This window comes from Podarcis erhardii, assembly GCF_964252035.2.
Source record: "Podarcis erhardii genome assembly, chromosome: 7".
NCBI lineage: Eukaryota > Metazoa > Chordata > Lepidosauria > Squamata > Lacertidae > Podarcis > Podarcis erhardii.
Genome location: NC_138511.1, coordinates 3,748,114 through 3,819,050, shown reverse-complemented (window position 1 = coordinate 3,819,050; position 70,937 = coordinate 3,748,114). Strand labels below are relative to the sequence as shown.

At 48.1% G+C, this 70,937-nt stretch overlaps 2 protein-coding genes across 6 annotated transcripts in view; one reads left to right on the top strand and one right to left on the bottom strand.

The window, feature by feature from the left end:
- LMAN2L (lectin, mannose binding 2 like) overlaps positions 1-12,865 on the bottom strand; it is a 22,871-nt gene extending 10,006 nt beyond the window's left edge. The window contains exons 1-5 of one of the 3 annotated variants that reach the window (XM_081870057.1): positions 12,678-12,865; positions 11,338-11,456; positions 6,275-6,392; positions 4,077-4,159; positions 642-674 (exon numbers count right to left, since the gene is read on the bottom strand). In XM_081870057.1, the coding sequence (XP_081726183.1) occupies positions 642-674; positions 4,077-4,159; positions 6,275-6,392; positions 11,338-11,456; positions 12,678-12,846 (522 nt within the window). In that variant the 5' untranslated portion in view covers positions 12,847-12,865. Of the gene's footprint in view, positions 1-641; positions 675-4,076; positions 4,160-6,274; positions 6,393-11,337; positions 11,457-12,677 lie in introns of those variants that run through there. The other 2 variants (XM_081870058.1, XM_081870059.1) reach the window with 2 other exon arrangements.
- Positions 12,866-22,023: 9,158 nt separating this feature from the next.
- Positions 22,024-69,266, top strand: CNNM4 (cyclin and CBS domain divalent metal cation transport mediator 4; the record flags this gene model as incomplete). Of its 3 annotated transcripts, XR_014158954.1 has the most annotated exons (9): positions 22,039-23,470; positions 53,080-53,223; positions 54,191-54,328; positions 56,497-56,666; positions 58,003-58,102; positions 61,951-62,016; positions 62,559-62,746; positions 63,917-67,012; positions 67,229-69,266. XR_014158954.1 is itself a non-coding variant. In XM_081872116.1 (8 exons), the coding sequence occupies 8 exons, from the start codon at positions 22,039-22,041 to the stop codon at positions 64,121-64,123; spliced, it is 2,445 nt and encodes an 814-aa protein (XP_081728242.1). In that variant the 3' UTR covers positions 64,124-69,266. The 3 variants fall into 3 exon arrangements, 2 of the variants coding, with proteins under 2 accessions (XP_081728243.1, XP_081728242.1); XM_081872116.1 differs by having other exon boundaries at positions 63,917-69,266; XM_081872117.1 differs by lacking the exon at positions 61,951-62,016 and having other exon boundaries at positions 22,024-23,470; positions 63,917-69,266.
- Positions 69,267-70,937: the final 1,671 nt, after the last annotated feature.

Genomic DNA, 70,937 nt, shown 5'->3' with positions numbered 1-70,937 from the left:
GAACTAGATGGGCCACTGATCTGATCCAACAGGCTCTTATGGTCTTAAGCGGGCAAAAGACCTCTCCCTCTTCCCAGGCCCTTTAGGTGACCACCATAAAGCCCTGTCTGCATCTTAGCACAGAAGGACCCTACTGCGTATCTGCAAAGGCAACTGTGCCCTGCCTAACAGTGGAAATGGCTCTCGGAAGGTCACAGTGTGTCACTTTTCATTTTTAAAGTCCAAGTTCATCTTGGACAATTGCCCCCATCTACAGATTATGAACTGAAGCCTGAAATTTGTGGTTAGAGCTTGTGGTTTGCCCAAGGCCAGCTGAGGAGTCCGAGATTTGAACCCAGAGGTCCCTATGCTCCAAATGCATTAAACTGATGAGACTCACAAGAGAAGGCAGGGGAAAATATCCCAGTAACTACACATATAGCAAAGCCAGATCTGCAGGGAAAGGATGGTGAAGAATGGAAAGATAGAGGGTAGGCCAGTAAAACAGGCTGTCATTCAATAATTGTCGCTCTGGTTCCAAGCACTGGAGTTTTCCGACCTGGGATATTGGCAGACATAAAACCCAAAAGCAGTAAGAGAGGCAGACTGGCAAAGAAAACACTATAAGCTTGATGCAAGGCTAGGAGAGCATCTTCAAGTACCTGGTTTCCTGAGGAATACCTCTTCTTCTGGGCCTGAGAATCCAGAACAGTTATTGCAAAGCAAGGGAGAGAGGGAGGGAATGAAGCAAGAGACAGTCATCCAACAGACAGTTAAACATTGGCCTGTAAAACTACACACCACCACTCAACCATGACCAAGATCCATTTTGGGGAAAGCCTTGGCAGCTATTCATATTCCTGGAATTGATGGTCAGGGATATTTTGATACAAATCTAAAGAAACTCTGTAAAAGCGCAGGTGATGAAATGTAACCACAAATGGGCTCAATGATATGAACTGAAGTACCCAACACTACCAAGCAGGAATCCAGCCAAACCATGTGCTTGCATATATGCAATGGAACGGGTTGTGTTCTTCAAACTGCAAATCCTGACATTAAAAAAAGACAGCTTTTAAATCCTGCCCAGCATACTTTATTTTTAAAATTGTTTTATTAAATATCTTCTTGGGTTACAAAAGTACATATTGTTTGTTTTCAGATCTTGAAGTCCTTTCTACAGACTTTAATGTTGCAGACAGTATCAAGATACTTCTTGACCCACAGAGCTTACCAGCCAAATGCTTCGTAAGCAGTGCCGCCATCCCCCAGCAAGTCATGTGCACACTTTTTGCACACTTTTTGCACACTCTTTGCACACTTGCCAGATGCACCAGACAACGTCCAGGAGAAATCAACTGAATCAGATGGCCAAGGACACCTGTGGCCCTATAGATCCACCTACAGTGATGGCTCCCTGTTGGACTAGCATTTCACCCAGAGGGGCGTCTTCACCTCCATCCACTGTTGGCCTCACCTGGCAACAGGCAATGCTGCTACTCCTGAATCTGGTGCAACTGGATCACTCTCCTCATTCCTGACTACAGGGAGGAACCAAAGTGACTCACCCTTCAAGGAGGCTGCCTGCTCCCTGCCTGAGGTATGCCTAGATCAGTAGCTCATGCAGAGGCAGAGCAGGTGAGGCTGTTCTGAGGCAGGCAAATGACTTTACAATAAAACTCTCTTGCGCGTACAAGTAAAATGAGCCTTCTTTTTCAAGGGGGGGGGGAGGAGGTGCTTCACTTTCCCCACCCAAGTTCACACTGGCCCAGACCACGGGGAGCGGGAAGAGAAACTGAACTTCTTTTCATGGGAGGGCCCAGCAGGGTTACTACCAGAGGTTCAAGAATGGCTTTCACTGCCATTTGAGGCAAATTCAGAGCTCCACTGAAGGGAGACATTTCAAAAGGGAATACAAAGAGCCCCCTCAGGTAGGCAAACAAAAGCAAAGCTCAAATAGTATTAGCAAACCTGAGCAAATATCGGCTTATTTTGGGGGGGGGGACAACTGCTCAGTATTTCCACAGCAAGGCCAACCAGATTTTTTTTAAAAAGGTCTGAAACTGCAGAGCCTCATTGTGCAGCAAGCCTGCTTGCCATTTGAAGAGGAGAGATCCAAAGTAAAGATGGGAAGGGGTAGTTTTGTTGTCGCAGAGCTGCTCTGCTCCACAATAAGGTGAGCCACGACAGGGCATGCCACGTGTCTGCCAAGGATGGTCCATGGTACAAACCATTTGATTCTGGAAGCCATTCTTGAACCAGAGGTCTTGATTTAAAGTGACCTGTGGTGGACAGGGAATGGGAGAGACAGAGGGGAGGGAGAGAAAGAGATGGAGACCTGCTCCATGGCCTTGGAATGGGGTCATTAGTTCAACTGTATTACTGAACTTGGCCACCCTTGTTCTGAACAACCTTCCCCAACCCGGTGCCCTCCTGATGCCTTGGATTACAACTCACATCAGTCCTAGAAGACACCAGGCTGGAGATGGCAATTTCAGAACACTGGACACATCACAGCTGTACAGAACATCTGGCAATTCCAACCAGTTTAACTTTCAGAATAGAATCAGATGGTAAAATTTCCCTAGATTGTACAGCTTTAGGTTGCAGGAAGGGATTAAAACATTTGATTCCAATGAAGAAAAACTCCCTGCACATACAAAAATAGAACTGAAAACGTAGAATGAAAAGCAAGCAGCATTGGCTTGGAATAACTAGTCAGATGGGTTTGGGATTTACAGGTTAGACATTATCGTATCTCAACCAAGACAGGGCAGTAATAGGATGAGAATTGGGGATTAAACTCAGAAAAGATTTCGCATTGACAGAGAAGCTGCAATATGGCAGCAAACCTGCTAGCAGGATGTCCTTTAGGGCACCAGACAGAAGCTCCTCGATTCTGACTTGGTAAAAAGAAAAAGAGGCAGATATAATAGTCACTGATTCAAGACAAGGTTCCTTCATAGTTCCTCAGATATACGATGCATGCACACTTCCATGTACAAAAACATTTGCATCAATCTCAGAAAAGAAGGCAGAAACCAATAAAGATCTTGCAAGTTAAGGAACGTATTTTAAATAGCTGGCTAGACCATCTTTTTTTTAAATGAGGAGTTACCACAATTCTAGTCATGCCCTTGTCAGCAGCCTGGTACCCAGGAGGTATCTGGTACTGCATCTACCACCAGCCACAACGTGGTCCTATGCTCATCATCTGAGGCCCTTTGTGTGCTTCCTCCATGAGAGGTCCAGAAGGAGGCAACGCAAGAACGGGCCTTTTCTACGGTGGTGGCCCATTTCTGAAATGCTCTCCCCAAGGAGAATCACCTGGCGCTTTCATTATACATCTTAAGGCACCAGGTGAAAATGTTCCTCTTCAACCAGGTCTTTGGCCTTTAACTATCTATGGCCTTTTAGAGGTGGGCCAGATGTTTTTAAATGTATTTCTTTCTCCTCTTGGTTTTAATGGGGGTTTAGTTGGTTGTAAGTCACTTTAAGTTGCCCTGGGCAAGACAGAGCAACTAACGTATTTAATAATAAATAATACTTTGCTGGGGATCATGAGGAACCATGGCCATGTTGGTGGAGCCTGTGGGGAGCTGTCATCCAAAACACTGAGTGGGCATGAAGCTCAAGAAAGCTGAGCTATGCTCAGTGGATATAAAGTTATACAGGAAAAAGCCTGGGAAGCACATGGGCAAAGTTGGTTGAAGCAAAGCTAAATATATATTTCCTGTCATTGGGGTGTGTGGCTTCAGTGCACAGTTTCTCAGCCCTTCAGATGAGTAGCAAAAAGCAATGCTTATGAAAAACTGAATTGATGGAGACCACGACAAATTTACATTGTGCTGGAAGTATTAAAATCCTGCACTCTAAACGCACAGATCATGCTATTTGTGGTTCATTTTATGTCATTCATGGCCAATTACAGACCCTGAACCAGCTAGTAAGCAGAAAACAGACTTAGCACTTTAAAAAACCAAAACCTTCATCCCATTGCAATGGACACCCCGGGACACTGAACAACAAGGATTGCCCCCCCCCCCCCCCCCCGCTGCTTTCCCACTGCTATAACCGCTGTTCCAAAGCCACCTTACCTCCTGCTGTTTTTCCTCATTTGGATAGGTGTCTACAAACACTCCCAGCCCTAGAAAGTTATCCTTGCTCCCGAAGACAGGCCCTAGAACAGATGTCAGTGTGTTCACCATCAGCTTCCACCAGCTGCTGCTTTCTAGCATTTTACTCCACCACTTGGTGGAGCAAGCAGAAGTTTGAGCTAAGCAGGCTTATTCCCCACAACCAAACTACAGAAGACCTGGCTTCCCATTTACACAACTTTTGGAAAGACTTATTAATGGATGCCCATTACAACACATTTCAACTTTATAGCTTATTTTGAACAATGCAAATCTACAGCAGAGAAGTGCAACGTTCTCGTGCCTGTATTCAATAGTCATCCATCTCCCAAATCAGCACATTTTGAAGTCAGTGATGGCTAACCCTGAAATGGACCCTGGAGCAATCCAATATGATTCTTGGTGGGTTTACCAGACTTTAGTCAAGTTTTGAGCAAGAGATACAAATTTAACTCCAAGGGGAAGTGCTTTCAGAGTATAAAAGCACCCACATTCAAATGTTGCATCTCTTGCTTATGAATACAAGTACATATGAATACAAGTACATTAATCAAGGGGAGGGGGTGCAGTAACCTAGTCATTCATGGACGTTGTTCTTGTAGAATAGCCATCTCCAGCTTGATGCCCTCCAGATGTTTTGGGCTACAGGCAGACCAAAAGATTTGGAAGGCAGCAGGTTGGAGATGGCTATTGTGCAGCAACTCACACTTTAGGACTCTGGCTCACTGCCCAGAAAAGTATGGTTCTTGAGAATACAGGTCTGCCTCTCCCATTTAAAGCTACAGCTCAGTCAAACTGGTTTTAGTTGAAAAAAATACCACCTTATCCCCTGAGTCAGGGGTCAGGAATAGGATCCAGCAGGCAGGCCAGACCCTCCTCTCTCTTTTACCTGCCACCTGCCCACAGGCCAAGTTTGACAGATGGGCAGGGTCACTCCTCTGACATCACAACAATGTCAGGTGACCTATTTTTGCCTTTGTAGTTTGAAACCAAACCATGTGGTCAAAGGCACAGCCCTGTACTTTGCAAAGCCAACAATCAGCTGACCATTGTGTGCACAGTGCTTTGCAAGCCCTAACAATCAGATGATAGCAAAGTGCTGTTTAGGGGTTTTGCAGGTGCTACTGTTCAGGTGCCTACAAACTCACTTTCAACTCAGCCGTGCCTTTACCTGCCCTACACTCAACTTCATAGAAGCCATCAGATGCAAGGGAGGTTGGGCATGGCTTAGTCAAAGCAGCCTCAAAGGCCTAACGTGGAGGCTGGGAGGGCCTAAGAAGAGGTTCCCCACTGCCGTCCTAAGTACCAACTTCCTGGCTTCTTCAGGGCTCTTCTACATTAACCTGTTTGAGAGAGACACAGTGTGAATGCATCCAGTTACTGGGGGCAGGAGAAGTGATCGGCATCCATTTAGGGCCAAAACAAATTTATCATGTGGCATTAGGCAAAGCACAGGATCTCAGGGGTTGTCCTTCCTCACACTCTAGAGCCACTAGCCTAGAACCAGATGAGCAGACGTTGGTGTGGGAACCATTAATTATCTCCCAGTGCACTTTCAGTTGAATCCCCTGACATCACAATGAAAAAATCTGAAGAGATTCTTTGGGGTTCCCACTACATACTGAAGAGGCAACCTGCTTCCCGGATATGTTCACAACTTAAACTAGTACTAGCTTGCCAACTTTAGCAGTGCAAAACAATTGCAGCAAGAAAACAGTAAGAAGGAATTTATTATTATTATTATTATTATTATTATTATTATTATTATTATTATTATTACTCAAGATGGGGGGGAATGCAGGAGCTGGGGTTTTAACTCAGCAGCTTTAAGTATATTGCCTTACAGCCACTATAAAAGAAGAAAACCTAAACTGGAAAAATGGTACTCCATTCCATAAAGTTCCCAAGCCTTTGTTTGAGGTAGCTTTCAGTTCACTTCCCATCCATTACACAAGACAAGTCGTCTCCCCTTGCAAATGCAAGAGAAGATGTGAATATACACACACAAACCCCAATCCACAGCAAGCTGATCTGTGCTATCAGAATCTAGAGACGGGTGCAAAGCAGCCAGGTGGCTCACTGCTATGGATCTGCATGCATTCGGTCCCTTGAGCAGAGGCTTGTGGTTTGGCAATGCACTCGAGAGAAAAGTCTTTTACCTGGCTGCATACGGTCCTTTGTGTACCAGATTGCAAAGCCATCTCCATTCAGATTCTTCTTTCCTTGTCCGTGGATTTTGAAGTGTACCTGCATCTCCCAGTCTCTCAAGTAACAAGGCTGCAAAAAGTGGAAAGGGGACAGGGAGAAGACAATGTATTTGTGATATCAGGGACAACTATTCCAACATCTGCCACACAAGCACATAAGAAAAAAAGGAGACTTTTGGGCACATTTACACTACAAATTTAATTTGGTTTTAAAACCAGATTTGTTAAATGGCTTTCTGCCAGGAAGAAAAGTATTCCAAAAGCACTGCGAATTCTGTTATCAACCCTTAGTTTTAATATACTTTGAATGCATCTACTTTGCATGCAGAAGGTGCCAGGTTCAATCTCTGCCATCCCCAGGTAAGGCAGGAAGAGGACCTCATCTTAAACCCTGGGCAGTAGGCAGTACTGAGCTAGACACTCTGAGCAAGGAAGCTCCCCATGTCCCATAGCACAAAAGGACTGGCCCCTGCCCTGAGAGGCTTACCATCTAATTTGGCATAGGACAGTGATGTGGATTTTCCAGAGCATTGTGAATTAAAATTTCAACTGGAAAATTTCACTATGCAAGCTGGGGTAATTTGCTTTGGAATTTTTTCTGATGCCCTACAGACTGATCTAATTAAGTGTGTTTGTTGACTAAATGCAAGTAAAACAAAGCTTTAAAAAAGAAAAAATATTTTTTGTCAAAAAGAAAAAAGCACTGGGAAATTTTGCATGGAGAAATTTGTACTAGGGCTAGGCAATATTTGGTTTTCAACCTCATGACATATCAACAGCTAAACATCGTGATATACTGATGCATCACAATGTCTGAAATAAGGATGGAGCTATGAAGAGACATTGGCTGGCTTCACAGTTTTTCTCACATTGTGACTTTTGCATAGCGTGGACACACCATGATTTACGATATATTGCTGGGTCAAAAATTCTGAAACCGATTTATTATTAACATTAATTAAATTTATCTATCACCCTATACCCACGTCTCAGAATGATTCACAGAATAAAATCAGAATATAAAACCATAAAATACTTTAAACAAAAACAACTCAAACCGCCTCCCCCCCCCCCCAATATCATGATATGGACTTCAAATCAGTTTTGGCCGATGTATCTATATATCATCCAGCCCTAATTTCCACCCCACACCATTGCCCAGGGTTAAAAAAAGGAAGAGAGAAGTGGTGAGATTTCTGGAAGCAGTAAAATGGCACGACATCCCACAGTTGTTCCAATAGACCTTGGAAGGGGAAAGGGCACATCCTTAGTCCCCTTGCACAAATCCAGCCCAGTGCCCCATGCTGTTTGTGGTGAGCCATGACAGCTCAAAGGAGTTTTAAGGCTATAACCCAACACACACAGGCAGCTTAAGACGAAGTTTTAGCAGGGCTTATTTCTGAGTAAACGTGAATGAGGTTGGCTTGGGAATCTGTAGCACAGATGTTTCTGTTACTCCAACAATGAAGAACAGTGCAGCTGAAAAGTGTGTACTGTGCAGGTGGGGTGAAGAATTCAGTATTCAGAATGGCGTCCCCTTTGTTGTATGCTACCCTCTTTAGTTTTAGAAGGGAAACAGAAATGCCCCTCAACCCTGATGCTGTTCTCCCCTAAATATTTCTCTGTTGTATTTCTGAAAAGAAACAAACACCAAAAAATTGAGGGAGTAAGAAAGTTCCCATCAGCTTGTAGAAACTGCCAATTTTGTGAAGATGCAAGAACAGATAAGGCATTCATTGTTTAGGCTACTCATTTGGAGAAAATAAGGATCCAGTAAGAGGGAGGGAAAGGCATTTGTAAACCAGAAGAAACAAGGTCCTTTTATTTATTTCTCAAGCTACCGATGCGTAAGAGCCCAAGCAAGCAGCCGCTAACTGCAAGCTGGCAACTTTGGCTCCAATTTGGACAGCAGTATTCCCTTAACACGCCACCCCCAGCTCCACCTTGTCAACACTGATTGGAAGCCATCAAGCAGGGACCTGGACCTGGTTCGATTTCTCACAGCTCTGAAGTCTGTTGAAGCACTTGAATACGCACAAGTGGAATTATAAAGGAGTTCAACTGTCTCCATTACGTCTACTGAAAGGAAAGGTAGAACTCAGAAGCAGGCTGAAGAAATGCACATTAGCAGAAACAAGCATCAACCTTTACAAAACGCAAACAGCAAAGAAGAGTGCTTTCGGGATTCCTCTTGCCAATAATCTATACATTCCCTTGCCAACTGAGTGCCAAGGAAATTAATCCCAGCTGGTGTTATTAAGATATGGGGAACTGCACACAGGCATAACAACAGAGCAAAATGGCATCAGTTTAAGGAAAAGACAAGAAAGTTTCCCAAGTGGAAAGACTTCAGGATCTTACTAGCCCAGTGCCTTGACAGTCAACTCCACAACAGCTGACAACCTACTGCTGTCAAGTTATGAACCTTCTGCCACTAAAATACAGTATTAAGGCAGCCAGCTGATAAAATGCCTGAAAATTTCTACACTGAATCTGGCTAGTGCCAATGTTTTGCTGAACCTCTGGGACAGCAGGCAGAAAAAGGGAGCTGGCCAAACATAACATACAAATGATGAAACCCAGTCTGCTTTTGGATAGTATGAATAAACACTGAGCTTCTAACAGTTTCTGATGTTTGCAAAGTCCAGGTCATTTAATACCTTATATTCACTATCACATTTACTGAAGTAAGAACAAAAGGAGGGTCTTGCTGGATCAGAACCAATGCCCCTCCAATCCTGCATTATTTCCAGAAGCTTTCAGATAGATTTCCCTAGGAAGCTGAAAAGCAGAGGCTCTGGATATTAGGAAATCATTCATACAACCTACACCCTGCCCAAATCTCCTCCTCAGCATAACTATTACAGGTAGCCATGCAGTGGAGAGGGAGCACACCTCCAGGAATTTTCAGTACAGGAGCAATAACATCTGCTGGACGAATGAAGTAATAGCAAGGCTTTCAAGTTTTGAAATTGTTTGTGAAGATTAGCATAAAGGAAGTTGGAGAAAAAAGAAAATAATCAAATAGAGGGTGGATGCTGCTTGACTTTTCTTTGCTGATATTCCTATTTCATTCTAGCACTTTTTGTTTGCAACATTTTTACAAAATGGTTTGAATTCCTATGGTTTGTTTCCTCCAGAGATGCCATGTTCAGTCAGCATGCTAAGCTAAACTACAACTTAGCTCATGCTTGATCTTTATCTTAAATTATATTCTTTGGGCAGAAACAAGCAATTAATAGAGATTCAGAAACACATCTTTGTCTTAAGCAGTGTTAGAAACTGGGATAGAAAAGCTAGGAGCCAAAACAGAATGTCTAGGTGCCATTTGGGGTTGGCAACACTTTTTATTTATTATTTTGATAAGCATGAACTAATGCACAATTCACATAAGTGACATATTGTGTGAACAAACACCGGCTCCCTCGGCCTGAAAGTGAGATGAGCGCCACAACCCCATAGTCGCCCTTGACTGGACTTAACCGTCCCTGGGTCCGATACGTTTTACCTTTTAACATAAATTGTTAATACGTATTTAATTTGGTATTTACAATAAAAAATATTGGTACCATACTTCAGATTTCAAAACACTCTACTCTTTATTGTTAACCTCCTTAACATATTGTCTGTCTTTAACATATACTTTTAGGCTTCAAAGCACATAAATTTCCGTAATCCTTGAGTGTCAGCCAGGCACAAAAAATGGCACCCAGACTTTTTGAGGCGCTCGCAAATGGAGAATCTTTAGGCACAAAATGCGCCTGCCCTTCCAGTTTCAAACCCTGGTCTTAAGGTACAAAAAGTCTTACACTTGCAAAATACATGATCAAAAGCCATGCAGAGTACAGAGCCGAGCATAGGTTGAGAAACACAGAGTTAATGAGAATGATACAATATAATTGGCAGCGAAAGCTTTAAAATTAGAAGCAAAACAGGGAATCCCTCAAGACAGCAAATGCGTAGCAAAAAGGTTGCATTAAAAATATATTCAAGGTGTTGCACAGCAATTAAAAACTATACAATAACCTAACTTTGTGCAAAGCATTAAAAAAACCCCAAGCAAAACAAACCTAAGCAGAAGGAGCTACCTAAAAGCACGGGAAATTACACTAACATTTTAAGCAGCAAAGAAAAATGTTTTAGCAAGATGAGGGACCAACCAAAATAATCTCAAAGATACTCCACAGAGTTGGTGCCACTACTGAAGGTCTTCACTGAGCCTTCCCTAGAATCGCTTGTTCCTTGAGAGCATTTCTTTCTGCCAGCAACTTGCAGCTCCCCCCCCCCTTGGTATTCTTCCATTTCAGTGACTAATATTGCACTGGCAAAACCAATTTAGTAAACAAGGAGACAAAGGTCACAACTCTATGTTTTAAGACTGTGGGGAGAATAGCCTGGCTTGTGACCAGGTGAAGACTTTAGAGCTGCCTTACCCAAAAATTGCAACTAGACATTCCGTTCTGGTGACTGCAACCCTGGTTTCAGGAGCTATTTGGCAATGTTCCTAACACTGCTCTTGCGTTGTCATGGGCATCTGATGCTAGCTTTTTTGGTTTTAAAATACCAGTTTACTAAAGCAGCAACAGAGACTGGCACATCAGTCAGCAAGCCCAGCACCAGAAAAGCATTATGATCGCTGAAGGTGGCTTTACTGCTTGGAAGCTCACTTTTAAAGTGATCTCTGATCTTGAAAATAAACATGAGCCACACAGTAACTTCTTCAATCTACAGCTCTGGTATGAACAGAACTTTGTAACCAACACAACTTGGCTTTGAAACATAGTTCGTTTCACATCTAATTTTGCCTGCACTCCATAATATTTTTCGGCACATCAGACACTCTAAATATTAATCCTCACAGGATTTCATTATCATACTATGAATTGCCTCACCTTTCACTGCTTTATTTTCAGAAAGCATAACATCAACAGGAGAAGAATTTACAAGGCAATTATTTCTGGTGTAATGAAGCCCTAGAGCCCACCTGCAGGCAATTAGAGGAAAATAAGCCTTACCACCCTGTTCCAGAGAGCGCCCTGCTTGCTCTGAATATCTGGAGTGAGACGAACAAACTGGGTCATCACCATCGCATTGCCCATAAGTTCCCACAGAGAGGAGCTGGCTGATCCTACACCTGAAAAAGTGAGGAGCAGAGCCGTAATCCTAAAAACAGCTATTTCATCACAGCTTAGTACAACCAAGAAACAAAAGCAACAATGAATCTGCAACTGAAAGGATACAGAGACAGCACCCAACTTGTTTTCTCAGTGACTGGGGACAGCACATCATTATGTTTTCCCATACAGGTGAATGGTTGACAGTCACTTCTACTGGGAGAAGTGCATTAATTCACTTGAGGGCAATTAACCCAGCAAGAGTAAGAATGTTGCTTGCCCCGATCTGGGGTCCCAGGCCTTGCTGGTAGAGATGCTACAGAACGTGCCATGAGGCTCTGTGCACAGAAATACACTGCAACCACCACCAATGTGCCCCAATCATACCAACATAAAAGCCCACCCAGTCACAGGGAGAGGCACTCTGCTGGTCAGTTTATTTTTTGTATTATTTATTAAATCTGTATACCACCCTTCATCTGTAGATCTCAGGGCAGTTCAGAGCACAAAAATACAAGCCAAAAACACATAATACATTAACAAAAGCAAGAACAAGAGTTCACTGCATACAGGCAGAACTTCAATCACACCCAAAATTTCTGAAGGGTTTTGCACAAGGAAGAAGGCTTCACTTGTTGTATTCATAACTTAAATATAGCTACAACACCCTCCTTTCCATCTAGTCTCATAGGCACACAAACGTTGGGGCGCACAGCCTACTCCACAAGGGGCTGCTACTCACCCTCCCCCCCCCCCCCCGCATTGGATAGTTGCAGAGAGCAGAAGCGGAGCAGCTTTGCATTCCCACTAGGTGCCTTTCAGAGGAAAGGTTTCCCCCTCTTGGATTTCTTATGTGCAAGAGGCTGCTCGTGGCAAAGGGGCAGCCCAGGCAGCCCCACCTTTTCCTTCCATGAGCCCCCTTTGGGCCTAGAGACAATCTCTCCCTCCCCAAAGCGGGGCATCACCTCCTCCCCCAAGCAGCACCACTGAACATCTGCACAGCTGGCCAACGCCCAACAGGTGAAGCACTTTCTGCACAGAAATGCACCATTCAGCCTTCAGTGCCCACATCGCTTTTGAGCAGCTGCCTTGCAGGCAGACAACCAACGGGGGAAGCGCCCCCCTGTGATATGGGGGGGGCAGCGAGGGAGCCTGTCCCGGTGACAGCGCCGCGGGGCTTGCGGAAGCTGCACCGGGAGGATTCCTGCCTGCCTGCCTGCCGTGAGGAGGGCGCAGCTCACCCTGGTAAGGCTTGGTGAGGGAGTGCTCCCGCTTCAGGTGCTCCTCCATCTGCTCGGCCCGGGACCCCGGAAGCAGCAGCAGCAGCAGCAGCAGGAGGAGGAGGAGGAGGAGCAGCCCTGCGGGGCCCCGGCCGCCTCTCCGCGGTCGCCCCGCTGCCGCCGCCGCCATCTTGGCCCGTCCTCCGGCCCCGGCGGGCTCTTTAAGCGCAGCCCCGCCCCCGTCTCCTCCCACGGCCAGTAACGGACGCCGCTTTCATTGGTTCTCCCTTTAGGTGCCGCCCACTTCCGCATCGTGCGCGCCAGTCTGTTGGCTGCAGTGCACGCCCGTTTCCTTCACCGGCAGAGGCGACGAGGTTCTCGGCCTCTTCGCCGGAGGCTTTATCCGCGGAGGAGTCTGGGAAATGTAGTCTGTGGCTCCTGCCGAGGCTTCCGGGAAGGATGCTCCGCGCGGTCTGGTCGGGCTTCTGCTCCGCTGGGTGTCCCCAGAGGTCTTTCATGGGCAGGTCCCCGCCATGCGGTTCAAGCGACTTCGATGCACATTTAAAGCACAAGGCTCCCCCCCCACCCCACCCCCGCCAGAATCCTGGGAGCTGCAGTTTGGGCTGGGAATTGTAGCTCCGCGAGGAAGAGATTGCAGTGCCCAGGCTCCTGGCGGGGGAGGCACGTGCTCTCAATGTGCTTTCAGGGTATGAAGTGCACTGCTCCTTAGAAATTGCTCTCTAACGACCAGGTAGAGGACTTTTATCTCTTGAGCAGACGTGGATATAAAGTTGCAGGGTGCAGTAGATCACTTCCCGTGGCTTGCCGGACCAGATCTTGCCCACAGGCATTAAGTTACCCCCAGGCCAGCCCTGCTGGACCCAGTTCTTTGGTGCCAGCCTTCCTTCTCCTAGCCTGTGTTGCTATTTCTCTTCGTCTTTTGAAATGAGCCATCTTTCTCTGAAAATCGATAGTGACTCTCTTGGTGTTCAGTAAGGGCCCACTGCGGTTAAGTGCTTGCACTGACAAAAACCATGAAATTATTTTTCAATATCCAATTAATGCTGGCAGGAAGTCAAGGCCAAAAGCACTGCACCGACTGCCAATATGCTACCAAGCCCATTTCAGTACCGATAATCAAAAGTACTGGTTTTAGTACTGCTATACAGCACCCCAAACAACTTGGGAATCTGGTTGCCTCAGAGACAGATCAGCTTGAATGTTAACATGGGCTAGGAAGATGGGCTCCCACCTGTGACAGAAGTGGGCAGCCCAGCGGAGAGTCTTCTTGGTGGTTGCATCCCAGCTCTAGCTCACCATCCCTCTGAGATTCACCAACACAATTAAATTGTCACTGCCAGGTGAAGACTGGGTCATATCTACACCAATACTCTTCTACCACTTTAATAGTCTTGGCCTCCTCCAAAGAGTTGTGGGAACTGTAGCTTACTTCTCCCAGCACCCTTCACATAGTAATTTGTACTTTCCACACCAATTTTTCCGTCAATAAACCCCTGTTGATTTGCCTGCATGTCAAAAAGAGATGTGTGAACCAGTATATCCCAGGTCAGCGACTGAGCTGATCAGGAAGCTTCAGAAGTGCTTCAGAAGCCTGGCTGACTCCAACTAGGGTCACATCCCCACCATGCATTTAAAGCACATTTATACCAATTTAACAGCCATGGCTTCCCTCAGAGAACCCTGGCACTGTCCTTGACCCCTCACAGAGCTTCAGGTCCCAGGATTATTCAAAGTCGGACATGATGTGTCACCGGTCTCATGCTGTGGAATACTCTTCCATAAATGATTCTGCACACATCCTAACTACTAATTTCTTTCTTCTTTTTAAAAATGTATTTATCATTGTCATCTTACAATTAAAACAATAGATAATAATCCGAATACCACTAGGGTTGCCAGGATGTCTGGGGAATTCCAGATATATGGCAACCCTAAAATACAGTACACATTTAGTTTCAAACTCCCCCCGCCTTTTCCATGGTTTGCTTCATTATTTTCTCTTCCACTACATAGTCTAATTAATCTTTTCATTTCGGCTCCCCCCCCCCACCTTGTGGGTCCTTAGGTTAACCTTTTTCTCCTGCATCTTCTCTGTTGATCCAATTCTACTAAATCTCCATTACAACATAGTCCAACATTTAACTATAAGTGTCATTCCAATCCTACTAGTAATTTTATTTGTTTACAATGATTTTTAAGGTAAATTATATATTTCCCCAATTTCTGAAGATGCAACTCTTTACCCTGGCTTCTGACACTTGAGACGCACCATATTTCTGTGACTGAAAGTTGTTTTAGACTGTTTTTAATAATGTGTTTTAGTTGTTGTAACCTGCTCTGGGACTGTAGGGTGAAGGATAGGTAATAAATTAGCAACAAGAAGTTTTATTCTACCTGCCTATATTGTTGTAAACTGCCTTGATATTTTATAGGAGTGGGCAATGTGTGAATATGCTTATAACAAATATATACATATTCCATAGATCAGGGTGGAGGGCTGCTTTCAGCCTGAGGGCCGCATTCCTAACCTTCCAGGGGCCGCACACCGGCAGTGGACAGGCCAAGAGGCAAGAGCAGGTGAAAGAACTAAAGCAAATTTTACCTTTGTAAAGTCATAGGCTCATTTCTCCACACACTCCTGTGCTCCTCTCCATCCCTATCCAGGCACCCAAGAAGTATTAGCCGACTTCCAGGACACATTCCAACCAGGTGCAAACACTCAAATCGGGTGTGAAGCAGGACGGGTAAGGCTGCAGCCTGGGGAACGTCTCAAGGGCCGGATACAGAGATGCAGAAGGTCGCATTCTGCCCTTGTTGAACTTGGCTGGGTGGAGGAGGGGACGCAACTAGAATGAGTTGCTTCTGCCTGTCCCTGGCTCTGGCTCCCCCCACAGTGGGGCTCCCGGCCCTCCCCACTACCAGTCCCACCTGGTGCCACTGCCAATCAGACAAGTCAGAGATTCCTACACACACAGCCCTCTCCAGCCTCCATCTAAGCATGCAAGAGGGATTGTAACAGTTCAGGGGCAGGATCCAGCCAGGAAAAAGCATTGAAGAAGTGGGTGGCGCAGAGCCAGAGAGGAGCAAGGTCTGGGAAGAGGGGGCAAGGGCCACATTTTGCCCCTGAGCCTGAGATTTCCCACCCCTGCTGTGCAGGTTGCAAAATTCAGCACTTCTTGATATGGGAGATTTCCTTCTTGTGACCCACTTGACTAATATAAGAGGCTGCTTTAGTTACCGTGCCTGGATTTCCATTTGTTCTGCACCAGCTGAAGTGGCCTCATCAGAATGGTCTGCCCAATTGCTTTTTAAATAACTTATTGTGTTCTACTGAGCTGTTAAAAAACCCACATGTTCCCCCAAGAAACTGGCTGCATTTCAGGCATAAAAGGGCAAACTCCTTCGTCAGTGTGCTCCGTCTAACAATCTGTAAAGCTTTTTTGAAATCTTGGGCAGGGGATGAAAGGCACTATATAAATGCAAGATATTTATAGCCTTCCAAGCATTACTACCCAGGCAGATTGCCAGACAGACCTTGCTGGTTTGCTTTGTTGCCATAACATGAAGCCAGCAAGCAATGCTTTCTAGGGGGACTGTTTCCTTGCCATGTTGCACTGCAAATTGCAAACCTCTGTGAAAACCACAAAAAGTCAAGTCAAGCCCTAAATAGAAAACCACCCATCTGCTTTGAGCATGTCCACAATGCAGATTTGCGATGATTTTTTAAATAGTTATCCCCTTTCCCCAGGGAAGTCTGACAGTGGAAAGTGTATTTCTGTCACAGAGCTTAGGAATCTGTAACGGAGAATTCTCACTGACTGCAGTAAAACAACAATTCTCCAGATTCTGTAGAAGAAGCCATGACAGGGAAGTGAGCCTAAAAGCAGAAGGGCAAGGTCACATCCCTGCCATACATTTGGTACACTCTTATGCTACTTTAACAGTCATGGAGAATCCTGGGAACTGTTAAGGGTTCTGGGAAGTGCATCTCTTTGAGGCCAGCACTCTTAACAAACTGCAGTTCCCAGGATTTCCCATGGCTGTTAAAATGGTGCAAGGTGCTTTAAATTTACAGTGGGGATGTGATCCAGTTGGCAGTGTGGCTTCTCAGCTGTATGACACACAGATGTTGAGGATATGAAGCTTCCCACCTGTCACTATTGACACCCTGAGGAAATCTTAATTTGTTCAATTTCTGTGTGTTGAGCTGCTGCTAAAGGCACAGGACCAAAGGCAGTGATCAAGGGACACAAGAAGAGCCTGCTGGATCAGGCCAAGGGCCCACCCTGTTTTCACAGCAGCCAGCCAGCTGTCTCTTGTGGGAAACCTGCAAGCAGGACCTGAGCACAAGGGCACCTCCCCGGCTGTGGTTTCAGAAGCATTGCTGTCTCCAACTGCGGAGACAGAGCAGAGCCATTATGGCTAGAAGCCATTGATTGCCCTTCCTGAATGAATTTGTCTAATCCTCTTTTAAAGGCATCCAAGTTGGTGTTGTTGTTGCCTCCAGTGGGAATGAGTTTCGCAGTTTAATTATGCCCTGTGTGAAGAAGCTCTTCATTGTATCTGCCCTGAATCTTCCAATGTTCAGCTTCATTGGGTGTCCATGAATTCTAGTGTTGGGGGGGGTGGACTTTTCTCTATTCCCTTATGCCATGCATAAGTTTATGAATTGCTATCATGATTCTTGCCTTCCCTGTATAAACTAAAATGTCCCAACCACTGCAACCTTTTCTCACAAGGCAGTTGCTCCACAGCTGGTCATTTGGTTGCCCTTTTCTGAACCTTTTCCAACTCTGCAATACCTTTCTCAAAGTGAGGCGACCAGAACTGTACACAGTATTCCAAATGTGGCCAGACCATAAGAGTTGCATAATGCCTTATGATATAGGCAGCTTTATTTTCAATTCCTTTCCTAAGGACCAAGGGACCGTGTGGCGAAGGGCAGGCTCTAAATATGCTGGATAAATTAACAAACAAACAAAGTCCCAGATATGCCTTTGACACATGAACTTTGCCCAATGCAGTGCTCTTTAGGGCCAAGGTATTTTGGAGAAGGCATGGACAAGTTTTGAGTCACACAGAAGACCACATCAAAGACAGAATGAAGAGGTTGTTAATTAATGCTTACAAAGAGACCAAATTCTAGTTAAAAATGCAAGCAGTTCAGGTCATAAAAATGCAGCTCTGAACTTAAAATTGTATGGAACAGTCATCCCTTGACAGATTGTACCCCACACATAACCAGACAACAACAACAACAACAACAACAACAATAATCAGACACATATTTTAACTGCCACTTAAAACCACTTTTGGCAGATTAATCCTACATTATTATTTTTTAATTCACCACATTTTAGTATTGAAAACCATATTGGACAGGTATTGTTTGACTGAGAGTGTTCCTTTCTGGTATTTTCATTCTCCCCCATCAGACACCAGAATTCCCAGCTTGAGTTCTGCTAACAAAGCATTAATGAAGATCAATGACAGCAGGGTTCTTCTGCATTAAATTCTAATATTTATGCATCTCCCTGCCATTATTGCCTTTTACCTTTTTAATGTGAGCCTAAATCTCCTGAATAATTAAAAGCTGGGCTAAAATAGATGTAAAAATGGTACCAAGTAAAGGCGAAGATCTTTTGGGGTGCTGGGCCCAAGAAAGGCTCTGTGGCATTTCGAAGGTTTGCCCACGGGGGGGGGGGGGCACTGGCCCCCAGAGGAGCATAGGTGGCCCAGCAGGACAGGGAGAATGAGGTGAAGGGATAATTTAGGGAAGAAACAGGCCTCTGGCCGTCCCAGCACAGCACAAACAAGGCAGAGAGTGAGGCTCCTGCTGGTGCCTGTACCTTGAGCACTTGCAGGCCAAGCAGAAACCCAGCATGGTGCAATTGTCCCTCATCATAGAATCATAGAATCATTGAGTTGGAAGGTGCCTGCAGGCTGATGGCAACGCTTTGCCTGTTGAATTTCACCTGCTTTGCCTGCAGGGTGATGTGGGGGTTTTCTTTTTTTTTTTAAAAAAAAATATTTATTAAGATTTCAAAAAGTTACAATAATAAAAAAGAAAAGAAAAAGAAGAGAAAAATACAAAACACAAAAAGATTTAAAAAAAATAAAAACAAATCAACCTTTCCATATCTTAACTTTCATTTACTTGTTTCCCTGACCTCCTTGCACCTCCCTTTTTTGTATTCTAGTTCAATTAATTATTTCAGCAAATCCTTTCCATTTTTGCTTTTATCCTAATAGTTTATCTTAATATATTATAACTTTACATTCTCACCTGTTAACAATCCATCTTTAAATACTCCTTTATAACATTACTGCTAAAGCCACATAACTTCATTCCAGCATTCTTCTAACATTCCCTAATTTTACAATATTTCTGTAAATAGTCTTTAAATTTCTTCCAATCTTCTTCTACCAACTCTTCTCCCAGGTCTCGGATTCTGTCAGTCATTTCCGCCAGTTCCATGTATTCCGTCACCTTCATCTGCCATTCTTCCCGGGTGGGTAGATCTTGTGTCTTCCAATACTTCGCGATGAGTATTCTTGCTGCTGTTGTGGCATACATAAAAAAAGTTCTATCCTTCTTTAACACCAGTTGGTCAACCATGCCCAGGAGAAAGGCCTCTGGTTTCTTCAGGAAGGTATATCTAAATACCTTTTTCATTTCATTATAAATCATCTCCCAGAAAGCCTTAATCCTTGGGCACGTCCACCAAAGGTGAAAGAATGTACCTTCAGTCTCTTTACATTTCCAGCATTTATTATTGGGCAAATGATATATTTTTGCGAGCTTGACTGGTGTCATGTACCACCTGTATATCATTTTCATAATATTCTCTCTTAAGGCATTACATGCCGTAAACTTCATACCTGTGGTCCATAACTGTTCCCAGTCAGCCAGCATAATGTTGTGTCCCACATCTTGTGCTCATTTTATCATAGCAGATTTCACCATTTCGTCCTGAGTGTTCCATTTCAACAGCAAGTTATACATTCTTGACAGAATCTTAGTTTTGGGATCTAACAGTTCTGTTTCCAATTTTGATTTTTCCACCTGGAAGCCAATTTTCTTGTCCAATTTGTATGCCTCCATTATTTGATAATAGTGAAGCCAATCTCGCACTTTGTCTTTTAGTTTTTCAAAGCTCTGCAATTTCAGTTTATCTCCCTCTTGTTCCAAGATTTCCCAATATTTCGGCCATTTGGCCTCCATATTGAGCTTTTTCAGAGCCTTTGCTTCCATCGGTGACAACCACCTTGGGGTTTTATTTTCAAGTAGGTCTTTATATCTTATCCAGACATGGTGATGTGGGGGTTTTCAGGCATAGGAGACCACACACAATGAGCTTCATGGCCGAGTGGGGATTTGAACCCTGGTCTCCCAGGTCCTTGTCTGACAGACCAACCACCACACACTTGCTTTGGAATTACAACTCCACAGTGGTTAGGACATCTGAAGGGCTCCAGCTCAGTCAGTCTACACTTACTGACAGCCGGTCACAAAGGTTTTAGACAGGAGTAGCTCTCAGCTTTGCCTGGAGATACCAGGCTCAAACTTCGATTCTTCTGCATGCAGTGTGTGTGCGCTGAAGCCATGGCCCTTTTCTCTGCGACTGTCTTGCGCATCTTCCTCCCGCCCCCAGCTCCCCCTTATGTTGTGTTTATCAAATTTATACTCAGGTTTCCATCCAAGATAAAGCTACTACAGTACAAAAAATATTCATGTACAGTATACAAGAAAATCACCAGGGTTTCTGCATTTTTAAAAATCACACTTTTAAATTTATTTCATAAAATTTTTAAAAAGTTGAGTACCCTTCTGGCTTCTTTTTGAAGCAGCCAGTGTTTACAAAGCAGTTCAAGTAGTAGCTGGAAAAAATACACTCAGTTTTTCCAACTGATTTCCTGTAAATTCTTCAGACCTTTCCACCAATAGGGCACAAGTGCCAAAAATAATATAGCAAAAGCACCTTCCCGGTGTAAGTAGGTCGGGAGTTTCAGTTTGGGTGCTGCCACACTAAAATATCTATAAAAGATATAGAGAGATATTTGTTTAATTCCAGAATTTCAACAATGGAACGAAAAGTATATGAAACAAGTCAATTCAATGACTAAAAGGGAGCTAAAAGGTGAAAAGGTACAAATGATAGAGCAAGCATGTGCAAAGTGCCTTTCCCTCCAGAGCGTCAGACTTAGAAGAAACGGCCACCCTCTTAGGTCTGCATTCCTCTTCTCTTCTCCTGCTGATTCCAACTCTGGCAGAAACATTGAGTACAACACCATACATTTAAAGCACATGAGTGTGATGCAGCAGCAAAATAAACCAATGCAATTATTTGGCTGCATCTACAGAAGTCTAGTGTCCAGATCAAGGGACGTAATAGTACTGCTCTATTCTGCCTTGGTCAGAGCACACCTGAAGTATATGACCAACTCTGGGCATCCCAAATTAAAAAGAATGTTGTGCAGAGCAGTGTGACCAAGATGATAAAGGCTTGGAAACCATAGAATCATAGAATTGTAGAGTTGGAAGGGACTCCCAAGGGTCATCTAGTCCAACCCCCTGCAAAGTAGGACTCTTTTGCCCAACGTGGGGCTCAAACCCGTGTGCGAAATGACAGCCATCTTCAAATATCTAAAGGGCTGTCAAATGGAAGGTGGAGAAAGCTCTTTTCCTGCTGCTCCAGAGGGTAGGACCCTAACCAGTGGCTTCGAATTGAAAAAGGAGGTTCCACTACTAGAGTCTAGACATAGGAAGAACTTTCGGAAGGTGAGGCCTGTTCAGCAGTGGAAGAGATTACCTGGGAAGGGGGGACTGGCCTTCCTTGGAAGTTTTAGAAGCGAGACAAGCTGGCCTGGGATGCTTTAGCTGTGCTTCCTGCACTAGAGGACCCTCGGGAGCCCCTTCCAAGTCTGCAACTCTCTGATTCTCGCCCTCCCAAGGCTCGCGGCGGGGGCGGGGGGGGGCAACTTGAATAAAATATTGTGGGGGGGCCTGTAAGCCCCGCCCCGCATAACTGACCACATGATGCAATGCAGAGACACTATTTGAATGGGAATGTCCACCAACTTTTTTTGGGGGGGGCGCCTCCAATATTTGATTGTGGGGGCCGAAGGGCCTTGGCTCCTCCTGTGAGTCGCGGGAAGAGGAGTTGTTGTTCCGGGGGCCGCGGGCTTGCCTCGCCCGCTCTGGGGCGCCTCCTTAAGCGGCCGGCCCCGCCCCGGCGCTGCCCGGCGGGCGGGCGGGCGGGCGCTAGGCAAAGGAGGCGAGCCCGTGACGCCGCAGTCGCAGCGCCCGCGAGCCCAAGTCCGCGAGCGCGGCAGGAGCGGCTGGCCGGGCGAGGCTAACATGGCGCTGGGCTGGAGCGGGCGGCCGCGCGGCGGAGGGGGCGAGGCCGGGGCGGCGGCGGCGGCGGCGGCGCTGCTGGTGGCGCTGCTGTGCCCGGCGCTGCCCGGCTCTGCCGCCGCCGCCGCCCGCGCGGGGCCCCCCCGGGTGCTGGGCATGAGGCTGGAGAGCAGCGACCTGCCGGCGCCCAGCGCGGCCAGCTTGTCGCCCATCCAGGTGCTGGAGGGCGCCGAGATCAAGCTGCGCCTGTACGGGCTGGGCATGCACGCGCGCGTCTCCGAGCTGGTCTCCTTCTCCGAGGTGGGCCCGGGGGGCAACGCCTCCTCCGCCTTCTGGGGCGAGGCCGCCAACGCCACCTGCCCCGAGAAGACGCAGGACCTGGTGGTGCAGCCGCGCGCCGAGGAGAGCCGCGACACCTCGGCCCTGGTCTCCGTCAAGGTGCAGCTCCTGCGCAAGGCGGAGAAGTCCAAGCTGTACGTCCTGTGCACGCAGAGCGGCCCCGGGCAGCCCTGGCTGCCCCTGGAGGGCCGCGACGCCTTCCTGCAGGTGGTGGAGGAGAAGAAGCACCTGCTGCCCCTCTGGTTCCAGGTGATCCTCATCGGCTGCCTCCTGGTCCTCTCGGGCATGTTCAGCGGGCTCAACCTGGGCCTCATGGCCCTGGACCCCATGGAGCTGCGCATCGTCCAGAACTGCGGCACCGAGAAGGAGAAGCGCTACGCCCGCAAGATCGAGCCCATCCGCCGCAAGGGCAACTACTTGCTCTGCTCCCTCCTCCTGGGCAACGTGCTGGTCAACACCACGCTCACCATCCTCCTCGACGACCTCATTGGCTCGGGACTGGGGGCCGTTGTGGCCTCCACCACCGGAATCGTCATCTTTGGGGAGATTGTCCCGCAGGCCCTCTGCTCCCGCCATGGCTTGGCGGTGGGGGCCAACACCATCGTGGTCACCAAGTTCTTCATGCTGTTGACCTTTCCCCTCTCCTTCCCCGTCAGCAAGCTCCTGGACTGCGTGCTCGGTCAAGAAATTGGCACGGTCTACAACCGGGAGAAGCTGGTGGAGATGCTGAAGGTGACGGAACCTTACAATGACCTGGTGAAGGAGGAGCTGAACATGATCCAAGGGGCTCTGGAGCTTAGGACTAAGACCGTGGAAACTGTCATGACCCCATTGCATGACTGTTTCATGATCCACAGTGACGCCATCTTGGATTTCAACACCATGTCTGAGATCATGGAGAGTGGCTACACTCGTATCCCCGTCTTTGAGGAGGAGCGGTCCAACATTGTGGATATACTTTACGTCAAGGACCTGGCCTTTGTAGACCCTGATGACTGCACCACCCTCAAGACCATCACCAAGTTCTACAACCACCCTGTCCATTTTGTCTTCCATGACACCAAGTTGGATGCCATGCTGGAGGAATTCAAGCTGGGTAAGGCAGATGGCTGTTAACCAGAAGGCTGGTGGTTTGGTCCACCCAGGGATGGCAGTGGGCAGGATTTCTGTGTTGCAGGGGGTTGGACTAGATGATCCTCGGGGTTTCTTCTAATTCTATGGTTCTGTGAAAGGGAGGAGGGTGTGCCTCTAATACTAGACTGGCAAAGTTAGTGCCCTTGTAGGGCCACCCCACACATTAATGTGGGAAACCTGGGTTTGCTACCTAGTGTATTCTCACCTAGGAATTTCAACCAGTCACACGTCTCCAGTGAGTGTCTGTACAACACTCGTGTGCATTCTCATGTTGCATTTACAGCAGTGTGGGAATATGCCGAGTCTAGAATGGGCTGAGTTTGGTTGTCTTCTTGAACAGGTTATGTAGCCCAGTCCTACAAAGATTTACTCAGAAAAGCGGAATTGACATTTCATTCTAACAATGATCTTCAATTTTAGCATCAGCAAAACTCTGAAGTGGAGTAATGCTATTCACCCCCACCCATTGTATGCTAGTATAAAACAGCCTTTATCTTATGCACACACACAAACATCAGATCCGTTTGAAACAAGGTCTTGAAAGATCGTTTTTTGGGGGGGTTACATTGTATGTACATTTTTTCCAGGTAGGGAAACTATCTAACAGGGATCAAATAGGATGAAAGTGAGAAATGAGATATTTCCCGCCTTGGAGCAGATTAGCTGGGTGAAGGGCTAAAAAATTACAGCTGATTTCTCTAGCATTAAACAAGAATCACTGAGAATCTGGGACTTGGGAAACTTAGTTGCAAAAGAAAAATATTTTTAAAGCTTTGAGAGTTGATAAGTGGGGAGGGCAGGTATATTGGACGCCCTCAGCGATTCAGCTAACTGCTGTGATGTTTTCCCCCATTTAAAATGCTTCAGTTCTTAGAGTTGTTGATACAGTTTCATTGCCAAAGGGATGTTTCCAACCATTTCTGGAGGAGTACCAGGAAGTCTAGATGTTAAGATGAAGTCAACCCTGCTTGATGCTGGAAGCTCTTAAAGCCACACTGCTAAAGCCTCAACCTGTGTGTTGCTTTGCAAAGACCCCCCCACCCCTGGCTCCACCCCCATTTCCCTCCTGGAGGATACAGTAATGCTTTGATTTCTTTGCAAAGCTCCACCAAGGCCCACAGGGTATCTCGGTTGGTAGAGCATGAGACTTTTAATCTCAGGGTCATGGGTTTGAGCCCCCATGAGGAAAAGATTCCTGCATTGCAGGGGGTTGGACTAGATGATCCTCAGTGTCCCTCCCAACTCTGCAATTCTATGATTCTGTGAATCATAAAGACACGCTGCACCTCGAAATTCTCCTCCACAAGCACCATTTCTCCTCATTTCAAAGGAGTTCAGCACAAGGAGATTGCCCCCTGGTATTGCTGTTGTTTCCAACAATTAAACATTTTGACATGTATCAATAAGGAGAAAGGGGAAGGTTGCCTTTGTATGGGGAGGGGGTTACCCTTATATGAATGTCTTCCTTCCTTTTGCAATCTAAACATGCCCTCATGGGATGATGGTTGAAATCCTGGCGAAAAAGTGAAACGTACTCTGTACGTGCATGTCTTTTGTTGTTCTTCATTTCCTACTTTAAGGAAGTGCACCTGCCCTTTTCTGCACTGAGTCTGTGAGTGAAGAGCAAGCTAGCTGAGGTTTCAAAAGTACTGCGGAGTTCTGATGTGGTTAAATGCCATTGCAATGTTTGTAACGTGGCAATGACCCTTTATAACCAAAACATTGAACACCTCCTTTGGGTGTAAGGAGATTGCCTTTAAGACCAACTTTCGCCAAATTGGACCCAAAACCCCATCAGCCGCACTCAATGCTGGCTGGAGATGGTGGGAGTTGTAGTTCAAAGCATCAGAAGGGCACCAGCTTGGTAAAGGCTGTTGTAGACAGTTGTTCTAAACCAGGGGTCAGCAAGGTTTATTTTTCCTGGGGCGGATCGGTCCTGCGGAGATCCTCCATGGGTCGGATCGTGTGCCTGCCTGCAATTTTTGGCGTCTGCACAGACGCGATTTCTGGCACCGCAGAAGCGAGTCCCCGCGCTGTGCTGCGCTGTGCTGGTTTAGCGCAGTGCGTGAGCGGGCGGCTTGGTTCAGGGTTGGTTCATGGGCCGGTCAAACGACCTCCATGGGCTTCCGGCCCATGGGCCTTAGGTTGGTGACCCCTGTTCTAAACAGTGTGCCGTGAGAGAATTAATATTCAGTTGTTTAAATGTATTAACACTGAATTGTTTTTTAAAACAACAACAACAATAAAAGGCTTGGGTGAGCTCAATGTGCTTGTCTTCAGAGGTGAGGCTGCTTGCTGCTTCTCTGCATGATGCATTGCACAGACTTTGCCAGTTGCCACCTTCCAGTGGGGGTGAGTAACTACTTCTGCATTGGGTGTGATGGCATGGCCTCAGAAGAGGTTACCCATTGCTTCTATGTGAACCATCACCTCCGTTCTAATTAGTTTGTATGGCTGGGGAGTTATTTTGCTGAGTACTGGTTTTGACCTGGTCATTCATTCAGTCACTGCTGATGCAGAGATGATGCAGAATTGCTCACCCTCCAAGGAAGCTGCCCATTGTGTCCACTGCCTTGCAATGAGGAGGCAAACTGAGATCTGTGACTCATGCAGAACTACAGGATGTGAACTAACAGCACAGTCCTCAGATATATACTCGGCCCGTTTAACACCCAGCCATGGCTTAATATGATGAACATATTGTGGCTGCTTTGCTCCTGCACTGAGCTCAGCTAAGCTGTGCTTTAGCTCAGCGTATCATCCAAACCCTGGCTCATAGGTTACCTCTCTCCAAACAAACCATGAGCTGTAACCAAGGCTTGCCCAGGCGAGCAAAACCACAGGTCCAGGTTTCAGTGATATACTAAGCTTCTCTCCTAATTGAATTACTCTAAAAGCTGAGATCGTCCAGCAGTCACCAGATTTGTGGTGCAGGAGTAGCCCTCCAGATGAAATTGGACTGCCTCTCCCACCTGCCCCAACCAGTGTTCGAAAATAGCTGGGCACCAGGCACAGTTTGCTACTGGAGTGGGACCAATTGTGGAGATTTCTGAGCACCAGATTGGCGACCACAGTTTAAAAATCTGCCTTAGTCCATAGTTAATGCCATTTCCATTTCCACTGTGTGTGTTTCTTCTCCGGTTGCATACTGGAAAAAGTGAATTGTTGGAAGAGCAAGCTACAGTCAAGTTAGTTAAGATCATAGAATCGTATAATTGTTGCATTGGAAGGGACCCCCAGGGTCATCAAGTCCCAACTTCCTGGCGAATAGACATTCTCTTGTGGCGACCTTAACCTAGATTTAAGTTTCTAACAGTGGCCCCAACCAGCATGGACAGTGTTCAGAGCTGATGGGTGTTGTAGCCCAGCAGTATCTGACGGGCACTGTGTTGGCTATTCTTGCCTTAAAATGCAAGAATCTGTCATGGGTGGCTTTGACCCTCTGTGTGAGAGTATAGTCTCATGAACTTTTCCTGCTGCATCTCTTGCTATGTTTGAGTCACCAGAAAGGCTTCCCAAAGGCACGGGGGATTCCGCTTCTTTTCAAAGGCCTAGGACTGAAAGACTTTAAAAGCTTTGTGTCTATACTTTGTGGCAGACTGAAGACCTTGACGCTGATGGTCTGAGCTGGCATGTTCCATTCTCAAAGGACTTAAACAGCTTGCACTCCAACTTTGGTGAGGGAAGGGAAAGTTGTCAGTTTGACTGGGATTATAGACCTCACACAGGGATAGTTTGGGAGACTGGGAACTGGTCCTGGTATATATAGAAACTTTTAAGGGACCAGAGGAGTTGAAGGAAGGGATCCACAGTCATTCATGGAACCTGAAGAAGCAGCAGATAGAGGACAGTGCTTAAAGTTGCAGTGCTAGGGTCTGGAGGGATGCATGTTTGGAGGCAAGGGGAGAGGAGTGTTAAGAACAGTGTTCGAAACTGAGATATGAAAGCTAGGAGCTAAATGGCACTTTAAACCAATGTTATGGGTGCAACAACGAAATGTCTGGGCACGCTTTTTTATAACAAGAATACAAAGCTGAAAATGAATGAACTGCAGCTAAAATATTATGTGTATTTTTCACATGGTCTAGTCCTTTCCCTGCCCGCCCCCCTAATATTCTTAAGAGGGTCTCTTTTCCAGTCTTCAGAGAGTAGCTGGAAGTGGGGAGGCAGAAAAGGGTCCTCCTTTCCTTCCACTCCGCAGTTTTAATCTGAAATCTTAGGCACAGTACTGCGCCCAGAGCTCAGAAACTACTCTCACTACTGAAATTCCCTGTCACAAAATGTGCCTAGAACAAAGGGAATTTCGAACACTGGTTAAGAAGGTTGGTCAAGGGACAGGATGGCTAAAGGAAGTGGGACAGAGTGGCCGTGGCCAGAAAAGCAAGTGTCTGAGGGGGGAAAACAGTTGGTGGACCTGGTGTGCCAAGAAGCAAGTCTGATTGGAGCATTACTACAGGGGTTCTCCGTTTGTGGACCACCAGTGGTCTGTGAGCTTCATTTAGATAGTACGTGGCATCGTTGTGTATCCCCATAGTAGCTGGGATGTGGAGGGATGCCTTTTGGATTTTCCAAGTTGGACACCAAAATGTCTTTGTATAGCTCTGGGAAAAGATGCCAGCTTGTCTGGGAGCATTTAGCTGGTACAAGAACCAAGCACTTAAAAATGAGCTGTTAAGGAGGACTCCAAACTGAGAGTCTACTCAAACCGCAGTAGCAAATATCCTCTGTGGGCTGGAGGGGGGAGAGAGAGCACTGGCAAAAGGCAGAGGACAAGTTCACAGATGGAGGGACAGCTCGCTAGCTGTAAATCGATGGGAGGAGCATGTGACAAGCGCCCAGCTCACCCAGCCCAGAGGGCACATCAACAACAGATGAGGGAAAACAAGAAGAGACAATGGCTGTGGAAACCCAGAGCTTAATTTGAGGTAAAGCTCAGCGAAAGCTAGGCCCCATATCTTTCAGTGCAGGCATGCATTCCTGAAGCCTGTGAAAATAATACTGCAAGTGTAGAGCAATTAAGCATGTGCAGAGTATAATTCCCTCACCACATTCGGTCCCCTCTCCCAGTGTCTGTGACAGGCAGGAATGGCTTCCAGGGAGGAATGGCTCTAAGAATTAAGCTCTGCTTTGGGGATATATTTGCACCTCCAGCTGCCTCCCTTTTAGCATTGAAGGAGGAAAGAAAAAGACCAGTGCAGAGGATTTTTAAATCTCTGAAGGCAGGAGCAGCCTATGCCCTGGGAGACCAGATCCTAAAAAGGCATAACACAAAAGGAAAAGGGATTGGATGGGAGGTGGACGAGAGCAAGCCCTGGCACTTGTTCTTGGTTGCAAAGTTCAGCCAGCTGGAATGGAAAGAGTTAATGGAACAGAGGATCCAAAAGTTGCTGATCTCACAGCAGTGCTGGAAGAGTGCATGGGAGTAGCGGGGGGGGGGGGGGAGCTGCCCCCAATCAATAAATAAAAATAAAAATACATATCTAACTGAGGTTCTGTCCCCCCCCCCAACATAAATCCTGACTACACCCATGGAGGAGTGGTCCTGCTCCTCTTCTGCTGGTCTGCTCTAGCTGCTTCTTGTTGTTTTCACAATAAATAGTACGTAGATTTTGCTCAAGGCTGGGCCAAGGCTTGAACCTCCCTGGGTCGCACTTTTAGTCCGTTCTGGATCCCTGTTGCTGGAAGCCATAGGAAGGGCAAGAGCTCTTGCGCCGCTTGCTGGTTTCTCTCAGGCATCTGGGTGACCACTGTGAGGACAGGGTGCTGGACCACGTGGGCCATTGGCCTGATCCAGCAGCACTCTCCTTATGATGTTCTTCCTTGCACAACACCAGTAGAATTCAGCATTTACTGGTGCAATTCTTTAAAAGTTATATTTTGATTCAGACAAGAACAGCAAGCCATTCATAGTTACCCACACTTAAGAGCCTATAGGAGAATACGGTGAACATTCCATTTTTCCTGTTCCTGCTCCAGACCTTACAATCCTAAAAAGCTTTCAGAGATCAGATTTTATTTCCAGGTGCCATCATTTCTCTTAAGTGTCCAGAAGGATGCATGTTTGACTGTGTCGGTAAAGAACAGCACACACCCTTGTCCCTGTTTGGTGTTAGAGGGGGCTACTTCCAGGAAGGTTGGACTTTTGGGGTCTTCCATCCCACAGATCTGGAGAGGCATCCTTTGAATTTCTGGCTTGTCCAGTGCGGGTGCTTGATAGGCCTCAGTCGTTGTTTTGTGGACTGTGGCTCTGCAACGTTCTCTTGCTCTCTGTGCTGTTTTGGGAGTGGCAGGGGAGATGAACCTTACTCTGCTTTTCAGGTCTTGTTTGCCTAGGGCTGTGTCCGCCTTGAGTTGCAGGCATTACCCTCCCTCCCACCCCCACCTGAGGAGAACTTCCTGTCACTGCTGTGACCCATGGCCAACTGGCTGACACAGAGCTGGACTGCCCTCACTACAAAAGAAATGGCCATCATGGATGGCTTGCTGCAGAGGTCGCCAACATGGAGTTCTCCAGATGTTGGATCCCAGCTTAAATCAACCCCAGCTAGCACTGCCATTGGTCAGGGAGGATGGGAGCTGCTGCCAATAACATCTGGAGGCCACCAGGTCCACACTCTAAGGAGCAGTTGCAGCAACTGGGGACCCCTCGCCCTCCAAAGGGTAGAGTTCATGCAGCCGGAGACTACACCTTCATGAAAGCTGCTTCTGCTCTTCCCACTTCAATTCTCTCCTGGCTCTTGGAGACAGTGGTGCAGGAGAGGGTGGGGAGGCACTTGCCTGGCCTGTCTCTTCCTCCAGCTCTGAAGCTTCTTTTGCCTCTGATTCTTGCCTCTTGGCTGGTACAGGTCCCCAGGTCACTGGGTCACTGCCCTCCGCTTCTCTCCAGCCCCCCTCCCCCTGGTGCACACTTGCCCTCATCCTGCCAGTCCCTGCCAGTGGCTTGACAAGAGTATGAGTTGGTGCCAGAAGCAAGATTTGAACTAGGGGCTCTTGGCTTATGCTCCTAGTTGCAGTGCAGTGCTGCCTCTGAGCTGCTCATGGAACTTGGAGTTTCAGTGACCGATGATCCCGGAGTGTTCTGAGAACTTGAGGTGCTCTGTCCGCAACCCCACCCCAAGCTGGAGGGTATGTGGTACATCTGAATGTGCCACATGTAGGCCATGTTACCTCCACCAGAGCCTCACAGAGCCAGCCTTACTCCCAGATGGGTGGATTCCTCAGCCGCCTGCTCACCTGTTGCATCTGAGGGCTGACAAGCAGGGATGGACGGATGAGTTTATTTCTGGTCCATGGCTGCCAGGCTGCATGCTGCCAGGCCCTGCCCCCTCTGCCAGTCCCAAGGGTTGTCAGAGCCCTGTGGGTCCCTTTACTTTCAGAGGCCACCTGCTGAGCCCCATCTCTCATCAACCTTAACCCCTTCCTTTCCTTCTTCCAGCCTCTTTCTCTTGCAGTATCACCCACTCTCTGCTCTCCTCCTTTCTGGCTTCCCTGACTTCAAAGCCATCCGCTCTACCTGCTTTCTCTCCCTCGGTTTGGGACCCTTCCAGGGAGATGCTGCCAGCTGCCTTTTCATTCTGTGGCTATTCCTGCTGTGCTGGAAGCCTCCTTTCTCAGAGGCTGATCAATCCTGCTGGCAAGCCGTGGAACCTGCTCCTCACACCTCCATTCATAAATCGGCTGGGCCCTGGTTCTGCAGCAATCTGTGCATTTAAAAGGGGGGGGGCAGAGAAAACTGCATTTCCCCCCTCACAATGTGCATTAGTCCACGGCATCTCCAGGTACGGCCCCACCTGAAATCCCCGAGAGGCTCTCCACTCAGTAGAGACAGTGCGCAGCTAAAGGAACCAAATGGTCGGACTCTAGAATGCTGCTTCATATGGTACCATGAATATGGGTTGGGAGGTAAAATGGATGCCTCCCCACAAGCCCTTGGTTCAGACCTGTCCCTTCAGAGGCAGTAAAGGCCTCTGAATACCAGTTGCTGGAAATCACAAGTGGGGAGAGTGGCTATTTATTTATTTTATTGTTATTTATTTATTTATTTACTTTGTATACTGTCCTATACTCTCATATCCCAGGGCTGGTTGCAACATAAAGTCACAACATAAAAAACAAAAAGTACACAATAAAAACAAAGACAACCCAATAGCCCCCCTTCTGCACCACATTTTAAAAGGGCATCAGATGTCAACAAGCCTGGTGAAAGAGGAACCTTTAAAGGTGTAGAACGAAGGTGGCAGCCGAACCTCCCTTGCCCTCGGTTCCTGCTTTCAGGCTCCATGTAGGTCCCTGGTTGGCCACTGTGAGACAGGATGCTGGACTAAAGGGGCCCCCTTTGGTCTGACCCAGTGGCCAGTTCCTGTGCATTAGATGGACAAATAAGTCACAGTGTGCAAACACCCTGCCCCCCCCCACTCAACCTTCCACTGGTTTCCTGCCACATTCACACCATGCATGTGATACCCCTTAAAACAATCATGGCTTCCCTCAGAGAATCCTGGGAACTCTGTGAGGGGCAAGAGGAGTCACCTAACCACTCTCAATGCCCTTAACAGCTCCCAGGAGTCTTTGGGGGAAGCTGCGACTGTTTAAAGTGGTATCCTAGTGCTTTAAACATGCAGTGTGAATGTGGCCTCCCTGCACAATCCAGAACGTCAGTGTTTTGAGAGAGAGCGAAATGGAGCAAAATCTCCTGTCCTCGTTCTCCACCCTTTGCCACCCTTTGCCACCTTTGCCACATCTTGCTTACAATGGGGAAGGTTTGGACTCTTCGATCTGAGGATACTCTCCTCTTCTCTTGGCAAAGCTGAAAAGATTTGTCATTTCTGGTTGCCCTGAGAAAAGAACTGCGGCTGTCATGGGTCTAGTTGGGAGGTTGTTGCTAACCCCTTTCAAAAGCATGTTTTGAAGAATATAGGATTAAACTGGCTCCTGCCAGAGCTGGTGCCTCTTACAAATGAGCTTAGCTCCTGCTTCCCTGCTGGGGTGGAAATGTGATACTTTGGAACAGGATCCCCAAGAGTTTGTTAGAATCCCAAAATGTAAAATGAGAGCATGTATGTTTTGTGTGTGGTGCCCTAAGCCTAGTTCACACAAAACAAGGTAGCTAGAAAGTGTACCAGTCTGAGCTGCAGGCGAGAAGCATCTTATTCACTTAACATATTTTAATTACTTGGGTTTTGCGAAAACTCCTAGGGCAGCTTACAATGAATTAAGACAACCAAGAAAAACCAGGGATCTTCTACATGCTAAACACCTGCTCTACAACTGAGCTGTTACCCTTCTTGAAGGATCACATTTTGCTTCCACAAATCCTTTTCCTGGTTTATGCTAACCAGGCTTGTCCATGATTCTGGTTTCCTGGATAATGTCACCCCTTAGCTTCTAGCTGTGATTAAGGAGGAACTATGGCTGACATTATGGCAGAAGTTAACCTGTCTTTTGATGTAATGCTTTCCTGGCTAAGACTGGCCCCGGGCAATATGGGCCAGAGAGGAGTGTGGGTGGAGGAACTTAACTGCAGCTAAAAGTTCAGGCAAAACTTGTGGTTTCAGCCTTCTTGCTTGTGGCTGAACATCAGTTCCACTTTGTTCAACAGCAAATCAGCAGTAACAGCAGCCTGTAGAAAATTAAGTGAGTCAGCACTTTGAGGGTTTTTTTGTGTGTTTTTTGTAACTTTGCAGAATTACTGCCCACCTTCCAGGCGACTTATGCTGAATCAAGCTGGGATATGGAAACTTGTAGCACATCTGCAAATATTAGTTGAGAGAGAAAGGGATGCTGGTTACCCTGGTGGGTGGAGAAAGCGGGGGGGGGGGCGGAGCTTGTATGTTCCAAGGATCCAGGGTTAGGTTTCTTTGTGTGGCGAGGTCCCTGGGTCCCACACCTTGTGTGGCGAGGTCCCTGGGTCCCACAGCCCCCTCTGAAATAAATACGCAAACACAAGTAAATTGGGTTAATGGGATAAATAAGGCCACAACTTTATTGGTTACAGATGTGAGCGGTTTGGCTTAGGCAACTGGGTGAAGCAAGACTATATCCTTACTCCTGCCTGACTGCAGGAAGTCTCATAAGGGTCAACCACCGGAAGGGGGAACCTTATAATATACATCAATTAAGAGCACCCCCAGCATCACAGTTGGGGTCATGGCATGGCCCTAGCCCACGCCCAGGCTTTGGACAGGAACCACACCCCCAGATCCCTTTAACGGGATCTTCTTCTTCTTCTTCAGTGATCACTCTTAGCCGAGTAAGATAGTCTTCCATAAACACGGTTTTAGCAGTGAGTCCGTAAGTGACTGTGGAGGCCAATTCTGGATCCACACGTCCTTCCACAGTGGGGACAGTGGTTTCTGGGTGGGAGTTGATCATGGTGTGGATTTGCCAAGCGTGCCTGAGGGGCAGGCGGAGGCAACAACCTCCCCTCCCATAATAAGGCTTACCCAATGCCTAACCTTACAAATTTGTGACAATTGCTACTAGGTAGGCGACAACCAAATGGCTAGTGCCAATTTTGCCAAGTGAAAAAAATCCTACCTGGCCCCACAACCAGGCGACCGACATTAGTCATAGCAAGGCCATAGTCAATCCACACAAAAAAAGAGGGTGGGTGGGCTGGGAGATCCCGAGAATGGAGGCAAAAGGAAGTGGTTTCCCAGGCCACGTCGCAATTTAAACAGTCGTAGCCACACCCCCAGGCAAACCCGATTGGCCGGGCTGCGTGACGCAGCTGGGGATCTTGCTGACGTGGGCTGCGTTCCTCCACCCACTGCTGGGTCGCTGCAAGGACCCAGATTCCCACCTACAAAGCAGCCCCCCTCCATGGGGGAACTGACTTCCCACCGCACAGTCCTGAAGTGATTTACAAGAAGAATCAGAGATGGTAATGAGTCTGCATAAGCACCTCTGTATTTAAAGGCCAGCTCTCTCTCCTGCCCCTGTCCCCTCAGATCTGAGGATGGTGCCAGAGAACCACGTAGCTGAGGGGACCCTCTCTGTCTCTGGGTTGTTCAGGCATGAGGTGGGTTTCTGCTATGTACCTGAAACTCCATTTCTGATGCCATCTCAGACACCAGGTTTCTGAAGGCTTCCCACCTCTAGCGTAGTTAAGAGGCACACGTGTGTATGTGTGTGTGTGTGTGTGTGTGTGTGTGTGAATCAACCATTTCATTGGTAAATGAAGGAATAAAGGGTTTTAAGATAATTCAGTGCACAGAAGCATTTTAGTGCGCCTTTACTCTTTGCCAAACAGAGAGAAAAAGATGGGATACCAATGCAATGGCAAATAAATAAGTAGGAGAATTTCCCAGAAAACCCACCTTGCTGTGTATAAAGGAGGCCAGTAAGTTGGTGGGGCAGAGGTGGTGTGTGCGCAGGTATTGGGAAGCGAGTGTAACTGAAGCCTGGAAGAGTCCTGGGCAAAGATGGGTCGCTTGGGAGGGTTTGTGTACTGAGAGAGACACTCCCTTCATTATCATCGCTGCTTCTGAAGCAAAGCTCCCCACCCTCAGGGCAGTTAACTTTGTCCTCTTGGACAAGGCTGATAGCGGCTGTTGTTTTCCCCCCTACGTGACAGTGACCCTGCTTCTCTTACCGGCTTTTCTGGTTCAGACCGTCTGCTCAAAGCACTTGCCCCCAGAGGGGAGGCTGCTTGCTGCTAGACGCTTGAAGCGTTGTGCTGATTTTGCCACCTTCCAGTGGGCGTGGGTAACTCTGTATACCATGGGCAGGCAACCTAAGGCCCAGGGGCTGGATCCTGCCCAATCACCTTCTCAATCTGGTCCGCAGATGGTCTGGGAATCAGCATGTTTTTACATGAGTAGAATGTGTCCTTTTATTTAAATTGCATCTCTGGGTTATTTGTGGGGCATAGGAATTCGTTCATTCCCCCCCCCCCAATATATAGTCTGGCCACCCACAAGGTCTGAGAGACAGTGGACCGGCTCCCTGCTGGAAAAGTTTGCTGACCCCTGCTGTATACGGTACCTCTGCCTTGCGTGTGACAGTATCTTTCAGATAGTCCTGGAATGTCCTGGAATGACCTTTCTGTGCATCCTGGTAGTGTTTTGAATCTCTGGACTTCTAGTCCATGTGCCCTTGGACGAGCTGGGATAACTCAGTCAGTAGAACATGAGACTTGCTCTCAGGGTTGTAGCTTTGAGCCCCACATTGGGCAAAAGATTCTTGCATTAATAGAGTAATGCAGGGGGTTGGACTAGGTGACCCTCGTTGTCCCTTCCAACTCTGCAGTTCTATGAGTCTATGATCTTTGTGATGATTCAGAGTGAGCTGGATTCCTCCCGGCAGGGCCAAGAGGGAACAGCTATTTTTACAATTAGATTTTCTGTTTATAGCCCAAATATGTAACCCTGTATAAAAACAGGCAAACCAATAGTTTTAGAATGATCCTTTTGCACAGCTCCCACCATGAATTTCCATCATGGATTTCCCAGGAGAAATTTCCAGGGGACTCTTGCCCCATGGCTCAAGTCTGCTTTGCACATGGAAATTCCCAGGTTCAGTGCCCGACGCCTCCAGGAAAATGAGCCCTGCTTGAAATCTGACTGTCTGACTGAAATCCAACTGAAGTTGCTGCTAGTTGATAGACCATTCTGGCCAGATGGACCATTGATCTCACTCTGTACAAGGCAGATCACTGTGTTCCTATTTAGAATTCATTTAGAATTATGAGGACTGAAATCTTACTTGGCCCTACAAAGGGCTCCAGCTCACTGACAGAGCCTAGGCTTTACACCAGTGTTTCCCAAACTTGGGTCTCCTGTTGTTTTTAGACTGCAACTCCTATCATCCCTAGCTAGCAGGACCAGAAGTCAGGGATGATGGGAATGATGGTGATGAAGGGCCAGCTAGGGCTGCTTGAAACCCTGGAACTGTCCATGAAGTAGACAGACATCTTAGATGGCCCAGTGGTCAGACTAAGGCTTTGTACACACATTCAAATCACACTGCTCCTCTTTTAAGAGCCTCCCCAATCCGCCCCTCCTGACCCACTCATTCAGCTGCCTTTGCTTCCCTTGTGGTCCCTAACAGGAAAGAGTCCAGCATCCTGAGTTTTATCTGCTCCTGTGGAGCGGAGACACCATTAACTGTGGGCAACCACAAGGCTCCTTTTCTCAGACTTGTGGTGTGCAGATGAGCCACTGGCTGCAACTAGCCTGCAGATTATGCTTTGGCTTAGATAGGGGCAGGGAACTCGCTTTGCTCTGAGGGAGTCCTGGAGGGTTGCTGAGAAGGGAATGTGGCTTTTTGGATGAAAAAGGTTCCCCACCTCAGCCTCTGAGCATGTGCCTAGCCTGGCAAATATGGGTTTGTATCAGAAATGATTTTACCATCCTTTTGCCCAAGAAAACCTGAGCTTTCTTCATTTCTGCTGCATAATGGGGGTGGGTGGGGAGTGATTTTATAGTTGTCACAGTTAAAACAGTTGAGAGTCAGAAACCCTCGCTGATCTTCTCCTTATAGCCCCGGCATCTCCTGGTCTATCTTCTGCTTGCCTCTGCTGCAGCAGACTTTGAAGACTGCCTGGCAGATCAGCTCTAGCTCTGTGGTGAAGCATCTGCCTGGCATGCAGCTTCAGTCCCTGGCATTGCCAGTTAGGGCAGAAACTGTCCCCCATCTGAAACCCCAAAGGGCTGCTCTCTGCCAGTGTGGACAATACTGACCTAGATGGAGCAGTAATTTGACCTGGTACAGTACAAGGTAGCCTCTTATATTCCAAAGTAGATCCCAGAACTGCTGCCTGGGACCCTGCGGTTTGTGGGAGGGGCCTTTCAGGAGGAATTTGAACATTCCTGTGTTCCCAGGGATTTGACAGCAGAAAGACCCCGAGATCACTGGATGAGACAATCTTTTAAAGGAAAAAATATTTTTAGAATGCTTTAACTCTTTTTAGAATGTTTAAACTATTTTTAGATTTCTTTTTTTGGGATTCACTGGCGAAGGAAGAGGAGTGTGGGGGGGGAGCACACCGCTCCCGGCAGCGCAATCCCGGTGGGGTGCCATCGCAGCTGCCCCCCCATGCTGGACGCTACACCCCCACCTGCGCTGGCGCGCCATGCCCCCAGGACGTGCGCCAGCCCCCCCCGCCTTCTCTCCGCGCCCCCCCCCGGTGCCGGAGCATGAAGCTCCACCAATGTGGGGGTTTATGGTTGTTTTGTTAAGGATGCATTTTGCCACCCTGGGCTCCTGCACGAACAAAGGCTGGATAAATAAAACAATCTTTTGAATTCATTAAATGAATAAGGGAAGCTCCATTTTAGTTGAAACACCACTACCACTTTCCCCAAAGGGAAACTTCAGAATGAAGCTGAAGTAAACAGAAAATGGATTTCATTAGCAAATCTGACAGTGGAGACCTTGGGTCTTAGCAAATCCTGGGTGTGGCTCCTTCACTACAGAAAATGATTTTTCTCCTTGAGGTGCCTATTTGCCCTGTGGATCTGGCCCTGCCCATGTGCCTCACCCAGTGGCAGCTCGCCAGAAGGGAGTCACACCCCTCTTGATGGGCTCTCCTCTTCCTTGTGTTTATAGGTACACCTGCGGCGCTTTCTCTCTTGTATTGCTTGACCTTCTGTCCTTGCTTTGTGGTTTAGTTATTTTTAAATAAATTCTGTACTCAGAGTTGTTGCAGCAACTCAGCTAAGGACCGAGCTAGACGAAGCACCCTAAATGCAATTAGCGATTTTGTGGATGGCTTATTAAAAGTAAAATACCTGGTCCCTGGAGGTGGGGAGGGGGCAGTCCAAACGGCATCCTGGTGTGGGAGGAAGGGCGTATGGGTTTTAAATCATAGCCGCTGCCCCCCAGCAGTTCCAATTCAGTTTGCCTCCCCCCACCCTACTTCCACCAGGCCTTCTTCTTGCATTGGAAGGAAAACTCCATTCATGCCTATAAAGTTTTTCTTATAGTGCAGATAGCAGCCATAACCAGCCTGAAATGGGTCATGATTACCATGGGGGAGGGGCTTAAAACCCCTAACCTTCCTTCCCTGTTGCTTTCCATGCATACTGCGTATTTAGGTTTTTTTAAGCCGTTCACACTCTTTCTGTGTAAACTGGTGTCTTGTCCAGTTTGGCACCCTGGTGGCCGCTTGGTGTTTCTGATGAAGCCATTCTGGCCCCATGTGCACACAGTGATGAACCTTTTTGGCTTATTGTGGCTTCCTTCCTGCTTGCAAGCAGTAATCTGGTGCACACTGCCTTATCGCTCCCACAGAGATCATGGCTTTGGGCTCCCTAACATACCATGAGGGCTAACAAGCCTAGGTCTCAAAGGCTTTTGCCCATTAAAACCTTGTGCCATAGCAAACTGTTCAGTCTTTAAGGTGCCACAGGTCTCTCTGATATATAGAGGCATTTCCCCATAAATCCCAGTTTGCAGGGGGTGGTGAGGCAACAACACAGACCGGCTGCCTTTAGCATTCAAGCAAGGATGTTGGACTAGGATTTGACCCAGCAAGACCATCCTTGGGTTCTTAATTGGCCTTGGCAGCTGCACTGGCATAGAAAGCCAGTGTGGTGTTGTGGTTAGGGTATTGGACTAGGACCTGGGAGACGAGGGTTCAAGTCCCCTGCTCAGTCATCAGCTCACAGGGTTGTTGTGAAGATTATGTGGCGGCGGCGGCGGCGGGGGGGGGGGGAGATCATGTACACCACTTCAAGCTCCTTGAGGGAAACGTGAGATACAAAAGCTAGTGATTATGATATTTGGAATTGTAATGAACAGAGCCTCCAGGCTCAAAGGCTGTAATGCCTGCCATATGGAAACGCTGTGCCCTGAGGCTGAGTGGGTTCATCCTGAGTAAGCCTGCGTTTCTGTCTGTCTGTCTGTCTATATGTCACACCACAACTGCTTCACTTTCTGGCTTTTGGTGTCATTTTCACCAGCTCTTTTTAGTGCAGGGACCAGAGATCTCTGGCAGCGACAGGCAGGCAGAGAAGGACAGGCACCTGGGGAGAGGTCCTGCCAGGATGCCCCTTGCTTGGCAGTGGCAGCCCCCAATGGGCTGCTCTGCCGCCTTTGCCAGGGCAGGGCAGGAATTCCTGCCACCAAGCCGGCACCTGTGGATGGGTGCCTGGTTGCGCCCCCTAAAAATGTTGCGCCTGGGGCCTCCCCCCCCCCCGCTATGCCACTGGGTCCCCGCTACACCACCGAAGTTCCTGCAGGATCTCGCAGGAGCATCCCGGAGCCTGTGGACCTGGCGTGCAGTAAGAGAGCTTAAAAGCTATGGTGCTTGATACAGAAATCCAGGGGGTGGACTAGGGGTCTCCTGCAATTCCACTTGCCTGAAGTATTTTGGACTGGGGGGAGCAATCCCCCAATCTCTTCCCAGGTTGTTTGATGATGGCATTGCACGGAGTCACTGCTGGCCGCAGGAGCCTTCTTGCTGCGTGAGGTCACCATTGCCTATTTTTGGAACTGGAGTTAGTGTGACTTAATCCTCTTCAATTATGGCTGTCTGGGAACCCGGTGACAGAGCACACAGCAGTCTGGCTGCGCTAGCAGACTGAAACCTCCCAGCAAGAGATGTTTGTGTATGTTGCAGAGCTAGGAGTTGGGAAGCTGCCTTCTGCCGAGCCAGACTGTTCAGCCAGTACAGTGGTACCTCGGGTTAAATACTTAATTTGTTCCGGAGGTCCGTTCTTAACCTGAAACTGTTCTTAACCTGAAGCACCACTTTAGCTAATGGGGCCTCCCGCTGCCACCGCGCTGCCGCTGAACTTACTTCAGAGTAAACATGCGTAGCATCATGCTGCACACAATTTGGTGTTCCACCCCCCCCCCACATGACATACAATTAACATGTTTTCGTAGCCACAAAGTGTGGTAGTGCCTGTTGGCATTTGGCGATATACTGCCTTTTAGCCTTGACCTTTTCTTAGTCTGCCATGGCTGACACTGGTGGAACCATTCTCTCTGATTTTGTCCTTCTCTCTCTCTCTCTTTTTAAAAAAGCTCCCCAAATTTGTGACCATCACCATATCTTGTGGTAGTTTGATAAAGCAAGGATGGGGCTTGGAGCTGAGCGAGAGGCTGAGTTGAGTCATTTGGATCTGCTTCTCAAGGCTTTGTGTGTTTCCTGCTTGCCAGATAACAAAAGCTCAGTGCCTTGCCTAAGGTTCAGTAGAAGAACTATGCATGTGTGTTGTGAGGGAAAAAGTGACTAATTTATTCAAATCATTTCTATACGGCTTTATCTCTTTTTTAAAAAAAAATATGATAAACAGTTTACAATCTAAATTAAAACATCAAATAAAACATTGCAAAATGTCAAAGCATTATATATGAAGGTTAAATATACAATATACGTACATTTAAAGCAGCATAATTAACAGAAAAACAAAATATTCATACAAACGTTTGCATCTCATAGCTTTAGATGTTAGGAAAAACAGTATCTTGTCTTTGGCAGGTAAGAGCTGCCACCCAAGACACAGAGTCTTCTTTCTGTCTATCTGCAGGTTGTAAAATTGTGAGGACAGCTTCAGTTGTTATCTCTTAGATTCACTAGCCAAGGGACATCAGCTTTCACCTTGGACTTCCCAGGGTGATGTTTGATGCTGAAATTGAAATCAGCCATTATTGCTACCTGCCAGTGAATGGTGGCGTTATACCTGGTGGAGGTAGAGCCATATTCTAAGGCGGTGTTATCACTGTAGCCAGAGCTTTCCAAACTGTGTGTTGTGACCCGTTAGTGTGTCGGCTGCAGTGTCAGAGGTGTCTTCCACGAGCGCTTCCCACACTCCTCCGGGGGCTGGAAAGGGGTTAGTTTAACCTCTGGTTTGCTAGTAAAACTGAATTACTGTGTCGCAAAATGATGCATGTCTAAAAGGTGTATCATTAACCTGAAAAGTCTGGAAAGCTCTTTTGTAGACCATAATATTAATTCATTCATTTCATAAAATTTATTCACTTCTTGATTGTAAAAAACCTTAAAGCAGTTTACAAAAAGATAAAACAATATAATCGAGGAAAAATCACAACCATACTATAAAACATACAAAAATTAAAATACTAAGACAGATTAAAATCACCTCAACTTTCTAAGCAGCTGAGTCGGCTTGTCTGACCAGGAATGTTCCAGCAGGTGTCAAGAAGAGCACAGGGAGTCCCAGGGTGCAGGTCCTGCCACATGAAGCAACTGAGCACCTTCAAATGCAGAACGGGCATTGTGTGGCACCTGTAGCAGTGCCAGCTCCTCCGATCGAAGCGGCCAAGTGGGCACATGTGGGACAAGCCCATCTCATAAGTAATAGAGATCGCTCTGGAGCCTCTCTGCGACGATCCACTGCAAGGCCAGGAACTCCAGTTTTCCTGAGTGCTTGTGATACGTTTTCTGTCCTGGTGCTAATGTCCTTGACCCATAGCCAGTATCTCAGCTGGCTTCATGGCATTGGTAGAGAATGGCACCGAGCCCTTCGCTGAGGGCATCTGTCAACAGGTAGACTAAAAGGCAATGACCTATTTGGGGTCTCCAGCACAGCTCTTTATGTCAGGAGATTGTTCTGGGCCATCAATACACTTTGGAGTTGATCAGTCCAGGTTAACACCACTACTTTAAAAGGATAGACTAAAGAGGCTTGATACATGTCTGGGATAGCTCAGCTGGGAGAGGATGAGACTCTTAACCCCGGGGTCATGGGTTTGAGCCCCATGTTGGGACCAGATGGCTCTTGTGGTCCCTTCCAACTCTATGATTCTATATTTTAAAAGCATCATGAATGTGAATGTATCATAAGCCTCACTGTTGTGGGACATCTAGGAGGAGATCTTTGTAGAATTAATAAAAAATACTGGGACAACCTGTTAAAGAAGAAGAAAGAAAACCTCCCAAAATAGTATTGTTGGACATATTCAGTGGAAACAACCTAGGGTTATTATATAAACATTTAATTGGTGACTTATTAATGGCAGCAAGAATACTGATAGCTAGAAATTGGAGAGAGGTAAAGGGTTTAAGTGTACAAAAATGGTATAATGTCATTGTCTGAAAAACAGACGAAAAGCTTTGTGTACTTAGAGGGCAAAAATAGAGGGAGACTTTTATGGTGGACTTATGGCCATTCATCCAGCACAGAAACAAAGACTCTGCGGGACAAACTGTGCCTGCTGCATTGCATAATACACGATTGCATTAGCATCTTCCTTTATACTGACATAAGCAACTTTTGGACTGTCTCCAGTGCTTACCTGGATTTTACTCTTATTATTTAGATCTGAACTATGCCTTCAGGCTGGGTCAAAGGGGGGGGGTCAGTTTGTCACCCCTTCCTTTCAACGTTTAATATAGGTGCTTTTTTACTTCTTTATATAATGGAGGGGGGTGGAAATGTAGGTCTTCTGAACTGGCTGTTGGTTTTATAGATTGATACCCATCTGTAATGGTGGGATTTGCCCCAAGTTTCCATCAGCTATGGAAAATGCCCTATTCTTATCCCAGTATTTGTTGGGCCATTTCTTTCTGTGGTTCTGAAAGGCTACACAGGTCTACAGATGGTCCAGATATACTCTCTTGCCCCCTTCTTCCCATTGATATGATTCAGGATCAGTGCGAGAAACTGGGATTTAAAAGCTATTCGCCACATGGCTCCTGGAAACCAGGTTGTGGGCACCAAAACAAAATATCTAGTCCCATTTTTTTAATTATTCAACAACACTTTTTTTTTTTTTTTTAAAGCATGGATTAAAGATGTGCGTCTTTTGGTGCTGCACAAGCAAGGTGATCCACAGGGCATCGGGGCACCAAAAGGCTGTGTCTTTGCCCCCCCCCCCCCCCGCTATCCCACAGATCAGCTGATTCATGCAGCAGCGCAGCACCAAAAGAGGTGACATAGAAGACCTGGATAAAGAACCGAGGACATCTCAGTTTTCAGTCCCATCACTAGCCCATCATCACTGATGCCAGGGCCTGAAGGCATCACCTTGGTTCACAAGGATGAAAATAGGTCTTCAGAGTCGCTCTGTGGACTCTGTGGGACATATCCTGTCCTTGTCATTGATGTCCATTCTTTTGGAGATCCAAAATAAAATCTGCAAAAAAAGATATGTCAGTTGGTCTTCTTAAGAAAGAAACAAATTTCAGTCCTATGAAGTGGCATAGCATGGGCAGGGGGTGGTCCCGGGCACACAATCTGGGGTGTGGGTGTGTGTGCAAACCAGCCGCCCTCCACAGAGATCCCGTCATGTCCTCTCTGGCTCTGCAGCAAGGGCTGGGGGAGGGTGGAGGGTGATGAGCACCCTCCACGCCCTGCCCCCCCCCAGTGGTGCCAGCGGCAAGGGCTGGGTTAGTATGTTCCTACAGAAGCACAGAGAAAGGGAGAGTTCCCGCAACTATTGAAAATTAATGTAGTGGGTAAGGAAATGAGTGTTATCATATTAATAAACATGTAGACAGTGTGCAACACAATAAATCACACTGTGAAGCAGACACTCTCAGTGAGTCCTGTCCTAAGCCTTTGTTCCAAGTTCAAGTCTTCCCTCATCCTGTCCACCTGGCTCCTTTTCAAAAACACACCTTTGCAGCCTGGGCTCTAAGCAGGAAGAGGGGAACAAATTAACTTTCTTGCTGAGCTGTTTGTGCAATTGAACAGAGGCCTAAAACTTGACTGTCCTGGGGCGGTGGTGGGGGGGGGCATAGCTCAGCGTTAGAGCACCTGTCCTGCAGGTTCCATCCTCAGCATCTCCGGGTGAGGCTGGGAGAGACCCTTGTGTGAGACCCTGGAGAGCCACTGCCAGTCAGAGCAGGCAGCACAGAGCCAGATGGACCTGGGGTCTGCTTCTAGTCCAGGCTTCCCTCTCTTTTCAGAGAGAGCGGCTTGGCTTTTGCTTAAAGGGGCAGCAACATATTAACTAACCATGCAGACTGTACATTTACATACAATTAAGGCAGACTCCGGTTGTCTTGTACTGAGTCCGGCAGTGCCCAGAGCGTCACGACACCCCTGCCCCTGCCGTAAGGGAAGGGCGGTAGTCAGCTCAGTGGGTAGAGCACACACTTTGGGTCTCCAGGTTGGCCTGGAAGAGGCACCTGTCTGAAACCCTGGAGAGGCACTGCTAGTCCTTGTCCAGTCTGGTGCCCTCCAGGTGGCTTGGACTACAACTCCCACCAGCCCAGGACCGCACAGCCTGTTGGGAGTTGTAGTCCAACTGGGTGGGGAAGGCTGCTGCTGACAGGCCCTGAGCTTGGTAGAAGGCAGGTTCTTGTGCCCTTCTCCTGTGTTCCTATGCCATCTTCTTTAGGGACAAGGAAAAAGTGGCGGCAGTGGCGGTGGTCTCTGCTGTGATCCCCAGCCTTGCCCAGGCTGCAGTTTCTTAGCAACACCCCTCTCTCTTTCCTGTTGCCTCAAGGAGTTTACCACCCACCAGCTGTTTGCTTCTGGATTTCCTAGTCTCCTAAACCCATAATCCTGGGTTTATCAGGCAGAGAGGAGAGGTTGGGAGGGAAGGGAGCTGTGCATTTGCTTCTTAATTACTTTGGTTTCCCTGCTCTGTGGGATGGATCCCTGGGGGCCTGGGCTGCCTCTTATTGCTGTCCACTTGCAAAGTTCCTACACCGCTGCTCACAGGACAAAGTTCAGACTCAGCGTTGTAGATGTGACTTTATTGGGGTGTAATGGCACTTCATTCCACCCAAGGGTGGTGAGAATCCACGCTTATGAGCAGATGGTGCGTAAAATGCCTCTCCAACTAAAATGTTAGTTTAGTTAGCTGTTTGTAGATTGCCTGTCATATGGCATTTCAAGACAGATCAGCAAGAATGCCGCACTCTATTAAGCAAATAAAAATATCAAAAATCAAAAGATTTAAAAACTTCAAAAAATGAAATGCAACAACAGGGCAAATTAACATAATGCCATTTCTGGAACTAAACATTGCAAGGACCTGGGAACATCGGTGTGAAGGCACCATAGCACCAATAGTTTTGCCGCCCGTTTGCATTCCATTGGGAAGTGATTCCAACAAAGAGGGAGCCACCACAGAAAAGGCTCTCTTCCCGGTCACCACCAAACACAATTCTCCACAATGGTGTACAGTTAAGGGGCTCCTCAGCCCTTTGCAGTGACTGAATGGGGCACTATGAGAAGAGGTGATCCGTCAGATAACTTGATCCCAAGCTGTTTTGGGCTTTGTAGCTCAGAGCCAAAGCCTTAAACCTGTCCTGGAAGCTGACAGGCAGCCACTGAGGTTCCTTCCGGCATGGTGTGACATGTGTCTGATTGGGCCCTGCAGTGCGCAGCCAAGGTGCCACATTATCCACTGGCTGCACCTTCCAGGCCAGCCCTGAGGGCAGAACACGCCAGCCTTCACGCTTCCTCTGCTCCTCCTGCCGCTGCTTTCCCCCCTCATTGAGCACACAAAACTGCATCACTCCTGCATGTTCAGCATAGAAGTGCTCTGTTGTTTTGCCACCAGCTCTCTGTGTCTCTGTGCCGGCTGCACAGGAGCCAAAGGCCTGTCCTGGGTGTCTGACACAGAAGCAGCCTGGAGGCATGGATCACTCCTTGCCTTTCGCCCGCTGTGTTTCTACACTAGATGCACAGGAGATGTGCCTGCTGTGCAGCTGATGGGCAACAGAAGGAAGGGCTGTGCCTTCTCCCCACCACCAACCCACTGGAAACAAAGGAGGGAGCACACTCACTGTGGAAATGCAGTGGGCAGCCAGGAGATGGCAGAGTGCCCATGCCTCTGTTGGCAGCCCGCTTGGTTTCTCTGCTGGGTGGGGAAGTGAGGGCTTTCCCCACTTCCTGCCCAGTGCCCGCCATTTTAAAAATGGCTTCCAGTTATAAGAAAGGAGATTCCGACTCAACATCAGGAAGAACTTCCTGACAGTCAGAGCTGTTGGGCAGTGGAACGGTCTCCCTCGGGAGGCTGTGGACTCTCCTTCCTTGGAGGTTTTTAAGCAGAGGTTGGATGGCCGTCTGACATGGATGCTTAGCTGAGATTCCTGCATTGCAGGGGGCTGGACTAGATGACCCTGGGTCCCTTCCAACTCTAAGATTCGATGAGGGCTGTGGGAGGAGGGGCTGAGCAATCTCTCACTCCCATGGGTGGAATTCCTAGTCACCTCTGGTGAGTGGTTAAAAACAAGGGTAAGTTTGTTGTTGTTTAGTCATGTCCGACTCTTTGTGACCCCCTGGACCAGAGCACGCCAGGCACTCCTGTCTTCCACTGCCTCCCGCAGTTTGGTCAAACTCCTGCTGGTAGCTTTGAGAGCACTGTCCCACCATCTCGTCCTCTGTCGTCCTCTCCTCCATCTTTCCCAACACCAGGGTCTTTTCCAGGGAGTCTTCTCTTCTCATGAGGTGGCCAAAGTATTGGAGCCTCAGCTTCAGGATCTGTTCTGAGTTACATCATTTTAACTTGCTTGCCCATGAATTGTGTCCAGTAATTTTAAGTTGTTTTACACTTTTTTTAAAACAACATTGCCTCTCCCCACAGCTAGCAAAAGCAGAATTATCATGTTCTGGTCTGACACCAGATCCCATGCAGTGAGGCAGTTCAGGACTTGCAGGATCACAGACCAGGCTGAGGAGGCAAATATCCCCAGCGGAAGCTGAGAGCAAACGGAGGCCCTTGAAGCCTCTGTCTCCAGACTGTCCCTTCTGGGCCCTCAGACAGCACTCCTCTATTCCATGGCTGCCTCCTTGGTGTGTTCCTTGTGCCACTTGGCCAGCAAGGTGCTGTGGGAACGAGCCTGTTTGGTTCCTCAGGGGAAGGCACCCATAAGGATCCTGGCTCTGGCCCTCCATGCCGCAGTGGCAACAGAGGCTAGCCCACGAGGGTCAGTGGGGTGCTGTCCATCCTCCTGCCTTCTTACTATCTGAACTGCTGTATTCCCTCATAGTGTCTTAAATGTGTGTTGACGTCGTTTTCTGATGCACAGACCATAATTGCCATAATTAACGTGTTCATTACTACCTTTCCCCAAAGATTCATTTCCGCTATTAAGATCAGAGGGGCCGTGTCTCGGTGGCAGAGTGTCTGCTTTGCATGCAGAAGGTCTCGGGTACAGCCCTCACCCCCGCCAGGTAGGGCTGAGAGAGAGACCCCATCTGAAGTCCTGGAGAGCCTGTATGTGGGGGGGGGGGTCAGGGCAGTGAGGGGAGTGTCTGTAAAAATTACTAGCCCGCTTGGACACAACATGCTAAGGATATAAGCTGTCTGTGGCACATGGAGGTGTTTTGAGTGGGGAGAAATCTGTGCCTGGTCACTTGGAGGCAATTCTTTTCTCGCCTTGGGCAAACAGCTGCTTTAGGACATTTCATGCTTGCAAGCAGAGGGGCATGTATCAGGGCAGAACCTCTGGAAGAAAGTGGTGAGTTCAAGGCGAGTTGTAAGTATAGTGGTACCTCGGGTTACATACGCTTCAGGTTACAGACTCCGCTAACCCAGAAATAGTGCTTCAGGTTAAGAACTTTGCTTCAGGATGAGAACAGAAATCGTGCTCTGGCGGCAGCGGGAGGCCCCATTAGCTAAAGTGGTGCTTCAGGTTAAGAACAGTTTCAGGTTAAGAACGGACCTCCAGAACGAATTAAGTACTTAACCCGAGGTACCACTGTATACTGTTTATTTTAAATTTATGTTTAGTACATATGGTTTTATTTGGTTTCCATTTTATTGTTTTACTTGCATATATTGCAAACCACTCTGGGATCTTAATCAATAAAAGGTGGCTTAAAAATAGAACAAATAATAAAAAATTTAATTGGTGAGGGGGTGAATAAGTGGCATCTGGTTTTCTGCTGCCAGGTTATTGACAGGTGTGTCTGCACAAAGTTAGCCTCCATCTGTTTTGCATGTCTCTGTGTTCCTGGGCCCAATTCAAAGTGTTTGTTTCGGCCTGAAATACTTGGGACCCAGGTAGTTCTCAGGGTGCCTTTCCCTTTTGACAGATTGGCTAAGGCAATGAGATCAAGGGAGAGGGGACAGGAGACAGGGCCTTCTCTGTAGTGGTGCCCCAGCTGTGGAATGCTTTCCCTCTGGAAGTGCAGATGGAGGCAACATTACTCAGCTTCTAGACCTGGTTACAAAAACGTGTTCTTTCAGGCCTTTGGAGATACCCAAGCTAGTTTGGTTTTACCTGCTGCCTAACCTCACATACTTGGGAGTCAGCCCCACTGAATGTGGCCGGACACTGCCCTGCGTCTTCAGATACCTTGGAAATTGCCTTGTGGTTACTTTGTAATGAAGAGTGGTCTGTTAATTTTGTTAATAATAAACAAATGATGATCATAATGATGCTGCTGTTGGGAGTGCAGAGACCCAGTGATGTTTCCAGGGGAGTTAGCAACTGAGGTGAGAGGTGAAAGGCCACGCTCCGTTCTGTAGCAAAGAAGGATTTCATATTAAGCTCTGGCCAGTAGAGTTTAGCAGCATTACTATTCCAAGGAAGAAGACGATTGCCCTGACTGTCTTTGCTATGCAATTCAGTGATATAGAAACAGCACATTTGTCATGAGAAGTTATGTATTTCTCCTGGAATTAAAGATTAAAGATGGGCCCTTCCTTGCCTCTCATCAGATTGACTAGGAAACGAACTATTTATTTGCTGGGGGGCTACTTTGAATGGGGATACAGGGACAAAAGGCCAACCCCACAGGGAACCCTCTAACCCCATGAGTCCCATGCAGGAGTGGGTCCCCCCTCCCCCGTTTTCCCAGGGCCAGCTCTCTACCTGAGAAACCTTCTCCCGCTCAAAGTGGGAGAAGAAGCGGGGGGACGGGGGACTTCTGGTGCTGGCCCCTCCTTTTGCAGGGAGCGTTTCCAAGCCCCTGGAACTCATTTCTCTCTCAGCAAAATCTCCAGCCCAAAGGAGGATGCCTGCCACGTCTCTGCATGATCTGTTAGCCCTGCCTTGCCTCTTGCTAGTTCAACCTCCCCTGGGATCAGGGAATTCTGGCTAATTTCTACTCTGGTTTGATTGGGACACTCAGGCACTTTTGACACAGGAAGTCTTCAGCTCTAACGCATCAGGGGAGCAGCAGGACAATGTGCTCTGGTCAACTTCAGCCCCACATCTTTGCATGTTGAGCAGGAAGGTGGGGGTGGGGGTGGGGGGAATTTTTGGACATTCAGCTAATTTTGCTTAGAACCCTCCATGTAATTGGGAAGCCCAGTTTGCACAGGATTCCCGTTCAGGTGGAGATTATAAACATACTCAGATGAACACATGACGATGTTTGGGTGGAGCCAGCAAGGATGGGGCAGGGCAAGCACCTGTGGCCCCATTCCTTCCTCAGCGCATTCTGAGAGCACATGAGGCAAATGCTGACCTCCTGGCTTTGAGGCAGCCTTTGGACTACAATTCCCATCAGCCCCAGCCAGCACTGGTGGCAACTGCAGTCCCGCACATCTGCCAAGCTGGTCAAGGTGACTCTGAGGACAGGCCGTTCTTGTCCTTTACATTACTTAGTAATGGATCAAAATGTGCCTCTTTTGTATTTGCTTTGCTTTTTTGTATTTGAAATGTGTTGCACATTCTTGTTTGGAATCAACGCATGCAGGCAAAATGGCTCTCTGCCCCCGTGCATTAATTAAAACAAGTTTGCCTATGAATAGCATCACACAGTGTTAAAATGACAACATAAATGATTTAGCCTACAAAGATGATTAGATGGAGAAGACCAATTAAGCATATGAAATGGTAGATACCAAAGGTGAGCTCAGTCCTTATGCGTGGCCAATGTGGCACCTCCAGATGTTAGTTGACTGCAGCTCCCATGGCAAGATGGCTGGGCCAGATCTGGAGGGCACCAGCTTAGTGGTTAAAACATCACCAACCACATGTAAGAATCCTAAAAACCATTATTTTGGGGAGGGGGAGTAACCCAGAAGCGGGGTGACAAAAAAAACCCCCACAGCTCAGCGACTGAAGATACTTAATGACCAGATAATGCTGTATTTCTGTTGGGGGCGATGAGGGGGGATGGGATGGAGTATGTTGCGGATTCCTCTTGTATCACCCTAACTTTTTGGAGGGGTGCTTTGACGATCAGAAATTTGGGGGAACTGTGCAGTAGCAGAGCAGACCAAATGCTCTGAGGAAGGCTTGAGTCCAGAACTTTCCCCACATAGCTCTGCATGGTGATGTATCATATTTTTCGCTCCATAAGATGCACTTTTTTCCTCTTAAAATCTAAGGGGAATGTCTGTGCGTCTTATGGAGAGAATGTGTGGTCCGTGGGGCTGGCGGGAGACCCAGGCTTCCCCCGCCAGCCCTGACAAGCTCCCCGACCTGCTCTTTGGGGCTGGGGGTGGAGGAAAGCCGGGCTTCCCCCACCGCCAGCCCCACAAGCTCGGGGAGCAGCAGCCTTCCCGTTGCTCCCTGACCTGCTCTTTGGGGCTGGCGGGGGAAAGCCGGAGCTGCCAGCCCCAAAGAGCAGGTCGGAAGGAACCCGAAGGAACTCCCACCTCGCTCCGGAGGCTTCGGGTTGCATTCACTGAAGGCGACTGAACGCACCTTGAACGCACTGCACACACCTTGTTTTAGAGGGGGAGAACCAGGAAAAAAAATTCTCCCCCTCTCTGCGCAGCACCCCTCCAGCGAAGCGGCAAGAGACATGGAAGGGGCTCCGTTTCTCCTGCCGCTTTGCTGAAGGGGCGCTGCGCAGAGAGGGGGAGAATTTTTTTTCTGGTTCTCCCCCTCAAAAACAAGGTGTTTCCTATGGTCGGGTGCATCCTATAGAGCGAAAAATACGGTATGTCCCTGTTGCATTCTGGAAAGAGTCCCGCCGAGAGCACCTTCAGAGTATTCACAGCTTAACAGCTCCAAAGGGCAGGAAAGCTCCCAGCTTTAGTGTCCCCCAGAGTCAGGCTCATCTAGGCATCTTTGCTTCACAACACCAGGCCCTGCTGCTGATCTCCACTATCTTGTGGCTAGCACATGACCTGCCAGTTTCCAACAATGTGCTCAGGAAGAACCGCAGCGCAGAGAAAGGCAACTGGTTCCAAGGACTTCATTCATCAGGGCAGGATTAAATCAAGAAATAAGATCTCCCTTCTGTCCATCAGGCAGCGCTCTTGAACTCTTATTCCCAGATTTCCATCATGGGCGGTGGCTTTTTGTCCTCCTGTTATTTAACTGTTTAATTATTTTTTTCACAAAAATTATATACTGTGTGATTGCAAAAAACAAGAAAACCTCAAGCAGTTTGCAAATAAAATAAAGGAATGAACTTATCAGTGAAAACAGGCAAAACCAACTTTTTAAACGTTGCTACCAAAAGGTAGCTGCAATTCCAAATCAATTCCAGAGATTGTAGCTCTAGGTAGGGAAGAGGGGTCTCCCCATCACGTTCAGCTCCTTTAGCAGACTACAGTTCCCAGAATTCTTTGGGGGAAGCCATGGCTGTTTAAAGTGGTAAGATCCTGCTTTAAATGTATAGTGGAAATGGGGCTGGCATGGGAACCAAGAGCTGGCACAGATGACATTAAGCACCCAGCGATCTCTTCCAAATTCCCACTCGCCCGTGGTCTACTCATGTGAGCAGTTCGACATTGAAGGAGAAGAATTGCATGAAATTGCAGCTCCCCCTCCGTGTCTCAGAAACCACCTTTCCAATCAGCAGTGGCTGAGAAGAATTCCTGCCTAGCCTGGGAGGTCTCCTCCCACCCACAGCGCAGAAGGGGAGAAAAGTGCTTCTCCCCCCTCCTTAATTGCCAGGACATCTAATTGCCTTTCTGTCTCTCTAATGCTGTAATAGCAGTCAAAATTGCACAGACTGATCCTCCACCGGGTTTCATGAATGCCCCAAGAGTGAGGAACAGGAGAGCATTGTGCAAAAGACTTCTGGTTTATTTTTTCAGACTGTATTCATGTGGGAACCTTCTGCCTCTCACTGCCATCCCTGCCTCCAAAACTTCCCACAGCCCTGTCCCTGCTCGTGTGCTCAAGCTAGCCTGGCAAACAAGCAGAGCCCTATTGAGCCACCTGATTCACAAACTCACTCTGGCCTGCTGTGGGCACCTTGGCCTCCTACCAAAATCATTCAAGCCCTTTGTTTAGAGTGTGCGGTACCCTTCCCTAAATTAAAACTAATCCCTATAGTTTCCCTTGGTCCCTGGTTTGATTTCCTCACATCATTTGGGGTGGTATCCAGTGCTAGTCCTACTCAGAGTAGACCCTGTGAAGTTAACAGACATGACTACCTTAAGTTATTTAATTTCAGTGGGTTTACTCTGAGTAAGACATAGTTGAATACAACCCCTGACCCCACATCTTGACACCAAGGGTTGTTTGTGACCAGTGCCAGTCCTACATCAGAGTAGACCCATTGAAATAGACACGGCTAACTTAGATCCTCTAATTGGAGTGGGTCTGTTCTTAGTAGAAGTTAGTTGGATCTGACTCCAAGATTCCAACCCTCCCACCGTCTATGACCAGCTGTCTCTGAGCAAGAGGGACAGCTTAGGGTGAGTTGGCCACAGTCATAGGATTTCATTTTCCCAGGACTCTGCAGCAGCAACCAGGCAGATGATATGTTTCCAGAATGCATAACACTTGTGACTCTTTCTGTGGTGCTGTAATAGCTTATCTCGCTCTCTCTCCCATAGGTAAATCGCACCTGGCCATTGTCCAGAAGGTGAACAATGAAGGCGAAGGTGACCCTTTCTATGAGGTGCTGGGCCTGGTGACACTGGAGGATGTCATTGAGGAAATCATCAAGTCAGAGATCCTGGACGAGTCAGATATGTACAGTTAGGTCCCTTCCAAATCTCCGCTATTGCCGGGCAGGGTGGTGTGATGGCAGATCGGCTGTATAGTAATAAATATGTGAATATGTGGATAGGACATTTTGTGGGTCTTCCTCTGCACCATAGGGCAGGGGCAGCCAGTGTGGCACCTCCACCTGCTTTGGACTACAACTCCCATCAGTCACAGCTGGCATGACCAATGATCTGAGATGATGGAAGCTGCAGCTCACATCTGAAGCTGCTTGATTGAGGGTCTCCTGATGATCAGGTTTCATCCATGCAATATGCTGGAAGATTCAGGGCAGACAAAAGAAAGCACCTCTTCTCACAGAGCACAGTTAAACTATGGAACTCACTTCCACAGGAGGCAGTCCTCTTTTAAAGTCATCTGAGATGGTGGCCATCGCTGCCTCCTGCAAGAGCAGATCCCATAGTTCATGATGCCTTGGCTGGCTCAGAGATACTCCAGGCCTCTTCCCTAATGCTGACCATTTCTTTTTTCAATTGCATACATTTGGCCACATTGCAGCCTGGTCCTCAAGCACAGTGCTTTGCTTTTCCCATGAGTGCTGTGTCAACCATACACTTCTCAGGGAGAACTTTAGGATTGCATTGAGGGATAAAATTGGGGCATTTGCCAAACCTGCCCCAGTGTTTGAGAAGGATTTGACTACTCCCAATGGTGTCCATAGTGTTAATTATGGGTCCCATAGAATTTAATTTGAGTTGTGCTCACTTCGGAAGCAGGTATACTAAAATTGGAATGATACAGAATTTAATGTGTAGCCCTGAGGACTAGAAAGATGTAAATTATATGAAAGCAGAAGACTTCCAGGAGTCTGAGTTACGTGCCCTTGTGGTAGGCACCAGGGTGCATGGAACAAGCACAGTTTGCAGTAATACACTGAAGAGTGGACTTGTTCTTGGGGGGACACCCTTCCTCTCAACCCATCCCCTTCCTCCTCTGCAGCTGACAACCGATCCAGAAAACGAGTGAATAACCAGAAGAACAAAAGGGACTTCTCTGCCTTTAAGGACAATGACACAGAGTCCAAGGTGAAGATCTCCCCGCAGCTGCTCCTAGCTGCTCACCGCTTTCTCTCTACGGGTAAGAGATCCTTTGGGAATCACTCCCCACTCTTGGTTCGAAATCCTGGTTTTCTGGAGAAGCATCAAGCACCGGCTGCTGCTCTTGATATAATGCAGACATTTTGCTTTAGGAATCTCTCCCCGCTACGTGTGGAGCACAGGGTAGCTGCAAATGAGTCATGGGTCTTACAAGACACACCTCCTTAACATGACCTTTGACCCCTGAGAGGTGGGTTTTCAGGGCCAACCCTATCATTTGTAATCTATTTTGTATTCGTAATCTGCTTTAATTTTTTTCCAATTTAAGCCCAAAATCAAAACCAGGGCCTGCTGTTGAAGGGTGCGTGATGATGCTGGTGGTGGTATAATAATACTGTACAGGTCATATGGGCATCAAGAAGCCCAGCAGCTTCAGGCTGCCATGGGGTCCCCATCCTCTGTGGGGCTGTGTTTTGGCTGAGTGTAGGAATGTGTGGCATGGGGCAGTTCGGGGAGGAACTGGCATATTTACATGCCACTTAATACTAAAGCGGTCTCCAAGCAGCAAAAAAAACAACAACAAAAATATAAAGCAAACAATTAAACCATAGGCATATCCGGTCTAAAATACAGCAATACCCTATAAATGCAGTAAAATTTTGGAAAGGTGAAGACACATGGGAAGCAAAAATCGCTCAGAGGGCAGCCTCCTTGACAGGGGCTGCTTTGGGTTTCTCACAGGAGCCCATCTTACCTTTTTCTTGGCACACCAGTGCTGCTCGGCACATTTTTTGGAAATGACTGACTTGCATCATTTGCAAGAAATGCATCCACACCTGCGCAGGCAGGTACCCCCACCGTTTGATGTGGAATCCTGTTCCCTTTGCGGTCTTATCTTGAGGCCCATAATAAGAGCTGCCAAATCTGATTTCAAAGACTAATATGAGAGCCTTGTGAGAAGGTCATTCCCATTGTCTCATTCACAAATTACAGGGGATTTACCTTCTCAGAAAGACAAGCCCTCCATTATCCTGTCTGCTGTGGCTTTAGGCTTGAATGGGAGTTTGCTGCTGGGTCTGTCTGTTTATCCTCCCCCCTCTTCCTCGGCATCTCTTCCTTGCAGCAAAGTCAACAAAACACAGCCCCAACATGGTTGCCAAGTTTCTAGGGAGGGCAGCCAGCCAAGGATAGGCTACAACTGAAGATAGGGCAACGTAGGTTCTATCCAGTGCTGGTCCTACTCAGATTAGACTCCCTGCAATTAATGACATGGCTAACAAAGGTCCACTGCTTTTGGTCAGTCTGCTCTGAGTCCACCTTAGATACAACCATTTGCTTGCGGGGGCAGGAGCTGCAAGAGGGAGCCTTGCTCCTTAGAACGCGGAAATGGCAAAGCCAGCTGGGAAGGAAAACGCATTGCCAGGGAAGCCCCACTGAGAGTGGCAGAGACGGAGACCGAGAGAATATATAGATTATGGCGGGGGAAATCCCAGGGCGCTGCTGGTTTTTATTAAATTGTTATCTATTTCATAAAATTTGCATGTCACTTGATAGTAAGAAAAAAGACCTCAAAGCAATTTACAAAAAGAATGGAGCTATAAAGTTATCAATAGAAACATTTAAAGGCTGCTATTTAAACAAACAAACAAAAAACAAAATCAACGGTCAGCTGAAAACAGTAGAGGTACAATTCCCAGAGTTCCCAGTGAAGACTGATTGATCACCAAACCAATCCGTTGTAGATCTGGGAGGGATTCTCTTTGCAACTCTCCATACCTTTAACAAACTACAGCTCCCAGAATTCTTTGGAGGAAGCCATGACTGTTCAAAGTAGCATCGTAGCACTTTGAATGTTTGGTATGAACCTGGCCAGGCTCTGTATCATCCGCAGTGACTGGCCGTGGCTCTCTCCCAGACCTCCCTGGAGAAGCCTTTGGGGCTGGGCCTTTCTGCATGCAAAGCAGGTGTTCTGCCGCTGACCACTGCCCTTCCCCAACAATTCTCACCCACTGAGGGTGAAGAAATATCAGGTAGATAAGAGCCTGAATTTCTGGTTTCAGTACACATCCCCCCCCCCCGCCAACAGCTTTTTTCCGGGTTCCACTGCTCCCACTTCTTTGCAATGCCTGGACCTGCCCTGAAAAGTTGGTTCCCCTGGATGTTTCCCTCTGGGGTCTGACTTGCATGTCCCCCGCCTGCTTTTTGCAGAAGTGACGCAGTTCACCCCCTCCCTCATTTCGGAAAAGATCCTGCTCCGCCTGCTCAAGCACCGCGACGTCATCAATGAGCTGAAGTACGACGAAGAAAACAAAAAGTGCCCCCAGCACTTCCTCTTCAACAGGAACAAGCCGGCCGACTTCTTCATCCTCATCCTGCAGGTAATCCAATCCCTTTGGCGTTTGGAAGCAGGGAGAGAAAGATTCTCACCAGCTGAAGGCAGTAGTGGGCGGGGCCAGGGGCAAAAGTGGGAGGAGCAACAGATGAGACTTTGCTACAGCCAGCTGCATTCCAGCCACGCAAAAGTCAGAGTTTTCCCCACCCAAGGAGTGCTCAGAGGAGGGATGGAGAGGAGCATCCTGAGGGCCAGGTAGAGGGCAGCATCGGACCTCCGACATGAGGCTCACCCCCCCTCCATTGTGCGGTATGGAACAGGAATGGCTAAACTGATGTCCACTGAATGATGCTGGACTCCCAAATTCCCTCAGTCCAGCATGGCCAGTGGTCAGGGGTGATTGGTGGTCCCCAGCCAGGCAGCCAGGAGGATTGTGGGAAGCGATATTGGGTGAGCCCACAGTCTGTGAGGGGCAGAGGCCAGCCTGTGAGGCCTTCCAGCGCATGTGTGCTGAGGATGCTGTTCTGCCATGCCCCCTCCCCCTGCCCCTGTGGTGCTCAGCTTGAAAAGTCAGATGAGCGCCACACCCCATAGTCGCCTTGAGCTGGGCTTAACCATCCATGGGGGGTGCTCTGGCACAACCCACAGGCTCTCCTCAACTCCCCTCTGCCACCTTTTTGCTCCTTCAAAGATGTATTGCCCCAAGCCAGGTTTCTGATAGGTGTTTCTCAATTCCCTTTGTTCCTGCTGCCACCACAGATACTCTGTTCTGAACTTTTCTCACCTCTTGCATAGCCAGTCAAGAGGCATGTGGTGCAATTTAGTAGCACATGAAAATTTGGCCTCAGTTTGGAATTATCTCTTTGTTCCTTTGTCTCCTACAAAGTGAAGGCTGATAACAATACTGACCCTCCTCTATTAATCCAGCCCTGCTGCCCTCAAATCCTCTCCCCACATCCACCTCTTGCCCCAACTCGCCTTCCACATTGTCTCCCACCAGCATTTAAACCCCTTTTCAAGCTCTTATCCAGTCACCAGTCATTTCCAACTGCACACACGGCCTCCTGCTTCCAACCTAACACATACCTTAATTTAAATATTATACTTAACCTACACATTTACCTTACAATACTGCACATGCACACAAATACAGGTGTTCCCTAAAGAAATGACCAGACTTCTCCCACACCTGTTTGTTGCAGGTAGAGGCTGACATTCATAGGCTAACTGTGCTCCCCCCGCTCCCCCCCCCTTTGGAAGCTTGTGTGCCATTTTTCACCTTCTCATTGAAAGATCCCTTTACCGCGGTGCAACTGCTGCTGACTCTGGCTGCTTCATGGAAGCTCCTGAGAATCTCACGTGACTCTTTGTCTTTTTCACAGGGCAAAGTGGAGGTGGAGGCCGGCAAGGAGAATATGAAATTTGAGACCGGTCCTTTCTCCTATTACGGAGTGATGGCATTGAGCCCGTTGGTCACCACAAGTAAGGACCTGCATGCGGAGGGGGCCAAAGGGAGACAGCCACAAAAGGGGCAGGGGCCAGGCACCCTTCCCAGTGGAGCCCGCTCCCTCTGTCTGTCAGTGGCAGTCCTTGAGGGCGGGAATGGTCAGCTGGCAAGCCGGGCCCAGGAAGTATTGTTTTTACCAAGCCCCCTGGGTGGTCGTCCACCAGGGCATGCAAACCCTGATGGACTTCAGCTCCCTTCAGCCCCAGCCAGTATAGCCAGTGGTTAAGGATGATGAGTTGTAGTCTGGCAACTTTGGGAGGGCCCCACACACTTGCCACCTCTGCCTTAGGCCTCGCTCAAGGCATGGTAGCAAAAAGTTATGCCCATCATTCACTTATAAGGGAAGGCAGATTCCATGGGAGAGAAGGAAGGCTCAACTCTTCTCTTTAGGCTTTGGATGTGACACACTATCCATGCCAGAGCGCATGTGCTCCATAAATGGGTGGGCCTGATTGTTCGCAGGGGGTGTCTTTCTTGTTCCTCCCCTCCAACAAAAGGGGTTGTGCTGCAGAATACATATCATGCACCCCCTGTTTGCAGAAAGGGCTGGGCTTCCAGAATACAGTTCATCCTGGCAGCCATGCCCATCCCAAGATGCTTTGCTTTTCCCTCGTAGCTGCACCTCCCAATCCTGGAGGAGACTGGCTCTTTCAGGGAGGGCTCTTTCCCAGCCCTACTCAGAGATTTTGGGGATTAAACCTGGGACGTTTTGCATGCAAAGCTTAAGTTCTACCAAGCTATGGTCCTTCCATGCTTGGGGCCCCCTTGCAGTATCAGAGGTTTCTGGGGCACAGCTTTTGACTCCTGTGTAGCCAGGCATGAATTCAGGAGCTGAGCCTCACTAGGACATTGCAAGAGGTCCTGGCATTCATCTGGAGAGCGGGCTGAAATAACCCCTGAGCTGTGGCAACCAGAAACCACAAAACAGCCCCCCATGAACGTTTGAAGTTGCTTTCTCCCAACTTAGGCTTGTTTCTCCATGTGGCCCAGAAGCAGAAGCAGCTCTCTAAGGTGTTGTGCAGGACTTGCCCAGCCCAAGACCCGTAATCCCTTTAAGCAAGAAGTTAGGGCAGCAAGAGGCCGGCCTCCTCCTGATGTTGTGGGCTGCAGTTCTTATTGTCGCTAATCATTGGCCTTGCTGGCTGGGGCTGCTGGGGGTTGGAGTTCAAATCTTGAGGCACCACATTGTTTCCCCTATGTAAAGGGATTGAACCTGGGATCTTCTGCATACAGTCTTCATGTCCTAAATCAGGAGCCTCTTGCTCCTTGAGGACCACTTTGTCCTCTGCTGGCATCCCTTTGTCTTGAGAGACAGTGGAGTGCACCTCAGGGCGTGAAGTCAGACCCCTGTGTTAGCAGCACCGAAATGACCTGGGCTGCTCAGACAACAGGACCCCTTTCTTGGCCTCTCTGATGTGGTCCAAAGGAAAGCAGAGCAAGACCTTTGGCACCAGCTTAGCTGCAGGAATTGCTGGAAGGAGGCGTACAAGGGGCCACCCAACCAGCTTAGGGACTTCACTCTGGATTTGTGTAGGGTTCACTCCTTAGCTTTTTCTTCTCCCAGTGATGTTCTTCAAAGCAGCGGAGGTTTAGGATCAGAGTTTTCCTTCTCCTAGATGGGTTCCCTTCCCAGGTTGACAAGCCCCATCTGCCCCTAACTCTGTCCTCTCGGGGATGGAAGAAGGGCCTGAAGTATATTCCAGAAATTGCCCTGCTCAGTTGCAAGCTCTTGAGCTCCACACTCCATTTGCTGCCATCCTGCATGAATGAATGGGTGCTTAGTGCTAAATAAGCCATTGGCGGAGGGGAGGGGGTCCTCTTAGGAATGGCAGTCCCCCCCTCCTTCAAATCACCACTCAGGTGAATTGGATCTCCCCTTTCCTTCCACATAGCAGTCGTGTTACACCCCCTACCGTGGAAGGTAAACAGCCACATAGAAAGCTGTCTTACGCTGAGTCCGAGCATTGGTCTGTTTTCCTCAGCATTGCCTACACTGACTGGCAGCAGCTTTCCAGGATTTCAGAGAGCGAGTGTCTCCAGCCCTACCTGGCGATGCCAGGGCAAGGCAGATGCTCTGCCACTGAGCCCCGTCCCCTCCCCAGGACGGGAAAGGCAGAATGTGTGCAGTGCGGAAGGAGATAAGGTGGTGGTCAGACCAAGGAAATTCCACCCCGGAGAGGTCAGGCTCAGAACAGTTCTCAGTGGAGACAAGATCAAAGGACAACAGACAGGGACAGATATATACAATCTTTTGTGCTGTATTAAGATTTGTTTGTTTGTTTGTTTGGGGAGGAGTGACTTGCAGGAAAGTTCCCATCAGCCTAAGCCTGCAAGCGTGGGAACAAACTCTCCAGTAATTTAACACCGGACTCTCCCCCCACCCCCCCACCCGAGGTGGCACCATCTCATTCTACATCTGTGGCTCTGCTTCTGTGTGCTCACTTCTTCGGCTTTCTCAGAGGAGAAGGGCCGCAGCTGGGGCAGAGGGGCAGAACGGGGCATTGGCAAAGGGGAGGAAGGCTAGCCAGCCAGGAAGACTGGAGGGGAAGGTTGAGGGAAGAGTGCATGTCAGGGGCCAGACATAATTGCTCTGGGGCTGGCTGGGGGTCACCGGCCACCGACTGCCTGCCCATCCCTGCCCTGATGCTTGAAGAAAGCGGACTCTGCTGCTTCTTGGGTTACTGCTGTATTTGATGTTAGACTTCTGCCCCCTCGTGGCCGACCTGGTGCACATGGTCCTGCGCCACATCATGCCAGGTGGCTCCTGTCCATCTATAGCAGGGCTGGGGGACCTTTCTCAGCACAAGGGCCACTTTCCCTTTTGGGGAATCTTCTGGGGGCCACATGCCAGGGTGGCAGGTCCAAAGCCTGAAGTCACTTTGATCGAGCAAGCTCGTTTCCACACATACACCCCCCCCTCTTGCTTGTTAGGAAGGAGGATGGAGTTCAAGGAGACCTAACCATGCCAGGACACTTGGGGGGGGTGGACCTGTGAGGGGTAAGGCCTGTGGGGAGCCCCAGAGTGCCAGGCAGAGAGGCCTGGAAGGCAGTGGTCAGCCACTGAGCCTGAGATTCCCCACCCGTGAGCCAGTGTTTCACATTATTGGTTTTTTCATCCAAACAACTACTTGTGGTTCAACACATTTCACAGCTTCCCTTGTACTCTTCCCTTGATATAAGCCTTTATCTGATTTTATTCATGAAATATTATGAAAGCTTTTTCATGATACAATAAGATAAAAGGAAGCAAATAAAAAGCAGAACAGAGAAAGAAAGATCACAGAAAATGCAAGTCCTCTCTGAAAGGTGGATCATGGCCCTTTTCTCACACAGAAAGGGGGGGCCTAGGAGCTAGGAGCTTCCCTTTCTTCTCCCCGTCTCTCGCCCTGGGAGCTCTTCCCTGCCTCTCAATCAGGCCTCTGTCTGAGAAGCTGCCTGAGGCCAAGCCAGGTGAGGTGGGCACTGCTGGCCATGGGCTTGGGATGTTGCTGTGAGTGGCAGTGCAGGGGGGCACTGATCCTGTCCTTGGCCGCCAGAACGTTCCCCTGCACAAGGTCGCCTGGAAGCAGCCAGAGCTTCATAACAGCGCAACAACAGTCCATTTCCAGGGGGAGGCTTGCAGGGGAGGATGCCCTGTGGCAAGCACAAGCAGGCGTGGACTTCTGGGGGAGGCCATGCCATTTGGGCTTTCCGCCAGGATGGGCTAGCAACAAACCCGCAAAGGGGCTGTGTGGTCTTTCTCCATAAGCAAAGGTTTCTTTGACTTTTCCTTTTGCATCTCTCTCTCCTTCCTGTCCTTCTCTGTGTCCATGTCGGGTTCTAGCTTTGCCTGTCGTGCCCCAGCACCAGCCTCTTATGCCCCGAGCATCTTTGTTTCCCAGGGTGTCAGGTAAACAACACTTGTGCATGGTGTGAGAGGTGCACATTAACCCCTTGCCTGGCAGGTTGCATTGACCCAGCCCTGCTTTCTGGAGGGCACCAGATTGGCAAAAGATGGTATTTGGGGTACATAAATTGGAAATGCAAATGCACTGGGCTGCAGATTATTTTCATTACAAAAATTGTGTTGCGCTGCAAAGCCCAGTCCAAATTTTAGCCCAAACAGCCCCAGATGTTTACTGGGGCTGATGGGGACTTCTGGAGGGGCCAGGGGAGGCAAAAGCTGCCTTAACCCACATCCCCTGCTCCTCACGGCTTTTTCTTTCTTTCTTGGTTGTTACCTTTTTTAAGTGTAGTTTTAAAAGCTGGCGTTAAAAGCAACAAACGAGTTGATCCAATTTGAACAAGAAGCAGCCAGAGAGTGCATGATAGCCCTTTCCATTGGCTTACACCCCTCTTGGATGGCATCACTTTTTGCACGGGTGGCAAGACAGTTCGAAGGGGGGAGGAAGGGCACGGCTTGGTCCCTGGCTCACTCTTCTCTGTGTCTAGTTTCAGAGGTGCGTTCTCCATCTCATTTGAGCAATCTGAATCGGTCAGCCTCCCTCTGCTACCACGAGCGCTCCGACTCCATCTCCTCCAACTTCAGCGGCAGCAACAACCAGCTCAACGCCAGCGCCAGCTCCCAGTACATCTCCGACTTCAGCGTCCGTGCCCTTACGGACCTGCAGTATATTAAGGTGGGTCTTGGGCCTGAGTCTCAAGAGGCACTCAGCTGTAAGGGGGGGGGGTGAGTAAATGAACATGTGTTGCCCTGCCCACTTTGGATCCTGGCCCACCACTGACAAGCAGCCTAGAAAGGAATGTGGCCCTTGAGCTGAGAAAGGGCCAGACTTCTCCTGCTTCAGGCTACAGGTAGTGGCTTGCAGGATAGCACACAGCTGCCCTCCATATCAAAAAGCAAATACGGTAATCTCTTCACAGAGGAAGCTAGTTTGTCAGGGAGAAAGATTTCAGCCTTCTCCCTAACATGCTAACTTTTCCTGTGTGAAGGAAGTTATTTTGTGTGGATGAGCATCCCATCAGGTCTGAGGTAGATGTTCCCTTGGGGATCTTAAGCCAGGGCTGTTGGTGTTCTGTGCAAGTGCAGACTTCAGTCCCAAGTGCAAAAATTCTGCAACCTGAGTGTTTCAGCAATTTTTATAAAGTACGTCTCTAGTCCTTATGGTTGTACATGTGCTGGCGATGCCTTGGGAAAATTCTAAAGTCAAGAGGCAGAGATCCAAGTACCTTTTCTGTCAGTCAAAGGGCAGGGTGTCACCTGGATTTCCTCATGATTACCAGAAACAGAATTTGTTAAGCAAAACAGTTAAGTGTGTATTTAAGAAGATGCATTTTTAATAATAATAATAATAAATTTAAAGAACCTATATGCATTATGAGGGACGCGGGTGGCGCTGTGGGTTAAACCACAGAGCCTGGGACTTGCCGATCAGAAGGTCAGCGGTTCGAATCCCCGCGACGGGGTGAGCTCCCGTTGCTCGGTCCCTGCTCCTGACAACCTAGCAGTTCGAAAGCATGTCAAAGTGCAAGTAGATAAATAGGTACTGCTCCGGCGGGAAGGTAAACAGCATTTCCTTGCGCTGCTCTGGTTCTCCAGAAGCTGCTTAGTCATGCTGGCCACATGACCTGGAAGCTGTATGCTGGCTCCCTCAGCCAATAAAGCTAGATGAGCGCTGCAGAGCACCCAGAGTCCGTCACGACTGGACCTTTACCTTTACCTTTACCTATATGCATTATGGAATTTTGCTTTTATCGTGCAAAATTTTGCTTTTTTTGGGGGGGGGGGAGGAATGGTGCACACTGAGCTATGTGTTGAGGGTTCAGCTTCTGTCTCCTTCACCCGGCAGATCACACGCCTCCAGTATCAAAATGGTCTCATGGCCTCCCGCCTCGAGAGCTGCCCCCAGTCTCCTGAGGGCGGCACCCCCAAATTGGACACCTCCTTGTCAGAAAAGGCGGAGACCTCAGTGACGGACGAAACAACCAGCCTTTTGAACGAGAGGAACTGCCAACACCACAAAGCAAACCACAGCCCCCCAGACAACGTCGTCTGACCCTGGCCTTTGGGCAACCCGGTCTGGTTGGTTTTGCCTCAGTCCTTCCCTTCCAAAGACGAGAACTGGGGGGCGGTGGGGGGGGGAACACACCAGTGCCCACAAGAGGATTTTGATTGTGTAACTACAAACCTCAGGTAGTGGCTGCAGCCAGGGAGGGAGAATATCCAGATAATTTTTCTCTCTAAGCTCTCCCCACATCCACACGTGCAGGACAGTTTGATCCGTCAACGGCTGGCAGCCTGACCGTGGAAACAGCTGCCCAGCTGCTGATGAAAAGGATGCGGGTTCTGGATACCAAAGGGAACTTGGTCACGGAGGGCCAAAGCCCAAACTGTGTGCTGCAATCTGGATGCTCCTGTTTTCATTTCAGGCGGGGGTTGGGGAGGGGCTGGCTGCCCTGAAGATTTCCAAAGGGAGTTTGCTCCCTGCTTGCTTTTCTACACCAGCTTTTTATTTAAACAAACAGAAAGAAACGAAGTGGCACCACAGCCAGGCGCGTTCAGAAGAGAGGAATCCTATTCTGGAGCACACCTGGCTCTTCTCCAGCGGAGACCACCTTGTGGAGAGTGGCACTCCCTGCCTCCAGTCCAGAGGCTGGCAGGTAGAGAGACCACACAGAACTGGCCAGAAGGAGAGCAGGGCAGCTGCTGGGGTCCTACGAAGGCAACAGCAGCCCCTGCTGGGAGGACAAGAACCCTTTTTCTGTCTCAGGAAGTTCTGTATCTTGCGTGTTGTCTGGGCGTCTGTTCTGTTATTCTGTTATATTTTTATTTTTTTTATCCAGCCCATTGGGCACTGGACAGGAGACGAGTGTCTGACAAACATCTAGGAACTAAGCAGGGTTTAAAGGTTGGTGGAACCTGCACTCTGCCCCTGCCTGCCTCCTGGGGCAGTGGGGAGAGTGTTTCTGCTTGGAGGGAGGGGAACTGTTGCTTCCTCGTTCAGGCTCTGATCCCACTGAAGAAAGTGTGCCCCAAGGATAATTAGATGAATTGTGCCGCTTCACAAATGCTTTCCTGGTGTGCTGTACGAAAAGCTCCCTGGAAATCAAAAAATGAGTGTAGCAGGGAGAAGGCAGGGCTAGAATTTGTTGTACTCTTCTCTACTTGCAGGGAGTTTATGTTCTCTTAGTTGTTGCTCTTGTTTGTTTTTACATGGGGGGTTGGGGAACATTCAGAAATGGTAACCTCCAGATACAGACTCAAATGGTACAGTCCCTTCTGCTGATTTCTTCTCCCGTGTAGATCAGGCCAAGAATGATCAGCTCTGCTAGGCTTCTAGTTTCAAGGTCTCATGTGGAAATCTGACAGAGCCAGTGACAGTTCCCAGATCCTGTATGTGGTGCCTTTTGGGACTTAACAGAGTTGGAAGTGACAATAGCAGTTGCAGCACAGGAGCAGCCCTGAAGGGTTTCCAGATGCAGGAGTTTTCAGTCATAACTGCAATAATAAATTGTGTTTTGCTTTGTTCCTATAAAGCCTGATTTCTATCTAAATTGATTGTGGCACATGTGAAAGCAGCAAATTCATGCAGTCACTTACTGTGGGGGAAATGACACCACTTGGAGGTGTCCCCTCCATTCTTCTGTAGTTACTTTGGATAGATTAGTACCTTCCACTGGGTGGAATCAGGACACAGCCACGTTGAGGATTAATTTTCAGTGGTCAAGAGTCTTTTCATTATGCCTCACTACAGAATGAATCCAGCCCAGCCGTTGCTGCTGGGTCAGTTTGCCCCGAGGGGATTTGGGTGATGTGCAGACGTCTCTCATTATAGTTGCCCACTCTCCACCTTACTAAATGGAGCTCAGGACCATCTTCAAACACTTTTGTTAAAACTGCTCTGGAGATTTGAAGGGTGACATGTTCAGGACCTCTGCTCTGAACATCCTCCTCTGATCTTTGCCCTCCAACCCTCAGCCCCCCCCCTTGCCTTTTGTCCTTGCTGCCCCTTCATGCCCCCTTGCCTGGCACTGTCCCCAGGGCCACCTGCCTAATGCCACCTCTCTTACTTCCTTCAAAACCTGCCTTCTCCGTGAAGCCTTTGGACACTAACAGCAGACCACACAGCCATGATCCATTCATCCCCATGCTGATGGGAGTTGTGGTCCTGTGCATCTTCTAGAGGGCACCTGGTTGGGGAAAGGCTGCCCAGTAACAAAGCTTAAGCACCGGCGATTGAAATGCTGCACACATTTTACCTGTGTGCACCCCATCTCCCATTTTCCTTCCCTTCGTCTGCTTAGTGTCAAATGAGAAATTGTAAGCCCCTCAGGGCAGGGACCTGCCCTTTTGTAAAGCACCAATGCATATCAATGGCATTATATAAATACTACAGTTACTGCTAATAGTAACATTACAGGTACTGTCCAGTGGGTGCCCACCATGAGTGGTCTTTTCCAAGGTTCAGCTGAATCTCTCCAGTAACCTGTGAGGAGTCCTGGGTTTGTGGCTTTTTTGTTTTGGGGAAACTTGTCCAAAGGCAGAAATAATCTGTTTGCATCTGCCTGCTGAGGACTCTGCCCTCATGCTCTTAAAAGGTCTGTCTTCACATTCTGATTGACTCTCCAGAATCACTTCCTTTGATCTCCACTGAAACCTGTCAGAAACTCTTCGGGCTGTCCAGTGTCCAGTGGCAGGAGGACCAGAAGGGGAGGGGGCTGGAGAGGCATATTTAGCTTTGCAAGAAATGCAGGCATTTTGATGCTGCTGTCTGTGATCCCCCTTTTACTTTCTCTTCACCCGGGCAGGTTGTTCTGTTGCAGAGCTGAGGAGCCTGTGACCCTCGGGATGCTGCTGGACTACAACTCCCATCATCCCTGACTATCGCGGGAGCTGGTTGGGGCTGTTGGGAAGTGAAATCTCACAGTATTTGGAGGGCCACAGGGTTCCCCATTCCTCTTACTAAAAGGATGGGGCATCTAATCCAGGAGAAGACACCAAATCCAGGGTGGGAGATAAGGAACCAAGGCAGGATGGATGACATTGCAGCTGTATCACATCGCCCAAAGGCGTAAGAAGGTGCCCTTCTCCAGGCATAGGCCAGGGATCACGTGGCCCTTTCCAGCCACCGTCTGCTGGATTGGGGAAGAGTTGCAGTCAGGTGGCGCTTAGATGATTCAGTCACTCTCGCTGTAGAGAGCCAGTGTGGTCTGTTCCCCAGAGAGTGTGTTCCCCTTGCATCTCTCAGCCCAGTCTCATGGCTTATTCAGTGACCCTGGCGGAGTCACAGGTGCCTGCTTCTGTCAGAGTGTCATTCACTTGAGGACTTGTGTTTCATGACTCACAGTGTAAAGTACAATTATATATCTGCACGAAAAGCATGTGAAAATTGATATAGGCAGAACGTGAAGTAGGAGTGTTTGGATGAAAGGCAATATTCGTTCGCTGCAATTTCCCATAAACCAAAATGGAGTTGGAATTGGGCTTGGGCCTGTTCACTTGGAAGCAAGTCCCACTGTGTTCAGGTGGGTTTACTCCCAAGTAGTGGGTACAGGAGTGCAAAAAGTGATCTGAAATTTGGTCACCGGGTTTGGCTTGGGGAGGAAGGGACCATCACACAGACTGTATGATTGTACCCAGATGTGTTGATGTTCTATTAAATGGTGTAGCAGGATTGTACTTTTATAGCACAGCATTGCACTTCAAACATTGCAGTTTCTCATAGGAAACATGTTGGTGGGTAAAGACGCCCAAGAGGCTTTTGTACCTGAAGCAGAAAATACAAATGGTGCCCCCTCCACTAAAAATATAATTTAAAAAAACTACATGATTTCAAATTTGCTGTCCTCAGTTGTTTCGCCTAGCAGAAGGCACGTAGATCACAAGGCTGATGGGAGTTGTGTCCAAAACTTCTGGAGGGCACTAAGCTGGCAAACGGTGGCATATAGGAACTTTGCCAACTTCCAAGTGGCTGGGAGACTTTCTTGGCCCTCAAACTTCTTTTACAGGGCCAAAATAGGTTTGGGAAGGTGATGGGCTTGCAAGGACACCCAGGTTTAGAGCCAGTGTTAGCATTTCCTTAGTAAGTTCATGGTTCTGGGCAAAATCACGCACTCATAGCCCCAGTTGGACATCCATCAAGCATAAAATGAAGGGTTGCCAACATTTGGAATGCCATCTGTTGATATGCCTTCAACAGCAGCTCAATCTGAGGACAGCAGTGGGGAGTCCTGTTTAGCTCCAGTCAAGCTGCTGTGTAGGCACAACTGTAACCCTGGCTGGTTCCCCTCCCAACTCTCCGTTGGCAACCCTGAGAGCACTGCAGATCTCCAAGTGGCTTCTGGCTCAGTCAGGCCGTGGGGTGGGGTAAAACCCACAAGGGGGCTATGTTCTGGTTTACCTTTCTGACCTCCTGTGGGATGACAACCTGTCTAGTATTCTAAGGGCAGCATTGGAGGTTCAGCAGAAAGGGAAGTGAGAGTGTTGGAGTGGTGAAGTTAAAAAGTTCCAACAAGCAGAACACTAGCACATCAGGCGGAAAAGCAGGGAGAGGGCTGGGTTACATCTTTCTTCCCTGCGCAGCTAGTTCTCTGATTGCAGGGATTTGTTTATTTTTAATAAGAAAAACTGTGACCACCCATCTCATGATTTTACCCATTATTCTCCTGCGTGACCAGTCCAGGCCAGTATTTCTTAATTCTCTTCCTGCATTTTCCTAAGCACAATTGACTTTGAAATGTTGGGTTAGGTTAGCAATACTTGATTCTGGAACTGTAACTGGGGCGAGGGGAGTAGTTCCTTCCTTTTCTTTGTGACTGGTTTTTTAAAACTGCAGGATCCCTTTTCCTGCCTCCAGGGCTATTTTCAACGGATGTCTGTGCTTCTAAGCAGCTTTAATTAGACTGTATATGTGTCTCATTTGAATGTAGCTTTTTGTCTGAGTTTTAAAATTTTGTTTTGTGTGTGGGGATTGTTGCGGTTTTTATTTCCCTTTAAAAAAATATTGTTATTATTATTCCTAAGGAAAGCACAATGGTTTTTCAACATTTGCCCCTTTGTGGGTGACATGATGTAATTTATTGTCTTTTTTTCTGATTTTAAAATACAAACACTAAACCTAAGATCCTAGCTCCCATGAGGGAGACAAGCTTTTAAAAAGATTATTATTATTATTATGTAATAAATATTACCAAATCAAAGTGTGGTGGAAAATGTTGGTGACTTTTCTTTCAAAGCCTCTAAGTGGGTTTGCTCTCAGAGTCAAGGGTTGTGACCCTGCAGGAACATACCTGAAAGGGGGTTGCATAGAAGTCAGTGGGACTTAATTTGGGCTGGGCATATCTGGTTTCCAACATCATGATATATCACCAGCTAAACACTGCGATATACTGAAATATCGCGATGTCTGATTTAAGGATGGAGCTATGGAGAGGCACTGACTGGCTTCATGGTTCTTCTCACATAGCATACATACGAATCATGATCTGTGATGTAGCCAGGTCAAAAATTACAAAACCAATATCACAATCGGGACTTCAAACCGGCTTTGGATGATATATCACCCAGTCCTAGACTTAATTTCCAAGGCCACAATCCAATGGGGTTGGCAGCTTTTACACTTATCATTGTTCCTGTGCCTAAAATAACAAAAAGAAAGCAGTAACAATGAAAAGAAACAAAATCGTGTGTGTTTTTATACTGTTTTTGCCATCCACCCCAGACAGGGACTGGAAACCAGGGCCACTAAAAAAAATTTAAACTGCTCCCCAATTTTGTTTTTAGTTCCATATAAATGACAACAATGAGAGAGCTGATTGTATTTCCTGAGGAAGCTCCATAAATGTGGAGCCACCACTGAAAAGGCCTTGCTTCTTGTGCTTGATAAGCTAATCTCCCTTTCTGGCAGGTGGACCAGCCGGTGATATTCATCTCCTTGCAGTTAGCAGATTTGTCTACTTAAATTAGCAGCTGCTATTAAAGGCAGAGGAGGAAGCCAGGCTGAATTTTTAATCTGGTCAGTTGACAGTCTTATTTCTGCACTGATTTTAAATGGTGCTCCAGTAGGGTTTGGGGTTTTTTGGCCTGGGTCTGTGCTGCTTGTCCTATCACCTATCCCGGGTGAACTGCAGTTCCCATTTTGCCTTTGGAGGAGACCTCATTTCAAAGTGTTAATCTGCATTGCTAGAGATACCTCTGACAGGGAATGCAGATGTGGGCACACGAACACAGAGGCAGTGCTGGGGGCAGAGCTGGCTGTTTCCCATCCAGCAGCTGGCCAGATGTGTTCTGAACAGTTGACAGCATGACGGTCCTGCTCTACCTCTGGGGTCGGAGGCAATATGCAGGGAGAGATTGCGCTCTTCTCCTGCTTCTGGGCACCTTTTGCTATTACACTCCGGTGGTTGTACTGGTTTTGTTTTGTGTTTGTGCTGTTGATATATAATAAAAAAAATTAAAGGCAGCAGAATGAGGGACAGATAAATCTGACTCACAGGGCACAATCCGCCAGGGAGATCAGCTGTCAAATGAAATCAGCTGGAGTTGCACAAGAGCAGAGCAAGGAGAAAGTATCAAGAACTAGAAGACGACCCTGGACATGCCCAGTTTGAAAGGACCAGATTTCTGCCTGAGACCCTTCTTCTTTTGAAGAGAGAAGCAGGATGGCTAATGTCCTGGCTTTCCGGGGGGGGGGGGGAGCGTGGAGCATTGACTTCCTGCTATGTGGCATCTACTTCAAGGTCCTTTTTGCTCTTGGGTGAAGAAGAGAAGAGGAAGTTTGTGGGGTCAGCTGTAGAGGGTTGCAAGATCGGGCAGTCTGGCCAGGGAGTAGTTTGCACACCCCTCCTCTTCGAGGTTAAACGCTTTCCATT